This window comes from Trichosurus vulpecula, chromosome 3 (assembly GCF_011100635.1).
Source record: "Trichosurus vulpecula isolate mTriVul1 chromosome 3, mTriVul1.pri, whole genome shotgun sequence".
Classification (NCBI taxonomy): Eukaryota; Metazoa; Chordata; class Mammalia; order Diprotodontia; family Phalangeridae; genus Trichosurus; species Trichosurus vulpecula.
In genome coordinates, this window is record NC_050575.1 from 408,005,480 (window position 1) to 408,068,679 (window position 63,200).

At 39.9% G+C, this 63,200-nt stretch overlaps 2 protein-coding genes and 1 pseudogene across 3 annotated transcripts; 1 reads left to right on the forward strand and 2 right to left on the reverse strand.

Moving 5' to 3' along the window:
- Window positions 1–3,816: 3,816 nt before the first annotated feature.
- LOC118840789 (zinc finger protein 883-like) lies at window positions 3,817–21,289 on the reverse strand. Its single transcript, XM_036748140.1, has 5 exons — window positions 21,259–21,289; window positions 16,877–16,956; window positions 11,872–11,998; window positions 11,226–11,321; window positions 3,817–6,836 (listed from the first exon to the last, which is right to left on the reverse strand). Exons 2-5 carry the CDS (start codon window positions 16,907–16,909, stop codon window positions 4,894–4,896), a joined length of 2,199 nt encoding a protein of 732 aa, XP_036604035.1. The 5' UTR covers window positions 16,910–16,956; window positions 21,259–21,289; the 3' UTR covers window positions 3,817–4,893.
- Window positions 21,290–28,778: 7,489 nt separating this feature from the next.
- Window positions 28,779–49,179, forward strand: LOC118841218 (zinc finger protein 260-like). 2 transcript variants are annotated; one of them, XM_036748608.1, is made up of 6 exons: window positions 28,779–29,006; window positions 30,719–30,758; window positions 31,680–31,764; window positions 39,352–39,475; window positions 39,983–40,078; window positions 46,799–49,179. In XM_036748608.1, the coding sequence occupies exons 3-6, from the start codon at window positions 31,732–31,734 to the stop codon at window positions 48,712–48,714; spliced, it is 2,169 nt and encodes a 722-aa protein (XP_036604503.1). In that variant the 5' UTR covers window positions 28,779–29,006; window positions 30,719–30,758; window positions 31,680–31,731; the 3' UTR covers window positions 48,715–49,179. The 2 variants fall into 2 exon arrangements, with proteins under 2 accessions (XP_036604503.1, XP_036604504.1); XM_036748609.1 differs by lacking the exon at window positions 30,719–30,758.
- A 9,437-nt stretch (window positions 49,180–58,616) lies between these two features.
- On the reverse strand, window positions 58,617–63,199 carry LOC118842759 (annotated as a pseudogene).
- Between the last annotated feature and the right edge of the window lies 1 nt (window position 63,200).

Sequence of the window (63,200 nt, forward strand, 5' to 3'; positions counted from 1 at the left end):
TCTCCCGAGGCGATGCCGGGACGCAGCAGGTCTGCCCCGCATCCTTCCTGCCGCCGCTGCTGGGCCTCGGGCTTTCCGCTCCACCCCCTTCCCGGGGCAGGGGTGGGGGTGGGGAGGTAGGTGGGGTGTCGGGAGTCGTGGGCTGGAGCTGATGAGGCCTCGGCGTGCGCCCGAGCCACCTCCGCAGTCACCGCCTGCAGGGCACCCCCCCCCCCCCCCCGTAGGATGCGCGAACAAGGGGCGGGGCGGGGCGGGGGGGGGGGAGGGAATCATTGCAGGTAGTGGTTCATCTCTCATAAATAGAAACAATATCGAGACCCTCTTGTGTTGAAAAGCGTAATCACATGCCGGCTCCATAAACTGTCCTCTTCTTAACTTGGTTTAGTTTCTAGAAATCCTATGGTTAGATCAATTGAGTGTGAACAAGGCTTTGTATCTACACACCTTAATATCTAGGACAGGGTTGGCAGAAAAGGTTTTAACCAGAATCTCACACAAGGGAAATACATCATAAAGGGGTGCCATAAGTTATCTTTTTCAGGTATTTTGTTGGATGATGGAAGTGCCTTCTCATGCTGAGATTCTGATATACCACATACTGCAACAAATTTCAAATAAATAAATGACTCAAGTAGAAGATAAATCACAAAACAATTGGAGGAGATTGGAAGATTAATAATATTCACAACTGTGGCTAGGAAAAGAAAACATAATTAGATATAGTGTAGAAAAAAATAAGTGAATGAAAAAGTATTTATTAAACGCTTACTAGGAACCAAGCACTATGCTAAGAACTGGAAATATAAATTCAAAAGCCATGTTGGTCCCTGCACTCAATGAACTTAAGTTCTAATGTGGGCAACAAATACATAATTGTTATTCTATAAAATTTTAAAGGTTTTTGCATAAATCAATGTGGCCAAAAGGAGAAAAGAAACATTATGATAGAAACCTTTGCACCAAACATCTTTGATACAAATCTTACATCCAAAATGTATGGGAAATTGACACAAAATTTATGTTTATGAGCTATTCCCCAAGAGACAAATAGTCAAAAGGTATAAACAAATAGTTTTCAAAATACATTAAAATTACTGAGAAATAGGAGGTCGGGCAAACTAATTCACTGATGGTGGTGATTGGCTCAACCATTTTGGAAAACAATGTGGAATGGCACAAGAGAAATTAGGAAATTGTTCGTAGCTTTCTATCCATATGATCCCACTATTGGGCTGATGGTCTGACAAAGTCAAGAATGGAAAGAAGAATCCTATGTGTACCAAGATATATATAATAGTTGCTCATTGTAATAATGAAAAGCCTGATGTTTCAGGAATGGCTGAAATAAACTGTGCTATATGAGTGTAAAAGAATATAGTTGTACAGTAAGGAAATCTGGACATGAAGAATTTTTATCCCCAGCTCTTAGCATAGTGGCTGGTGCTCAATAAACGCTTACTGATTCACTAAAGAGTGAAAAAGAAATCAAAAGACTGTCATAATGACTACAATATAAATGAAAACAATGTAAAAAACAAAACTAAGGTCATAAGATACAATGTTGGTCTTAAATTATTAATACTAAAGTACATATCCTTCTTCTATTAAACACATAAGGTACAGAAAGTAGGTTTTGCCTGTACAATCATTTGCACTCATTGAATTTCATGCTTTTAAACCATCAGGTTTTTTTATTTGTTTTGGTAAGGGCCTGTGGGAGTTTGGCGGTGGTGGTAGTAGAGAGTTCTTTTTTCGAAGTAACTGACGTCAAAACAAAATCTTCAGTGGCACCTACTACCTTTGAACAAAATGCATACTCTTTAGCCTGTATTTTAAAGCACTTTGCAATCTGGCTCCTACCTTCCTTTCTATAATTTATTTCATATTAACCCTCCTTAATTCAGTTTATTCCAACCAAATTTACCAATTGGCTGTTACCTGAACCTGACATGGTCTCTGCTCTTCATGCCTTTGACCAAGTTGTCCCTCATAGCTGGAATGCTCTCCTCACCTCCACTTCCTAGAATCCCTGGTTTCCTTCAAGAATTAGCTCAATTGACAGTTCCTATGGGACAGTCTTCCCCAATCTTTCTCCCTTCTTGCACTACATTTGTTAGTGTCCTCCCCCGTATCTACCAGTAAAACATAGGCTCCTTGAGGGAGACTCACTCAGAAAGCACAAAAAATGTGCTAGGCATTGCAATAAGTGTTAGAGGTGCTGGGAGAGACACAACCCACACAAAAAGTGCACACCCTGAAGGAGCTTACATTCTGAGATGTAAAAAATAGGCACATCAAAGATATATACCGATGTGATGGAAGGCAGTCTTAAGAGGATGAGGCTTTAGAAGCTGGGAGAATAACAAGAAAAAAAATTCATATAGAAGGTAGCATTTGAGCTGCTTCTTGAAAGAAGCCAGAGAAAAACAGGGCTGAGGAAGGAGAGTATTTCAGACACAGGTCACCAATGCAAAAACACAATGATCTGAAGTGGATGTCACCCACGAGAAATGGCAAGTAGTCCAGTATAGCTGGATTGTACAGTTCATGGAGGGGTGTAAAGTATAAGGAAACTGGAAAAAATAGGAAGGCTCTGAAGAATTTTAAACACCCAATTTGTTTTCTGACAGTGTCTGGAAAAGGGGAACTTCTCCCAGGACGACATAGGGTTCCCCAGTTGGTCCTTGCTTTCTATACCATTGTTATATGATTAGACTTGCTGGTCTGGAGACTACCATAAGTCTCCCCTTAGAGAAGGCTGTAGATCAGAGAAGATAGTATTGGAAATTTCCCAAAATTAGTGCAACTGCATGCCCAAAAATAAAGTTACCAGCTGCCAGACTGTCTCTCAGTTGTGTGTCCTGAATGCTGACATGAAAATGGCCAGCCCCAGGTGGCCACCCAGAATCAGGGTCTACGTATCCCACCCTTAGGAGTGCGGAAGCCTCCCTACCTGCTGGAGCACTCCTTTGCAGGTGAATGGACCTCTCTTGTCTTCTCCAATGCAGTGCTGCCCTTATATGAATCATACTCATATACTTACATAAATTATACTGTCAGTGTGTGTATGTGAGTTGTATATTGGATCCTTTTTTCCTTTTCCCTCCTCCTATTTCCTTGCCAGTTCCCTGCCAAGGAAGCTTTATCTTGAACAGACTGTTATTTTACGTTATTCTTGGCATTAGAGCTCATAAGAGGGTTTGTTTTCCTGACATCTCAGGCTAACCCACTGGTCTTTCCTTAGGCATAAACCAAGCACCAAAACAAAGACAACCCATTGATAGCTGCAGTTACTCAGGGGATGTATGGCACTGTGAGCCCAGTCATGGAAAGCAAGGATCAGTGGAAACCCCATTCTAGGAAGAATTCCCTTATGCCAGGGGACACTTACAAAACACAGATCAAGGACTTTATATTTATTCCTATAGGTATTAAGGAGTCACTGGAGTTATTTTAGCAGGCAGGTGACATGGTCAAACCTGTGCTTCAGGGAAATCACTTTGGTACTAGGTTGGTAGATCAAACTGGAGTGGGGAAGTCTTGAGACAGAGATTAATTAGGTTACTGCAATAAACTGAGAGTTGGTATGGGCCTCAAATATGGTGATGGTGGCTATAGTGTGAGATATTGTGAGAAGGCAGAAAGGTTGGGCAAGAGACTGGATATATGGAGTGAATAACAAGGAAGGATTAAGCATGACAATGAGGTTGTGATTGAATAACTAGGAGGGTGGTGGTGTCCTCACAGTAATAGGAAAGTTCATAAGAGAGGAAGATTTGGGGAAGGAGATGGAGATAAATGTTTTATTTTTTTCTTTTTCTTTCCAGTGATAAATAGCAAAATGCATATAGATGCTTAACATTTGTTGGGTTGAAATAATGCACTGTTTTATAAAATTTAAAGTTATGTGTAGAGGATCAGATAAAAGAAAACTAAGGTGAATCAGGTTGAACCAGATGACCACTAAGGATTCTTCCAGATCTTGCCACAAGCTCAAATGGCCCTCAAGCACTCTCCAGGACCACTAGTGTCTCTAGTGTTGGAACTGCACAACAGATACTCTAAGGTCTCCATGGCAGACAAAGATAAGGGATATCACCCTAATTGGAGACTTTCAAAGGCCGGGTTACCATTTGGCAATATTGTAGAAGGGATTCTTTTCCAAGCATAGGTTGGATTATATGAGCTCCTAAGAATACTTACAATCCTGAAATTTGGTGAAATTTATTGAAGCTTTTATCCAAAAACCACAACTGCGCAAAAAATCTGCAGTAAGTAGTCTTTGATGAGCTCCAAAGTATATTAATGACATTTAAGGGGATAATATAAGCGGCTCCCTCTAGAAGGCTTTCCCAAACACACTAAATACTAACAATCAAAATAAAATAAACACATTTTCTATAGTAAGAATTTTCTAATGTGTAATAAAGATTTGCCTAAGCCTGAAAGTATTCTCACATTCATTACATTCAAGAAGAGCTTCTCTCTAGAACGCACTTTCTTACGGTATGTAATGTTTCTATTTTATTTGAAGGCTTGCACGTTCGCTGCATTGAAAGTGTCTCCCTTCAATATGAAGCTTTGCTTTTTCCCTAAAGGCATTCCAAATTTCTTACATTTATAAAGTTTTTTTTCAGCATGAATTCTAATATTCCTTAAGGTTTCTACATCATTTGGAAGCTTTCTCACATTCATGACACTAAAAATACTTCTCTCAGGCATTAGTTTTCAGTAAAATTTCCCTTCTAGCTAAAGGCCAAGCCACATTTATTGGGTTTCTCTTTAATATGAATTCCATGATTGCTTTGCAATGCAAATTTTCCTCAAGTTCCATATATTTAATGGGCATTTATGGTCTGTGAATTCTGTTATGTACAGCAATTTGATCTTTGTCTAGGCTGTTCCACTTTCATTACACTGAAAGTGTTTCTTTCCAGTATACATTTTCTTATGTGCATTAAAGCTTCCTTTATGCCTAAAGGCTCTCCCACATTCACTACATATGTAAGGTTTCTCCCCAGTATGGATTCTCCTATGTATTTCAAGGTTTCCCTTCCGGCTAAAGGCTTTCCCACACCCATCACATTTATAGGGCTTCTCTCCAGTGTGAATTATCTCATGTTGCATAAGAGATGAGCTCCTCTTGAAAACTTTCCCACATTCATTACATTTATAGGGTTTCTCTTCTGTATGAGTCCTTTGATGTCGTATAAGGCCTGATCTGTACCTGAAGCCTTTCCCACATTCATTGCATTCAAAATGTTTCTCTCCAGGGTGAACTAGTTTATGTGTTTGAAGGCGGGCAATTGTGCTGAAGGCTTTTGCACATTCATTACATTTATAAGGTTTCTCTCCAGTATGAATTGTTTGATGTTGAGTTAGGTAGTGATTACTGCTAAAGGCTTTCCCACATTCATTACATTTATAAGGTTTCTCTCCAGTATGAATTGTTTGATGTTGATTTAGGTGGTGATTACTGCTGAAAGCTTTCCCACATTCATTGCATCCAAAGGGCTTCTCTCCTGTATGAATTATCTTATGTGTTTCCAGGTGTGCCTTCCGCCTGAAGGCTCGCCCACACTCATTACATTTGTAGGGTTTCTCTCCAGTATGAATTACTTGATGTGTATTAAGGTATACCTTGTTCCTGAAGGCTTTCCCACATTCATTACATTTAAAGGGCTTTTCTCCATTATGAATTCTCTTATGAATTTCAAGGTGTGCTTTTTGTCTGAAGGCTCTCTCACATTCGTTACATTTATGGGGTTTTTCCCCTGTATGAATTTTCTGATGTTGCATAAGGGAAGAGTAGTGCCTAAAAGCTTTCCCACATTCATTACATTCAAAGGGCTTCTCTCCAGTATGAATTACCTTATGTCTAATAAGATATACCTTCTTGCTGAAGGCTTTTCCACATTCCTTACATTCAAAGGGCTTCTCTCCAGTATGAACCCTCTTATGTACATAGAGGCTTGCATGCCAGCTGAAGGCTTTTTCGCACTCATTACATTTGTAAGGTTTCTCTCCTGTATGAGCTGTTTGATGTTCAATTAGGTATCGTTTGCTACTGAAAGCTTTGCCACATTCATTACATTCAAATGGTTTCTTTCCAGTATGAATTATTTGATGTTGAGAGAGGCTGTGATTATTGCTAAAGGCTCTCCCACATTCTTTACATCCAAAGGATTTCTCTCCAATATGAATTATCTTGTGTGTTTTTAGGTATTTCTTCTGCTTGAAGGCTTTCCCACATTCATTACATTTGTAAGGGGTTTCTTCTGTATTTATTTTTTGATGTACTGTAGGGCATGATGAGTTGATGCTGAAATTTTTGCTACTCTGATTATGCCTAGGGTCTTTTCCTCGTGTATGTAGTCTATGGTAATGAATAAGGTTTGAATGGTAAATAAAAGGTTTCCTGAAATTATTATACCTAGGAAGTTTCTTCCCCATGGAAATTCTATTTTGCTTAATTAAGTCTGAACACGGTCTGACACTGTTTCCAAGTGTATCATATTTATGTAGACATTTTCCTACAGTAACTTTCTGTTGTGGAATGAGGTTTGATCCTAGATTGACCTTTTTTTCATATGTGTTATATTCATTAGTATTTAACCCATTAAAAGTATTCCTGTGAATGACTCTTAATTGTCTGGATGGTCTCTCTTGGTTGTTGTTCTGCCTGTCTAACCTAACATCACAATCCCAAGCTTCTTCCAATTTTGAATCCCAGGGACCTTCCTTTTTGAGTCTTTCCTTGGATGAGTCTTCCATAGAAATATGCTGCCTTGGAGCTGAATCTGTGGTTCCCCAATGTGTGTTCTGTATAAGGAAATCTGAAACCATCAGAAGAAGTGGTATCAATATCTATTGCTCTCCAAGGGTGAGTAATCAAAAATGAATCAAAAGGATACCATGGCCCTGTAAGAACTGTGTCAGGAACAATAAAGTCTCAGATGAACTAAGGCTCATTGCAATAATTTTTAAAGATAATAACAAAAAATATCTATTGATTTTCATGTTGAAATATAGACTAATTCTAGACACTGCCTCTTTTATCAATGGAAATAATGATCAATCTGGTACAGTTAACAATAACAACAGTAATAATAACAATAGCTAACATTTCTATGGAGCCTACTATATGGCAGGCACTATGTTAAGTGCTTTGCAAATAAAATGAAATATTTCTTTTTTAAAATATTTATATTTTTAATGATATAATTTATTTTTATATATTTTTATTTATATTATTTATTTTATTAATATTATTATTAATTTATTCATTTTTAGCTTTTTAATATCTTTATTTCCAAATATATCACACCCTCTCCACAACCCAATAAGCCATCCCTTGCAGCAAAGAATAAAAAGGCAAAAAAAAAAAATTCAGAAAAACCAACACACAAACAGAATCTGACAGTGTGTGCAAAATTTCACACCACAAACCTGCCACCAATACAAGAAAAGGAAGAAATCCAATTTTCTCCTCTCTTCTGGGTTGAGCTTGGTCATTATAATTACACAGGATAGAGCAAATATTTTTTAACAAGAAACTGAAGCCCAAGCTAAAAAAAGAGATAGTAACAAAGCAGCTAATTGCTAAGACCTAATGCATGTCTGAATTTTCATAAAGGGAAATGAGTTTATTTTGGGAACTATAGACTTCAAAATCCTAAGCCGAACCTGAGCAAAGTCTAGGATCCTGTTAGTAAAGACACAGTTTGTGTTCACTTGGGATGAAAAAAAGTTGATTCATATGGGGGGGAGGGGGTAAGAAAGGAAGTAGGATGAGAAGATCAAGTTGTTAAGAGGTGATAAAGACTGAAAGGTCTTTAGGGGGCTGAAGGGGAGGTAAGACCCACAAATATTTCAGAAAGAGCAGAGAAACTCAATGGGTAGAGAGAATGGGGATCATTTGTAGTGATTTGCATTGAGTGCACCATGTTTGTTTGTTTGTTTTGCCATTGCCAAGGAACAATTTATGTTCCAAGTGTAAGCTGGTCTCCCTTCTAGAAGAGACAGTAAAGGGGCATGAGAAGCAGCTCTCCATACTATAGGTAATCAAGGAAAATGAAATGTTCCCGGAAGAGAGAAAGAAAGAAAAAAGCAGAAGTGGGACATCTGGGCAGGAAAGGTATCTCAGATGGTAGGAAAGAGACCTGACCTTTGTTAAGAAGCTGTTGAGTAGAGAAATGTGTCACATAGTGGTAGAAGGAAAGGACAACAGTACAACTGGAGCTTAAGAAAACAAACAAACAAAACCTGAGGCTCTTTCTGAGTAGAAGAGAGCTGTATATATGACCTGAGGGGGAAGAAGCTTCTTGTCTGCCAAGGAATGATAACACAGAGCCAAAGAAAATACAAGGTAAGAGATCCCTTAGTAAGCATAGAAAGTAAAAGAGAAGAGTAGAGGGGGCAAAAGGAAGCTAGGACTTTTAAAACCCATGGTCAATAAAAACAAAAACTTCCTTTTATGACCTAGAAACTTTGAAATTTGTTAAAACAAAGATACAGCTGTTTAATATTACACCTCCAAAACAGAAAAAGGCAAAAGATTACGTGTTTGGGAAACAGATCACAGGTCTGGCACTGAAAGTATGATATAGTAAGGATGAGAAACTTCAATTATCCAAACATCTGCTTAAGCTCTGAGCTGAAAAGAAAGCAGTTAGGGAAAAAAATTCCAAAGAGAAGGAAAAAGGGGAGTTAATGGAATAGATGGATGAAAATATACATGGACCTCACCAGCCAATTGGGAGTGTCAAAAGAGATGTGTAGAAGATGTAAGTGAGTGCAGCCAGTAGATGATGGATATAAGAGCACGGACTGGTTCTGTAAAAATTGTGTCAAGAATGCTAAAGCTAAGGGTGAACAAAAATGGTTTGGCTTTGTTGGAGCATACTTAAAGAAAAAGGATAAAGGAAGGGACAAAGGTGATGCTTAGGGTAGACGAGAGGATGGTAGCTGATAGGAGATAGGCTCAATTCTTATTTGGCTTCTGGAAATGAGAGAACAAAAATGGATAATAGGGAGTTAATACCTGAAATAATGAAGAAGATAGTTACAGAGTACTGTACAGTGGGAGCAAGACTGTGGGAATGTGACCTTGGGCATCATGGTTAATGTAAACAACAAAAACGGCTCTATCCTATGGGAAAACTTGCATGTGACCACTTTGTTCTGTTTCTATACTATATCTGGCCGGGTCAAAGTGTGGCACAGATATCTACCGCTGTCTTGCTGCCACCAAGCATCTGCCTTGTAAGTAAGTTCTCTCAGTAAAACCCATTTACTACCAAGCTGGCATGGGCCTCTCTTTCTTTGGTATCTAGGTACCTTTCTCCTGATAGTGGGACCATCCCCCCTGGATGCCTGCATGGATACAAGCACACCAGGGTGTCCTTGATGAATTTAAATCACCTGTTATCAGATGAACTACCTATTCAGGGACTGAAAGCTTGGCTGCCCCTTTACCATGGTATGGCTTTTGTTTGTCCCCCACCCCCACCCCAAAAGGTATAAGAGACTTAGTTTGAGCAGAGGGTGGCGGTAGGGGAAGGTATCTCTGAGCTGATTGGTTGCTGAGGCCACTGCCTTTCAGAAGCTCTCTCAAACTTTCTGACCTGGAAACTTGGACAATGATGACAGTACTTTTTATATCCTTTTAAACTTTGAAGTAGGTCCTTTAATTTGTGAATCTGGTTTTAAATGGATTTCCCAGTTTCCAAGAACTTCATGCATTTTAAACTTGGAACCTGAATGAAAGGACTACTGAGCCTGACTTAAGTTTTGCCTGCTCTTTAGGGGAAAGCACCACCTCAGGGGTTCCATTCCACCAACAGAAAGTGCCAATTAATACAATATTTTTCTCTACATTTGGAGTAAACTTTCCTGTTTGCGATGTCCACCCATTGCTGCTAGTTCTGCCCTCTGGAGCCAAGAAGAACAAGGGAATCCCTCTTTCTCTGCCCTTCACATGGCCCCTCCAAAGTCTTCTTTTTATCTGTTCAGGCCACTGGACCCAGATGGCTCTGGAGGAGAAAGTGAGGCTGGTGACCTTGCACAGCCCTCCCTCGCTCAAATCAAAGTCAACTGCAAGTCATGTCATCATTTCCCTGATGTCATGGTCTTCTTTGAGAATGAAGGACAAAAACACAACCTATTTCTTCCACCAATCTTGGTAAGACTGAGGCTTTACTTCTCATGCCACTTAGTCCAGTGGCCAGGCTTGTTTATCTCTTTCCAAAACAATAGCAGAAAGAACTGCACACAATACATTAGGAGTGGCCTGACCACCATGGAGTTAAAAACAGCTATCAAAAAGTCTCAGACTTGTAAGGTCATCTAGTATGACTCATATCCAAGTGAGACTCTCCTGTACAATGTGTCCCAAAGTGTCATAAATAGCTAGTGAAAACTGTAAACACTGCAAAGAGTTGGAAGAAGAAGAAAGCAGATAGAAGAAGGGGTGTCCTATGTGTAGTGGAGAGAAAGGGGACAAAGTGCTGGGCTCAGAGAATGAAAACCTGCACTGAAAGCCCTACTAGGCGGGTGACTACAGGCAAGTCAAAAGTTCACTGAGCTTCGCTCATGCTCTTCATCTATCAAATGGGAAAATGAATATTTTCACTACCTACCATGCAGGCTTGGAAAGCACTTTGTAAGCTATATCCATAAGCTACTGCTAGTGTCATGGAATTTAATGGCATCCCAAGTTAATTTTCCATAAAGCAGTGGGAATAGAAGGCAATCTGCTCTACAGTACTTCAAGGAAGAAAAGAGATAAGAGGAAATGGGGGTAGAGGGTATAGGGCAAATGTATGTGGGTTTTGGCAATGAAAGGAGAGAGATGAATTAGAATACTGATAACAGGAAACGAGGACAAGCAAAAGCTTTCTTCTTTTAAATATAGGTCAGGCTTAGTTATATCTGAAAGCAAGAGAGATTAAGGTTATCAGAAGAGAAGAATGACAGGAGGGAACACAAAAAACATGGGATCCAGAGTAAAGCAGGAAGGGTTGGCAGCACTAAGGAGGAACACCTCTTTCTCTCAGACTAAATGGAAATATGGGAGAAGAGAGTAGATGATGAGTTTAGAGGAGGAATGTCAGGCTGGCTGGCCACAGTTCTGGGGGCCTTAAGGAGAGGTCCCCAAAAACTCACTACCCAGCTCAGCTGCTGCTTGCAATGCCTGTGGTCTGTAGGTTTATTAGTTCACTCACCTGGGTAGGTACTTCTTAGGACTTCTCCTGCTGGTAGCCATGGTGTTTCTCTTCTCTCCAAATGGAAGATTAGAGCTGGTTTGGGAACTGGAAGGCCTGCTCATGGGGAAATGAATGGAAAAGTGTTGAGATCAGAGAGATATCTCAGAATTCAACCTTAGCCTCTTTTTCTTTACAAACTAAAGATTATACTAGGAAGAACCTCTGAAAAATGTTCTATATTGTGTTTTTAGGAAATATGGGGAATGGATGATAGGGTTTGATGTGGGTTCAAATGAGATCATTTTTAACATATTTCCTGAGAAGTAGATTGAAACTATTCATGTCTTTAAGGCTTTAGTGGAGAATCTCTGACCTGGAAGGACAGCCAGCCAGGAAGGAGTAGTCCTGGTGACATCACAATAAAGCTGCTCCTTTCAAATTGTTCAAAAACCAAAGACCTTTTTTTCCATATGGAAAGAGGCAGCAACAACACTGTGTGTTTCTCTAAATTGATTGAAGAGCCTGTAGAGTCTACACCAAAGGATTTAGGAATCTTTGCACATTCTATGTATTCAAGAGCATATAGCCCAAAGCCCTGACAGTGGGAGAATACAAAGATAACCCAATGCCCAGATGATGATTCATATGACAAAGTCATCCTTACCAAGGGAGACAAAGTTCTCATAGTTCTCCAGCATCACATCCCTGTGCATGTCCTTCTGAGCTGGCTCCAGCAGACCCCATTCCTCCGGGGTGAACTCCACAGCCACGTCTTGGAAGGTCAGTGCTTTCTGAAACATCAAAAGACATTCTTGCTCATCGGAGCTCTTCTCCAATGGAGCATGAGGGCTAAGAAGGCACATATCACAGCATTAACTTACCTATTTCCTGAGCACCTTAATCTGTATCTCATTTTATTCTATATCACATTAATAATTTCATTTTACTGCCCGAGGTCAACCTTTCCAATTCTCACCTACATCAAGCTCCTGGGGAATCAAGCACCTTACTCTTAATCATCACATGTTTTAGCTATTGTATTCCCAGCACCTACCACACTGACTGGCAAATAGTAGTAAAAATTATTTATTTTTAATTTAGGAAATAAAACAAGCATTTCCATAACATAGAAATTTTTTAAAAGGATAACTGCACATTAAACTGCAAATCTATTGTGTGTACAACTTGCTCTTCCTTTTAAATACATAATAAAGTTATCATGTAACTTTTTTTCCCCTTCCCTCTTGCCCTGCCCCACCTAGAAATGGCTACCATTAGACCCAAATTTATATATATATATATACATGTATATACACACATATGTATATATTATTATATTATCATATATACACACACATTATACATATAAAATCATTATATACATATTTCCGTTTATCAGTTCTTTCTCAGGATGCAGATAGTATCTTCTTTCATAGGTCCTTTGTAGTTAATTTGGGTATTTATAATAATCAAAATGACTTAGTTGCTCAAAGTTATTCTTAAAACAATATTGCTATTACTGTATACAGAGTTTTCTTGGTTCTGCTCATTTTACTCTTCATTACTTCTTGCAAGTCTATCCATGTTTTTCTAACATCATCAAGCTCATCGTTTCTTACAGTACGGTAATATTCCAGCATGATTGTATACTATGACTTGTAGGAACTTAATAAATGCATGTTGATTACTTTTTTCAATTTTCTTTTTTTTATCATTATGAATTTGACAAACATCAACAAACATGAACACTTCCTTATTCAAAGAGCAGAGAAAGCAGACTATATGTGAGGCCATGAATCTCTATCACATATACCTTGTTTTTTTAAAGGAGGTGTCAAATCTGACTCAGCTGTTCCAACCCTGCCCTGCTTGTCTGCAACTCTTTCTGAATTCCTTTCTGCTCACTTTTGTGCTTTTTGACTGTTTCACTGATGTCTTTTGCTTTTATCCCTTTTTGGGGATATCATTATCACTACTGATGGGGTGCTCATGCCCCAGCTCTATGATCATGCCTCTGGAAGCCTCCCAATTTCTCAGTAGGCCTCTGTCATGGGAGAACATTTTCTCTTGTTGCAGAACACATTCTCTCATCAGGGGTGCCTGGCCCAAGGATTTTTGTCCCTGGCTGGCCCAAGGACTCTCTTGGCACCAGATCCCCATCAACAAAGTTATTTTTGCAAAACCCCCTGCATTTTATCATCCATAGCTCCCAAAGACACAGGGACCCCTTGCATTACCTAATTAGTATCCCTGGCATTTCTTCCCCATGCCCCTTTTCCATATAAGCCCCACCACCATCCTCACTAGCTTTCAGGTTCCCTAAGGACCATTGCCCACTTTTGCTAAAGAGTTACAATAAACTTTTTGCCACTTGACTAAGAGAGGGCTCGAGTGGGTGAGTTTGTTTCTGGCAACCCTGCCTTGGTATTCTCAGGGTCCCAGCACCTCCAAACCTCTTCATTTTGGTGGTCTAGTACAGACTTGCCTGACTCTCAAGCCCTCCTCCTGTCAAGATCAGACTGTACCTAAGCCTCCTCTCTCTATCCCTTTTTCGCCCCTGATCATCATTTAAGATAATTTGAACCTCATTAAGGGCCAGAGCCTGAACTAGAAGAAGCACCTTGGCCTAAAAGATATTCCCTTCTTTGTTCACTGAATAAACTCAGAGAATGTCTCTTTCTGTATCAACAAGGCCAGATGAAACTGACCAGAGCATTCTTCTGTTAATGACTACCAAGGACAAGGCACCTTAACTAGACTCTACCTTGAATAATGGGACTTATCTTAGTATTTTATGGACATATACTACACTATGTCATGTTAATAGTAAAGGAAACACAGATATCTTGGGTTGCATTTTCTATTGACACTTTGTCAACTCTCTTATCTTGTTGTGTTTGCAAGCTATTCAGTTAAGAAAATTCCTTTCTCATACTATGGTTAAACATATATGGAGATCATAAATTTGAGTGACACAGACATGCTGAGCTGGGATTATTCTAAAATATATTTAAGCATTCTCATTCTTTTGTTCAGGCAGTCAGATTTCACATTCTGGCTCCATGTACGTATATGTTTGCTAGCTTCTGCTAGCTTTAAGGGAATAAACAATATGAATTTATATGCCACCTAGCCTGTTTGCCTCTTTTAACCAAACTTTCGGGTCAACACCCTGCAGTTGGGGGTCACTCTCTACATACCTAGGAGGGCTTGGAAGTACTTTTTGGACCTGATGCTCTCAGGCTCTCAGTTGAGTGGTTCGAGGTTGTGGACTTGGGCATACCTTCCACTGCATCTCCCCCCCTTTGCCCTCTAGTAACAAATGAGTTGCTAAGCATAGTAGGGATAGGCAAAGGCAAGCAAACCAGATAGGACCTGATCTCAAAGAGCTTACATTCTAATGAAGGAAAGCAACACATAAAGTGGAACTTTGAGAAAGGAGTAGGGGACTAAGAAAAATTATTATTTCTGTCTTATATTAATAACAATTACTTTTGGGGAGATCCAGGATTTTTCCTCTTCCTGTTTCTTCATTCTCCTCAGTCTTGTTCAAACCCCACCCAAGCAGGGAGGACCATTATGTTCTACTCAGGCTTGGAGGGGAGGAGGGTGGGCAGATTCTTTGTCTAGATTGCCTGGGGCTGTCGGTCTAAGAGTAAGAGTAATATAATCAAACCTGGGCCCCCAGCCCTTCCTTAGAATGAGTCTGCCTCTCATTTTAATATTTGTTCTTCTCATTAATTGTTAACCAATCAGAGTTGATTGCTGTCTGTCAGGAACACCCACTCTTCCAAGGGCATATAAGCGTCAATAATCCATCTTTGGTTTATATGAGACAGCTAAATGACCATCCTTTTATTATTTACTAACCATAATTAATAAAATGATTAATTACCCAGAAATTATGTCTCTCAAACTTTTTATACATCACATGACACATGCAAAGTGGCATGGTTTAGAAAAAGATGGCAGGTGACATGAAGGCCTGGTTCCAGGAAAGATAAGATAAAGTCCACCTATCTGAGTCCAGGGAACTAGTCAAGCAAGACACATCCACACACCAGCCATGTCTAAGGATATATACTCATTCTGCATCTCTAGTCCCTCACAACTTTTCCAAGATGTAAGAAATCTGATGCATCTTCATTCTGGAGTTATGATTAGTTATTGCATGGAAAAGCATACATAAGTCTTTCACATTTATTTTACAATGTTGTAGTCTTTGTATAAGCTGCTCTCTTGTTATCAACTTTATATTTTTGCATATATATCTCTTTATTTGTTCGCTTTTGGGGATATCGTGGTATCACGGGGCCAAAGATCCAGTTCAGTGAGTCTTTTAAATTCAGTGTTTTTTGAGGAATAGTTCCAGATTGCTTTCCAGAATGGCTAGACTATTTAGCAGTTCCATTAATAGTACAGCCCCTCTAACAACTGCCTTTGCAAATCTGATGGGTGTAAAGTGGAACCTCACAGTTGTTTCACTTTACAGTTCTCTTATTAGTAGTGCTTTGGAACATTTTTTTTTTCTTTTGAGAATTGCCCATGCATATCCTTTAACCATTTATCTACTAGGGAATAGTTCTTGTCCCTACATATTTGAATCAATTCATTAAGTATCAAGCCTTTATCAAAGAAATTTGTTATAAAGTTTTTTCCCCTTGTTTTCTTGATTTCCATTTAATTTTAGCTGCATTGGTTTATTTTGTGCAAAAAAATATAAACCTTTATAAAATTAAAATATCTATTTTATCTTCTGTGATCCATTCTATCTTTTGTTTGGTCACAGCCAAAAATCTGAAATATAATTTCTTCCTTCTCTAATTTGTTTACGCTATTACCCTTTATGAATAAGTCAAGTATCCATTTAGAGTTTATCTTGGTGAAAGGTGTGAAATATTGGTCTGTTCTGCCAGACTTCTTTCTAGTTTCTGTCAAATACTGAGTCCCTGCCCAGTAGCTGAAATCTTTGGGCTTATCAAATACTATACTACTATATTCGTTTGCTTCAAGAGCGTATCTGTAGAGTTCGTTTATAAGAAAAAGAATATATGGATTCAGAACTGTATCAGTGGAAGGTTAATTAAAAGAAAAACACCTTGATCCAGACTTCTGTGCTTAAAGAGAATCATGATGGACCAAACTAGGTTCTCTCCCTAATGGAAAGAAGAGTAGACCAGGTGCCAAGGCCTTTGGTTCTAGTTCAGTTCTACAGCTGACGAGCTTGAGTAAGATCACAGGATACTACACTAGACTTAAAGATGGAGAAGGCCTTAGAAATCATCTGGGCCAAAGAAGAAACTAAGGACAAGAGATTAAGTGGCTTATGTAAGGGTCATGCAGAGAATAAATGACAGGGCCGGGAAGACACCAAATCCCGCAAACTTTCCACTGTACCACATTCACCCTTTTGGACTTCAGATTACTCATGTATTAGATTAGGGGATTGGATCCCACAATTCCTGAGACTTTAGATCTAATAATCTATGGACTCCAGGAACCTGATAGCACCATACAATCAGCTCTAGTCTTCTGGGAGAGAACACTAAGTCTTCTAGTCCTTGGATATGACTTGGTTGAGCACATAAATGGAAGGAAAGGGAAAGAAATGTTTCCACACTTTGAGGAATTATTAAGCATATCGGGAAGGAAAAGAAATGCTAACTCACCTGGGACCCAGCTGTCAGACGCCCAGAAGCCATTTCCTCGTCTTCCTCCCTCACTCTCCTTTGGCAGGGAAGACAAGAGACTTGAGAAGCCAGAAATGAGGAAGAAAAAAGAAGTGATTAAAGAATCCAACTCTGCCTTGTTACTCACAAACTCACCAGGATGAAATTAATTACACATTATCTGGGTGTAATTCCATAGTCCTTTACCGAGAAATAAGTTGAAAGGAATCCAGAAATAATCTGACCTCATCCTAGAATCAGAAGGAAGGACCATGGGTATTACTTAAGAAGACACTGATTCTATCTCTTATGAAGCAAATTCCAAAGGCCAGAACTTCCTTAGGGAAATCAAGAGACATGAGTTGAATGCTTAGCATTTCTCATTATGTGTTATATGATATTGAGTATGCAACTCAGTTACCTCCTCATTTAAGGGAGAAAAATATTTCCAGTCTCCTACTTGGCTTGCTACATATGTGAGAAATCAAACTGCTGAATTGTTTGGGGGTAAGCTTGGTGGAAGGACAAGAATAATGGTTACTAGGAAGTTGAAACTGAAGATAAGTAAGAAGATAGTAAGAAAACACCTAGTTATTTGTCTTAGCGAAATTTAAGTCACAAGGCCCATAAGCACTTCCCAGGCCAATCACTGATGCTGTTATTTTCTGAAAGATCCTGAAGAATGGAAGGGGCCCCAGTATTGGAAAAAGGCAAAGGTTGGCCCAATTTAAAAATAAAAAAGGTAGGAGGGATATACTATAGCCTGCAAACTAAGTCAATGAGCTCTACCTTGATACTTGGCAAAATTCTAGAACATCATTGAAGAGATAATCAGGGAACAACCAGAAAAGGAAGCAGTGATGGTTTTTTTTTTTAAAAAAAAAACACTTTTGCTGTGCCAGTTTGGCTGAACTGTCTTTTTAAGTTCTTTGTACATGGAACAGCTTTATGGCCAGGGGGACAGAAGGGTATGTTGGGAAACATGGTTGACATAAAACCAAAGGCTCTCAATAAATATTTATGTTTAAAAAAAAGTGCAAACTATCAACATAAGACAATATAACAAATCACTAATAAGACATGAAAACACCTCTAGTTTCATCCTATACTCAGTAAAGTACCAAAGAAAAGTCACAGATAAGCAGCATCAGCCCCAATCCAGAATAGGCCGGGGGGTGGGGGGGAGGGACATTTGGTTTTCAGCTTTTTGTCCCTAGAGCCTAACACAGACCCTCGACTATAGGAGGTACTTAATCAATATTGAACGAATGAATTAAATGAATGAATGAATGAATACCAGAGGAGATGGGGAAAGACAGGAACACTAATACCCTGATGCTGTTGCTGTGACCTCATCCTAGTGTTTTCATAAACAGTTTGGAATTATGTGAGAAAAGTAAATAAACTGTTCATACCCTTTGAGCCACCAAAATGATAATTAGGCATATAAACCAAGGAGGACAGAAATCAAGTTCCTATAGATATCAGAATACCAGTAAGAGTATTATTTGTGGCAGCCAAACACTGGAGAGAAGAGTATGTGTCTTTCCATCCCCTTGGTAATGGCCAAGCAAATTGTGGCAGAATAGTGTTGCACTTTTTGAAATGAAGAATATGAGGCATTTGAGAAACACAAGATGCATATGCACAGATGTAGAAAAAAGCAATGACTATAATAATGTAAACAAACACCATTCAAATACAGCTGATCTAAAATTAGATTCAATGACCAATCTTGATCCTGAAGGACAGATCATGAAACATTATTCCCAGTTCTTTTATTAGAGAACTGAGAGATTTATGGGGGCAAAATATTTCAAAATCTGGAAGGTGTGGTTGCTGCACTATCTAATTTTGCTTAACTGTATTTCCTAGTTACACGGAAAGGTTCTGTGGAAGCACCAAGATAGGGTGGGGGGAGATAGGGTGAATCAATTTGAAAGGTCATCTGGTGGGATGTCCTAGGGAGCTTTCCTTTGGCCATTTAGCATTTTCATCAATAACTTAAAGGCATAGATAGATGGCTTATTTAATATTCAGGTGGCACAAGTCTGGGAGGGATTGTTAAGGCTTTGGATGATAGGGTCATGATGCAAAAAGACCTTGACGGATTGAACATTGGGTTGATTTTTAAAAGACTAAATGTAATAGGGATTAATATAAAGTCTAATACTTGGGTTCCAAAACCAACTTTACAAGTAAAATAAAGGTACAAGTAAAATAAAGGTATAGCTAGACAGCAGCTATAAAAATAAAATTAAGTATTTTAATGGGCCACATTCCCAGTTCTTTTATTAGAGAACTGAGAGATTTACAGGGGCGAAATATTTCAAAATCTGTGAGGTGTGGTTGCTGCACTATCTAATTTTGCTTAACTGTATTTCCTAGTTACAGGGAAAGGTTCTGTGGAAGCACCAAGATGGGGTGGGGGGAGATAGGGTGAGTCTATGGTTTTTTACCCCTAGATGGGTATATTTAATTTAGACTATTAAGTTTAGTTCTGGACACCAGGTTAGGGACAACATCAATAAGTTGGAGAGTGTCCAGAGGAGAAAAGCCAAGCTTCCTTTTAGATAAAGATTGGACTGAGAGGCTACTGAGGTCCCTTAAAATCAGAGATTCTGATATGGGGGAAGGGCCTCCAGATCACACATACGTACACACACACACACACACACACTCACACACACACAAAATGTGGCCAACCTCATCTTTGAGGACCTGAAGGAGAAAGACAAAAAGAGTCAGTTGGAGAAAGAGGAAGAAAAAGGCAGCGATGGAGAAAAGAGCTTGGTCTGGCATCAGACAGGATGCAAATGAATGGAGAAGTGGTCTTAACTGACACTTATTTTGGAGATGAGGAAAACATGGACCAGAAATGGCAGTGACTTGTTCCAGATCACACAAGGATTCAGAGACCAAGAAAAGAATAAACAGTGGAGTTGGGATTCCAGATCCAGGGCTTCCTCCTCTGGACCATGATGAAGAGGGCAAAGACTAAGATGATTAGGAGGAAGAAGGGTCTGAGTCAAAGGAAAGTTCTCAGAATCACAGGTGACATTTAAACGGTACCTGAAGCTCTACAAAGCACTTTATACACATCATCTAAGAGGCAAAGTGGTGTAGTGTATAGAGCAGGCCTCAAGACCTGGGTCCAAATGCAGCCTCTGTGTGACCCTGGGTTTAATATCTCTAACCATCCTAGGCAATTCTCTAAGACTATAAATTACAAAGCAGTTGCCGATCTTTATCAGTAGTTTCCTTACTAAGTGCTCTCTATACGGATGCAATCACTTCTATGCAGACAAAAATCTCCTTTGATTCTAACAACCCTATGAGCCAGATGGTCCTAATAGATAATCATAATTCATATTATTGTAAAACGCTTCCCTTACATAGCCTGGTGAGGCAGGTGGTGCCAGTATCACTATTCCCATTTTACAGATTAAGGAAAACGAGGCTCAGAGAGAAGGGGCTTAAATAGAAACATTTAGCTAGCCGAGTCGGAGCTAGGATTTGAACTTGCTATCGAGTCCCTAGCTTTTTTTGAACAGACCAGCTTGTCAAAATACAATGCCAAGAGGCCAAAGACAACAAACCACGGCATTGGTGGCATCTGACTACGAGGCAGGACGCGCTCCCTGTCCATTCTCCCTCCTACTCTCACCCCAGAGCCCCGTCCTGGCCCCTCCAGCCTCCACCCTGATCTTCACTATCTCACCATAGTGTTTCTCCCCAGGAACCACCCCCTCCGCTTCCTGTCAGATTCAGCGGCAGTGCCACCCTTCCCAGGTCCCCCACATGCTGACCTTTTCCTTCCGCTCGTCTACACCTTGTACCAGCCTACTCATACACATCTTTGTCTCCTCTATGGGAATGGAATCTCCTGGAGGACGCCGACCGTTCTCTCTCTCCTTTCAAAACTAACTTTGTATCCTCAATATTTCGTGCAATGCCTAGTACACAGTAGGTGCTTAACAGATGCTGACTGCCTGGTTAATAGTATACCCCTGGGGTCCCCTGTACACCTAAGAGACCACTGCCCGTCCGTTTCCTCTTCATAGGCCCAGCTGACTGCCTCACCCATTATCCCCAGTGGATTCCCCAGGTCCAGATCCGCCAGGGTCAAGCTATCCCTTGAAGACCATCTCTAGTCCAACCGCTCAGTTTATGCCTTCTTTTACAGATCAGGAAACTAAGGCCCAGAGAAGTTAGGAGATCTATCCAGGGGCATAAAGCCAGGAAGCAGAATGGGAGGGATTCGAACCCATAGCCACCACATCCGGGTTCTGAGGTCAGGTCCCCGCCCCCGCCCCTACCCAGCAGGAAGTGAAGGAACGGAGGAACCCCTCCCCCACGCACTCACCCTCGCCCTCACTCACCTGCTGCCCGCCCAACGCAGATCTACGCACTAGGACGAAGGGAGAAACTCCGCCCCACCTGGGGCCGCGCCGGCGCAGAAGCCTTGAACTACGTTTCCTGGAATGCTTCGGGAAATTTGCTGATCCGGCCAGGACGAATTTGATTGGACATAATCCCCTGTACGTGATGTCGTTGGTTTGCCGATGGACTCTGGGAAATGAAGTCTCAGAGAAACATAAGGTCCGGGACCCATAGGATTCTGGGACATGTAGTCTGAGGCCTCTGCGCAGACGCATTAGGCAGTTACTCAATTAATCAAGTAATTATGCGTGGAGACAGTTCATAAGTAATCGGAAGCGGACCTTGAAGCCTTAGAGTCCATCTCTCTCTACAGAAAGGGGAAACTGAGGCCCAGAGAAAGAGAATCACTTGCCTTGGTCACATCCCCTAAGAGGCAGAGCAAGATTGGATCTAGGGATCCGCCCCCCCCCTCCCCCGAGGAAGGATCTCTCTCTCTCTCTCTCTCTCTCTCTCTCTCTCTCTCTCTCTGTCTCTCTCTCTCTCTCAATCTCTCTCTCCCCCTCCCTCCCTCCCCCCCCCCCTCCTTCTTCCTTCAGTCTTTCCCTCCCCTCCTCTTTCCTCTTCTCTATATCGGTCTCCCCCCCTCCCCCACCTCTCTTCTCTCTTTTTCCCTCTCTCCCTCTCCCTCTCCCTTTCCTTCCCCCTTCTCTCTCCCTCCAGAGTCCTGGAGGGTGCAGGAAAGGTTCAGAGCTGCTCATGAGCCTTACCCTCTCCTGTAGGCAGGAGATACACAGAGAAGTCACCTACATAGTGTTCTGTGTATGTAGGTTGATTGGACTCTTCTCAGGAGATGCCTACCATTAAAACATGTGGGTCCTATGGAGTCCAGCGACCCCAGAGTGGATGCTCACCATGAACTTGGTCTTGATGCCAGTTTCTCCTGGGTGGTTCATACTTCCTCATTGATGTTAATACCCTCTGCCTGCGCTCTGATTTTCATTATTCCTTTAGTTTTTCCTGGGGTTTACTCAGCACCCAACAAAGCACAGTTCTGGATTTTGGAGAAAGGGAGTGACATAATCCTGAGGAAGATTGGTCTTGGAGCCCTAGAAAGGATGTGGGGAGAGACTGGAGGTGGCGGGACCAATCAGGAGGCTTCTAGTTCAACGGAGCAGTAATTAGGGTCTGTACCGGTGTGGTGGCCATGAGAACTGAGAGGAGGGAAAGTGATATGATCATTGTTATGGGGACCTGGGGGGCCTGGTAATCAAATGGATATTTAGGAAGAGAAAATGTAGGTCTTTCTGGGGACAAATCCCCAAATCTGAAATAGTTTTAGAAACAAATTTATTAGGCCATTTGGTAAAGGGACGGAACAGGAAAGAAGGGATAGCTCCCTCCTCAAGGGTCTGGAAGTTTTGTTATATAGGCTTTAGACCAGGGTCTCCACAAATACACAGTTAAGCAATTTTGTTGAGAGGGCAATTTGAAAGCAAGATAGACTGAGATGTATATGAGTAAATATTAACATTCAATAAAATTTGGGCAAAGCCAAACACAAAAGAACTCCAAACAAGACCCAGGACAGGAATATTTTGGGTGGATCCAGGACCTGGGGTAATCCCAAATACCTCATGGCTATCTCCAGCTTGCCTGGAGAGTTACTGATGTGAGAACCGTGCTCACTTTAGAAAGAACAACATTCATAGAAGCCAGGAAAGCTTTTAGTTTTTAATGTGAGGTTGCAAGCCCGGGTGTTCTACAAAAAGACACACCTCCTGGTAGTGAACTGCAGTACCTTTATCCCTGTTCAGCCTCGAGGTCCCTCCCTCCTTTCCCATTGGTTGGTACTCAGAGATGCACAACTTTCCAATCCTCCTTGTTCATACTAACTCCTTTAACGTGTCCCCCGGCCCCCCCCCAACCGGAACATACATTGTATGTACATTCAAATTAAGTCTTGGCTCCACCCAGGGCAGGGGAGATAATATTCATAAGATCATTAAGCATGGGCTCTACCTTATAGCTATGACTTTTGACCCATTTGGAGATGTCCTAACCAGTGGTGGGATTCAAATAAATTAACAACCAGTTCTCTGCCCTAACGACCGTTTTAAGTAGTGGATAGAGCACTGGTCTTGGAGTCAGGAAGACCTGAGTTGAAATCTTGCCCCAGGTATTTACTCGTACAAGACACTGTACTCTCTAGGCACAAAATGGGGTGAGATAAAATGGGCTAAATGGTCTCTAAGATCCCTACCAGGTCTAAATCTATGATTCTATGATCCTTTGAGTGGAAGGTGCTAGTCTGGATGCAGGGAGACCAGTTAGTGTCATGTATGCATTGCACATGTGGTGATCTGCTATAAGAGAACAGACAATTTTTTGAATCTTTAGCCATCTGGAGGCAGAGTGCTGGACCAGATGATCTCTACAATTCTCTTCCATGATGCTATGGGTGTAAGAACATGTGTGTGATTATACATAAAGAACCAGGTATGTACCTGTGTGAAGGTGCCATGCTAGGGTCTTGACCAGCAAGTTGCCCTATCTCAGTACACAATGATGAGGCGGGAGCAATGATGGTTATAACTCCAATTTATTGGAAGCCATTATCCATATTTATAGGTTTTTGCACTACATAAGCAGAAGCAGGTGTTCAAGGGGATGAAAGCATGGGAAAAGAGATGCGCTTCAGTAATGTATTGTTGCACTTAGATTAGTAGCAATATCTGGTGGGAAGAATCTGGATTATTGTAAACTATGCTGCCTACAAGCGTATGGGAAAACTAGGGCTGTGGTAAGGTGGTTTCCATAGGAGTATGGGAACAGGAGGGGAGTGCTATTCTACAATGACAGGGAAGGCTGGGAACAGGATACAAACTGATTATCAGAACTGTATGAGCTATGTGAGGCACGGGGCAGGATGCCCTTGTAAAGTATCAAAGAAGTTCCCATTAATTAAAGCATGTTTGTGTTAGGCACTGGTTCAAGAGCATTAGGTAGTGGCCAGCTGTGTTCCTCCTACTGGGCTTGTGAGTCCTTGGTGGATGGACTCTGCCTGCATGAGAAAGGATGGCTATCAGAGCAAGAGGGGAGTGCTGTTAAGGGGGGCTGTTAGGGACGGAAGTCTTTCCTCCAGGCATCTACCGTTCCAACTCCTACTAAGCCTGTCTGGTTTTACCCAGGAAACAGGCCAAGCGCTAGGGTCCGAGCAGCCCCGGGGTCGGCACTAACTCCCTACAGTGCCAGAGTATGGATTAAGGGCTGGAAGAGACCTTAGAGATTGTACCCAATCCCTTCATTTTAGAGAGAAAACAACCTGAGGCTCACAGAAAGGCAGTGACTTGCCCAAGGTCACAGGAGAGTACCTGGCTAAGCTCCTTATTTGAATCCAATTCTTCAGGCACTGAAGTGTTTCTATAACTGGATAGCTCAGCTGTGAGTCCAGTCCAATTCTGGTCTGCCATGATTCAACTCAAGTGGTGGTTTTGACTGTGTACTGAAGAAACACTTTGCGTAAAAAAGAAAAATAATATTAAAAAGAGAAAAAAGGCAAATTAATTTTTTTAAAGAAACAAATGTATACACACACACACACACACATATGTGCCTGTGTAGGTGCATGTGTGATTAGGTGAACCTGTGTGCAAAAGTGGCTAGGCAAGCTTGACTACCCCCCAGGACCTTCAGTCAGCTGTCTTAGGAAATCTCATCTCTTAGCTCTCCTGTACATCCCTGGGTGCCTGGAAAGTGTCCTCCCCAACTCCTTACCTACTGATCACTCCAGGGATAGAGCAGAAACTCTCTTACTAAGACTAACCTCCTTCTGGTGGATCTTTTAAGCTCAGGAATCAGGCTCAGATATGACTGGGGTGGCGGGGGGAGACATCAGGCGGCTTAAGAAGGGGCAAACCCTCCTCGGTCCAAAAATTGGAGTATGATGATGATGATCAGTATTGGGTGGTCTGTGACTGACTGCTACATGTCCAGCCTGACTGAGATAGGGATACCCAGTCTCAAAACAAAAACAAAAACCTAACTTCCTCATCCCATTTCTCCATCTCCATCTTCATTCTAACCCCTAACCTTCATCCTCCCTGGAAACCTAGATCCCCCTGGAAGTCTCATCCCTGTGTACCCCCACCCCCAAAAACAAAAAGAAAAAAGGGGTTTTTTAAATGCATTCCTATTTATTTTCCATACATTTCTACACCCAGCTGAGAGATACAGTTATTGTTCTAGCTCAGGGAGAGCCTGTGAGTGGGGTGATGTGTGGGTGTAATGAAGATACTCTGTCTTCACAGTTCCCTGGGCTTGTTATTACCTTTTCCTCAGGGTTCCTATTAAGCTGCAGAGACTCCCTTCTCTCAGCCTCTTTGTTCCTTAATTATCAGTGGGGAGCCCCTGCTCACCTCCACACCACTTTCTAAGAAGCTGTCAGTCTCCCCTTCCTGGCCCCCTCCCCTGCCCCCTTTGCAGACTCTGCCCTAAGGGCTCACCCCCTTGCCTCTTTGCACCTTGCCTTCTCTCACTTCCTGAGCTTGGCAGAGACCACCTCTCTCTCCTTTCTCACCCTGACTCTGTGTCCCTCCCCTTGAATTTCCCAGCTTTGCTTCTGCTCCCCTCCAGAAAGCCTTCTCTAATTAATCCACTCCATTTGAATCCACCTCAGCCCTCCTGGCTTTAGAATCTCTAACTCAGAATGTCCTGCCTTTCTCAAGGCCCTGGCTCTGATTACAAGAACCATTTTAACAACCGGTTTGGGGAACTCAACATAAAATTAGGTATCGGTTCTGCCAAGCTGGTCTGAACCGGCTGAATCTCACCACTGGTCCCAACTCAAGAACCAGTTCTAGTTGGTTTCTGTTAATCTGGGGCTTGTGACCCCTTAGAAAACAATGCCCCTTCCCCTATTTCCAATCTCTGGTTTGTGACTGTCTAGCAAAAACAATACCTCTGCCTCTGTTTCTTACACTGAGGTTAGAGTGACATTCTAGGTTCAAACAATATCTATATTGTTTGTATTTATTTGTATTTACATATATATGTAAATATATATATTTGTATTTACATATATATGTAAATATATATTTGTATTTACATACATACATATATATGTATATATGTAAAAAAATGGAACAGAGGTGAGATTTTGTGAAGGTGGAATCCACAGTTAGTTAAGTGCAATCAACCCAACTCAGTAGCTTCCTAAATGCAAACTGCAGGCCTGGGAACTGAGGTCTTGGAGCCAAAAACAAAATGGTCTTTCCCTTTGGGGAGACTTCATTATACCAGAGGCAGACATGTACAAATAGGTTAATAAAGGATAATTTATTATGAACCTTAATTATAAGAAGGATGGTGATACCTTCAACAGAAATAATGAAGTTTGGAGATGGAAAAGGACTGGAAGAAAATATTGAGAGTTGCATTTTGGACATGTTGAGTTTGAGATGTTTATGGGTGATACCCAGCAGACCATTGGTAATGAGTGTCTAGATTTTAGTAGAGAGAGTAGGGCTAGACATATAGGTTTGGAAGCCACATAGAGATGATAATTGAACAAAAGAGATCAACTGAGATAAGCATAGGAAGACAGTGGAGAACAAGAAGAGACCTGGACCTAGGGTAGAGCTTTGGCAGATGCCCATACTTAGTGGATGGGAGAAGTGACTCTCTAGCAAAGGAGACTTGAGAAGAAATCCTCAGGTAGGTCAAATAAAAGAAATCAGGAGAGAGTTCAATAATTCGACTAGCATCTAGGGAAAAGGAAGAAAGGTGTGAGATAAAGCTGTAAGGGTAGGTTGGACCCAGATTATAAAGCCCCTAGAATGCCAATTTAATGAGTTTAAATTTTACTTGGTAAGGAATGTTACGGAAGGATTAAAGTTTCTTAGGCAAGAGTGGCTTGAACAGAGGGGTGTTAGAAAGCTAATTTGGGTTGCAAAAATGCCTGTTCTTGGGATCTCTCAAAATCACCAATAATGGTTCCACAATCAGAGCCAAACGATAGTTTCAGTACCTGGGACAGGTCATTCTTCTGAGCTTAGCTGCCAGAGATCAGTTTAGTGCTCTCTTCTTCCTACTTATCAGGGTCAGAACCTCCTGTTAGCCTTTTTTGTTCGGATTTCTCCAGTCCTGACTCTCCTGGGCAGCTCTGGCTTCTGGCATCCCCTGGCACTGATCTTTCGGCCCTGAAGTACTCAGGTCCTGCTCACGCCCTGGTTTTTTTTCTCCCCTATTAGAGGGTAACAAGCACCCCCAAGTCTTTCCTTTTCCCTGAATCCTTTGCAGCCTCAGGCCCCTGTGAGCTCCAGTGCCTCCGACCTCCCAGAACGAAACCACTGCTGGAGGGACCCCCAGCGCCCCTTAATGGGTATCTTCCAGGGTCCTGCAGGCAGTGACCACAGGGTGAGCCCCTCATCTTGAAGATCTCATTAGTACAACCAGAGGCCGTGGAACTGCCTGTCCGAAGGTCCTGGGGACCTCAGGCTGCATCGGTCCGCTCTCTGCTCACCCGTCCCTTCCCCCCAATCCACAGAGGTAGCTCGGACAGACACCAATGCCTCGTCCGCTCCAGACCATGACGCCCGACACCCTCTTCTCTTTCTGGGAATGGACCGCGGGGGCGTGGGTGGGGGGCGGAAAAGCCCCCCTCAGAGGGGATGCGGGGCAGCCTTGCGCCCCCCGGGCATCTCGGCAAAGACTGGTGGAAGTCTTAGGAAGGTGGATGCCGCAGCGGAGGCCAGCACGGCTCACTCCTGGCCGCGGTCAGCCCTGGCCGACTCCCCCCGCCCCCATCCAGCACCAGAGGCTAGTTAACCCAGCGGACGAAGAATGAAAGCCTCTCCAGCCGTTGCCGGAAGAACTGGGTAATGCGCCTGCGCAGAAGTAGCCCCCGGACTACATTTCCCGTGAGACCAAGGAAGCCACCCCTGAGGTAAATAAACATTCCAGTCATGTGCTGCGGCCTTCCCCCGCCTCGTTCGGGTGGGGCTCATACGGAACCCTCTGGATTCTGGGAGTCGTAGTTCAGCCTTCTGTCTGCGCAAGCGCAATCCTGGCGTGCAGCTTCAGGGTTTCCGCCTTTCATTCTTGCTGGGTCCCCAGCGGTCCAGGTGAGTGTGAACGTGAGTGTGTGTAACTGTGAGAGGGGGCGTTACCGGACTGCGGACCCTTGGGTCTATGGCTGGGGAGGGAGATGAAAGGAAAAGGGGGAGGGGCAATATCGATAGAAGATGTGGAACCACCTTCATGGTACAGTACAGCCGGGACCTGGGTTCAAATTCTTGCTCTCCTGCTTCCTAGCTGTCACCTTGACCAAGGCTCATAACCTCCCTGGGGCCATTTCCTTTTCTTTAAAGTGATAGGGGTTGAGCTCGGCGGCCTCCGAGCTCCTTTCCTTCTTTCTTTTCTAAACTAAATTTTTTTTTTCAATCAACAAAAAAAACTACCTTTTTTTTCTTCCCAGGCCTCCCTTCCCTCCTCACCGCTGAGAAAGACAGAAAAACAAAACTGTTACAACCACGGATAGAAAAAAACCCAAATTCCCCCCTGGCCTTGCCCACAAAAGGCACCTGAGGTCATCCCATGGGAACCTGTGCCCCTGAGACCTCGAATAGCGTGGTGGGACCTTATCAACGAAGCCTTTCCCTGGGGTCTGGCTGTACAGGGTGGCTTTGGTGACACTGGACCCCGGCTTCTGCCCACCGCACTCTGCATCAGTCCATCCAGGCCTTCTTAGGTAACTCTGAACCCCCTTCTCCTCTTACAGCCCAATTACATTGCATCACAGTCAGAGACCACAACCTGCTCAGTTTCCAGGCCTTAACTGCCATAATCAATGAATATTTATTAAGTGCCTCCTGTGTGCCAGGCACTGTGCCAAGCTCAGGGGATACAGATACAAATAAAAACAAAGACAGCCCCTGCCTTCAAGGAGTTTACACGCTTAATGGAAAGACTATACAGAAAATGAAGTCAAAGAGGGAAGAGGGGAAGAAAAAGGACCTTGCATGACGGAGAGTGCCAAAGAAGCCCCAAAACAGTATAGTTGATGGAATATGGGGGAAAAAAAACAGCCCTGAGCCTCCCTCCCTAAATCGAGGTGCCCCCAAAGAACTGCTTTAAATATTTTTGTTCATATGAGTCCTTTTCCACTTTCTTTGATCTCTTTAGATATAGAACTAATGTTTTTAGGCATAGAACTGATATTGGCATTGTGGCAAAGGATGTACCCAGTTAAATTTTTTTTGGCATGTTCTAAATTGCCTTCAGAATGGCTAGACCAGTACACAGTAACACCAACAGTACCTTAATGTACCACTAGCATTTGTCATTTTCCTTTTTTTCAACTTTGCCATTCTGATGGTGGTGAGGTGGAACTTTAGAATTGTTTTAATTTGTCTTCCTCTAATTATTAATGGGTTAGAACATTATATGTCTATTTTTTAGCTTGCATTTCTGACTCTGAAAAGCATCCTATTCATATCCTTTGACCGTATACTGATTAGGGAATGGCTCTTATTCTTATAAATTTGAGTCAGTTCTCTATATATCTTAGAAATTAGATGTTTATTAGAGAAATTTGCTGCAGACCCCTCCCCCCCATTTACCTTCTTTTTTAATTTGGCTGCATTGGTTTTGTTTGTGCAAAAAGATTTTTTAAAAAGAATTTAATCAAAACCATATATTTTACTTCTTGTGATTCTGTTTCTTGTTTTGTCATGAACTCTTCCTTAATCCATAGATCTAAAAGATAATTTTTTCTTTTGCTCCTTTAATTTATGATGTTACCCTTTATATTTAAGTCATGTGTCCATTTGGAGCTTTCTTGGTATATTTTGTGAGATGTTGGTCTATACCTAGTTTTTTCCAGAATGCTTTCCAGTTTTCCCAAAAGTTTTTTTTAAAAATATCAGGTTCTTACCTTAATAACTGGAATCTGTGGTTTTGCAAAATACTAGGCTACTGTGTTTGTTTGCTCTTTTTTTTTTTGGTATACTTGATCTGTTCTACTGATTGACCTCTCTGTTTCTTAACTAATACTAAATTGTTTTGATGATTTCTGATTTGTAGTATTGTTTGAGATTTAGTTCTACTAGGTCCCCTTCTTTTTTCATTTTTTTTTCACTTTTTTCATTATTTTCTTTTAGATTCTAGACCTTTTGTTTCTCCAGATGGATTTTATTATTATTGTTCATATATGTATAACGTAATCATTTGACAATGTGATTCATATGGCACTGAATAAGTAAATTAATTTAGGTAATCTCCCCATTTTTTATTATATTGCCACCCATGAAGAATTAATATTTCTCTAATTATTTTGATCTTTATAAAGATTGTTTTGTAGTTGTATTCATATGATTCCTGTTAGGCAAGCAGTCTACCAAGTATTTAATACTTTCTATAGTTGCTTTTAATGAAATCTCTCTTTTTATTATCTCTTGGTAGATTTTGCTGGTAATGCACAGAAATTATGCTGATGATGTAGGTGGGTTCATTCTATAACCTAAGATTTTGATGAAGTTAATTATTTTAATTTTTAAAAGTTAATTATCTAAGGTTCTTTAAGTAAATTATCATATCATCTGCAATAAATGAATTGTTTTATTTACTCTTGGCTATGTTTATTTCCTCAATTTCTTTAAAAAAAAAAGTCATATTGTTATAACTAGCATGACAATGGCTATCCTTGTTTTACCCTAGTGATACTATTGGAAAGGCCTCTAGTTTGTTCCCATTACAGACAATGTTGGCCCTTGGTTTTAGAAAGATAGTATGTATCAATTTAGAGAAAGATCCATTTAGACAGTCAATAAGCATTGATTAAATGCCACTGTATGCCAGACACTGTGCTGAATTCTGGGGATTCAAGTAAGAAAAAGAAAGACAATCCTTGCCTTCATGGCTGCCTAGACTGTTTCTGTTTTCATGCCACCATCTTGACTCTGTCCCTGCCTACACTATTTCTTATAATATTAAACACCTATTTTTAATGGTCTTGACCAGACTTCTGAGAAATTCTCCCCTGCACAGATGGGAACCCATCTAAAGAAAAAAAATGTTAAGTTTTGTTAATAGCTTAAGTTTCTGATTTAACCCTCCTGTACCAGAAGGATGCAGTTTCTTTAGACCTTGGGATTTTAATTCACCCAAGATAGTTAGATACTTTCTTACTATTTCTTGACTTTCCATGGATGTCATTTTTGTTCTGACCTTAAAAACTCATTTCCATAGTCTTTCCCTTTCATTCTAATAGAAGGTAGGTCTGATCCTGGCTTCTCTTTGACCTCTGTCTCTGTAAGGACACTGGGGATCACACCTAAGTGGTGTGTGAGAAATTCCATCCTAGTGGGTTTGGGAGCTACATGGCAGAATTAATCTTCCTTCTGGTTTCTTTCTTGTCCTTCAGTTCTTAAGATTCCGCCCTTCCCCAAGAAAGAAGAATCAAGGAGAAAGAGGAAATGACTTCTAGAACCTTAACAGCTAGACCCCAGGTGAGTTAGGAATCCTCTCTCTCCCCATTCCATTTTCTCTGTCTCTCTCTTCCTCTTCTCTCTCTCTTTCTCTCTCTCTCTCCTACTTTATCCCTTCCTTCTTTAGTAATCAGGACCATGGTTGCTGCATAGAATTTGTTGTGGTGCCTATAATGATGTTTATTTAGAATAGGAATGATTATTTATTCATTAAAGGTTTGGTAGAAATTCATTTGGACTTGGAAGTTTTTATTTTTCCTGTGGGAGTTAATTTCTTACTGTTCAGTTTCTCTATCTGAGTGTTTATTTAGATTGTTTCCTGTTTTTTTTCTATTTATGTTTCCTTAGTTGTTCATTTCATTTAAGTTTTCATTATTTTTGCAATGTAATTAAGTATGACAGTTTCTGATGATTTTCTTTTCCATTTGTTATAAATTCTCTTTTTTCACTTTTGATTTTGATAACTTGCTGTAAAGTACCAGATAAAGGCCATTTCTAACAATGGTAATTTATTAGTCATTATTAATAACTTATTATATGATTACTCAGTTTTGGTTACCCATTTTAGAAATGCTTCTTGGTTTTGTTTACTAGGTTAGTTATTTTTTTCAAGTCTTCATTTTTTGCCTCATAGTTTCAAAATATCTTCTTTTATGATTGTTTGAGATTATTAATTTGCCAATTTTCTAGTTTTTTAAACTGCACATTCAGTTCATCAGTTTTCTCTTTTTCTCTTTTCTTAATATAAATATTCAGGGTTATGAATTTTCCTCTGAAGACTCTTCTGGTGTTTTGTTATGTTGTTTGGCTGTCATTCCCTTTAATTTTTTTCTTGTTTTTATGACTTAAGTCTTTGACCCACTAATTATTTAGTGTGATACTTTTTCAGTCTTCATTTAAGTCTGTGTTTGTTGTTCACATTTCCTTTATTGGTTACAATTCTGTTGTTGTATTATGCTCAATAAATGGTATACTTTAAGTTTCTGCTTACTTGCATTTGTTATGAGTTCTTTATTATATAGGACACGGTCAATTTTTGTACAGGTCCCAGGAGAGCTTGACAAACAAATATATTCCTTATGATTCCCATTCAGAAGTCTCCATATAACCTAGCAATCCAGTTTTCCCAAAATTTTGTTGCCAACTATGTTTTTTCTTCCTCATCTGATAAAATTTCATCACATTTGTGATGGCATATTTTGTTTTTAAAGGACTAGTCTTATTCCTCATCTTAACACACAGTCATCCTTTCCACTCCAAATACAGATAAAATTTATTTTACTGTGTAACAATCTTAATCTTAATGACAGATCTAACTGTGTCACTTCTGGACTCAAAAATCTTCAATTGGCTCCCTGTTGTTTCCTGTTGATATCAAGATAAAATATAAAATACCCAGCCTGGCACTTAGATTGCTTCACAGTTGGCTCCATTCTACTTTACAATCTTATTTCATAAAATTCCCCTTTACATCCACTCCCTTCCTATCATACTGACCTAATGCTGCCTGTATGTGTCATTTCATCTTGCATTTCTACCTTTGTATTGGTGGTCTCTCATGTCCAGAATGGTTACCTGCCTCTCCTCTGTCTCATAGCATACTTAAATTCTTTCAAAATATTGCTGAGCCAAGATGGTGGAATGAAAGCAGGAAAATGCCCAAGCTATCTTATTTGAGAGAGGTAGAATCCACTAGGAGACAGAGTGTGGCAGATTTCCACCCCAGGAGAGTCTGGAGGGTCGATGGGGAAAGTTCTGTTGTGCCAGCCTAGGAGAGTGCTTACACCTGACCATACCACAGTGGGAACAGTCCCCAGGCTGAGTCACTAGCTGCAGTGGCAATCCCCAGGCCTCTCAGTGCAGGACAGGTGTTTGTCAGAGCTAGGTGAGACAGAAGTGCAGAACCTGTGGCAGCAGCAGCAGCTACTCCTAGGGCTGGCAGCTCACAGTCTAAAGGTTTGGAACTTACCTTCTTGAACTTCTGGGAACCATGATGACTGAGTAAGTGCTCTTATCCCTCCCCCGAATAACCCAGAGAATACTGCCCTAGGAAGAAACCTGGAATAGAGAACTAGAAGTAGGGGTTCAAAAGTCTTTTAGCTTGAGAAGCTAAGGAGATGGGCCCCTCTTGAGGTGGCAGAAGGAGATCAGTGCAGAAAGGGAGGCATCTCAGCAAGCCCCTCCACAGCAGACCAGTGGGAGTTCTTGAGCCCCAGGGAGGCGGAACCAGCAAGCACCAATACCGGGATCCCAGGCATGTGCTTTTACAGCCAGGGGAATTGGCAGACACCAGTGCAAACCTATGACTGAGGCCACCCATGCTATATAGTGCTGCTCTAGGGGAAAAGGAGACTTCCAACAGCCAGACCACCCCTCCCCACACCTCACATGGGGAGTGTCAGGGTAACCCCAGAGAAACTCAGAAAGATTTCACCAACCTCGACCTTTGCACATACCAGCCAGCTCCAGCTCAGCACTGGGGAGCTGTAGCGTTATATCACCTCTAACTGATAAAACCAGAGGCCACAGCACAGAAAGCCAGTAATCAGGCCCCTAGGTCCCAACACAAGAAGCTTGGGACAGAGCCCCCTGGGCCCCAGAAGCAGAGATCCAGTTTAAAAGCCAAGAAAAAGGCAACTACCATGAAGAAACAAACTAGAAAAGTAAAAAAAGACCATTGAATCATGTTATGGAGACAGAGAAGATCAAAATATGAATTCAGAAGAGGACAGCATTGATACTATACCCACATCTGAAACCTCAAAAGGGAATATGATCTGGTCTCAAGCCCAAAAAGCATTCCTGGAAGAGCTCAAGGAAGATTTTAAAAGCCAAATAAGAGAGGTAAAGGAAAAATTACATAACTTAACAGGAGAAAATAACTCTTTGAAAAGTAAAATTGGCCAAATGGAAAGAGATGCAGAAGCTATCTGAAGAAAACAATTTGTTAAAAATTAGAATTGGGCAAGTAGAAACTAATGACTCTATGAGGCATCAAGAATCAGTCAAAGAAAATCTAAAGAATGAAAAAATAGAAGAAAATGTAAGCTATCTCATTGGAAAAACAACTCACCTGGAAAGTAGATCAAGGAGAGATAATCTAAGAATTATTGGTCTTCTGGAAAGACATGATGAAAAAAAGAGCCTGGACAGTATCTTCCAAGAAATCACCAAGGAAAACTTCGCTGGGGTCATAGAAACAGAGGGTAAAATAGTCATCAAAAGAATCCACCAATCACCCCCTGAAGGAGATCCCAATTTGAACACTCCAAGGAATATTGTAGCCAGATTCCAGAATTATCAAGTCAAGGAGAAAATACTGCAAGCAGCCAGAAAGAAACAATTCAGATATCATGGAACTACAGTCAGGATCACACAGGACCTTGCAGCTTCTACATTGAAAGATCAGAGTGATTGGAATATGATATTCTGAAAGGCAAAGGAGCTTGGACTACAACCAAGGATCAACTATCTAGCAAAATTGAACATAATCTTTCAGTCAAGGAGATGGACATTCAATGAAATAAGGGAATTCCAGACCTTCTTGATGAAAAGGCTAGAGCTCAATGGAAAATTTGATCTTCAGATAAAAGACTCAAGAGAGGCATAAAAAGGCAAACAGGGGAAAAAATCCTTGTTATTCAACAAGTGCAAATTGTTTACATGCCTATATGGGAGGTTGATATTTGTTAATCTTCATAATGGTCTAGGTAATATGATGTCTAAAAGGGATATATACATAGACAGAGGGTGTGGATATAAATTAACTGATGTGATGATAAAAAACCTAATTAATGGTTGTAAAGGGATTCTAATGGGAGAAGATATAAGGAGGAGGCAGAAAAGGGTAAGTTACATCACACGAAGAGGCACAAAAACATACTAGAGGGAAAGAAGAGAGGGAGAAGAGCAGTGTTTGAGCTTTACTTTCATCAGATTTGGTTCAAGGAGGGAATAACTACTCTGTTAAGTATAGAAATCAAACTTGTCCTACAGGCAGTAGGAGGGGAAAGGGGAAAGAAAAGGGGGGGATGGTTAGAAGGGAGGGAAGAAGTAGTAAGGGAAAATTGTAAGATAAGGGAGGGGGGCCTGAAAGGGAGGGAATACTGAGGGAGGTGGTGGTCAAAAGCAAAACTTTTGAGGAGGGGAAGGGAGAAGGGAGAAATAAAAACATAAACAGGGGGCAATAGGATGGAGAAAAAGGCACAGATAGTAATCATATCTGTGAATGTGAATGGGATGAATTCTCCCATAAAACGGAGGTGGATAGCAGAATAGACTAAGAACCATAATCCTACAATATGCTGTTTACAAGAAACACATTTGAAACAGGGGGATACACATAGGGTAAAGGTAAAAGGCTGGAGTAGAACATATGATTCTTCAGCTGAAGTAAAAAAGCAAGGGTAGCAATCCTAATCTCAGACAAAGCAAAAGCAAAGCTAGATCTAATTCAAAGAGATAAGGAAGGAAACCATATTCTGCTAAAAGGTACCATAGACAATGAAGTAATATCATTACTTAACATATATGCACCAAGTGGTATAGCAACCAAATTCTTAGAGAAGTTAAGGGAGTTACAGGAAGAAATAGACAGCAAAACTATACTAGTGGGGGACCTCAACCTCTCTGTGAACTTGGTAAATCTAACCTCAAAATAAATAAGAAAGAAATTAAGGAGGTGAATAGAATTTTATAAAAGATCGATATGATAGACCTCTGGAGAAAACTGAATGGGGATAGAAGGAAATATACTTTTTCCTCAGCAGTACATGACACACACACAAAAATTGACCATGTACTAGGGAGAAGATGTGGGAAATTTGGAACACTATTGCATGGTTGGTAGAGTTGTGAACTGAACTGTGTGGAACTATGTGGAACTATGGTCAAAGGGCTATAAAGATTTGACCCAGCAATACTACTTCTAGGACTGTATCTCGAAGAGATCATAGAATTGGGAAATGGACCCGTATGTACAAAACTATTTATAGCAGCTCTTTTTGTGGTGGCAAAGAATTGGAAATCAAGGGGATGCCCATCAATTGGGTAACGGCTAAATAAGTTGTTGTATATGAATGTAATGGAATACTGTTATGCTATGAAAAATGAGGAGCTGATGGACTTCATATTAGCCTGGAAAGACTTACATGATCTGATGCTGAGTGAGGGGAGCAGAACCAGGAGAACATTATAATATGATTACAGACAAATGGTATCTGTGATGACTAACTTTGATAGACTTGGCTTTTCTCAGCAATACAAAGTTCTAAGACAGCTCCATAAAGACTCATGATGGGAAAAGCTATCGACACACAGAGAAAGAATTATGGAGTCTGAATGCAGATTGAGGTGAATTATTTGCTCTCGCTCTCTTTTTTTCCCTTTTTTTTTTTTTGCTTTTGTTTCTTCTTTCTCATGGTTCATTCCATTGGTTATAATTCTTCTTTACCACATGACTATTGTGAAAATAAGTTTAATGTGAAGGTATGTGTAGAACCTATATCGGGTTACATGCCATCTTGGGGAGGGGGGGAGAGGGGGAGGGGTGGGAGGGGAAGAAAATTTGGAACTCAAGAACTTGTGGAACTGAGTGTTGTAAACTAAAAATAAAAAAATAAATTAAAAAATATAATAAGTAACGAAAAAAGAACTTAAAAAAATATTGCTTCCCACTTTTAGGAAGTTGTCACTTACTACATGTAATCTTCCTTTCCTAATCTCCTGAATTGGTAGTTCTCACTGTCTCAAATTTACTTATTATTTTGCTTATACTTTGTATATATATATATAGGATTTCTTCAGTAAAATGGAAGAATCTTGAGGGACTGTTTGGTTTTGTCTTCATATTCTGGAGACGAGAATAGTGCCTTACTCATAGCAGGCATTTAATAAATGTGTGTTAAATTTCCCCCTCCCCCTTGCCCACACCAAACACAAATTCCAGGATTCTTCTTTTACCTAAATTTGAAAAAAAATCATTCTTTGCATAACTGAGAGAAGAGTGTGGTTTAGGAATAGTCTATGTTTTACTTGTGGCATCCAATTTCTTTTCTATCTTTTCTTTTTAATTTTATTTACATATTTTGTGGCTATATCACCTTCATTTCTAAATAAGTCCTTTTCTCTTCTCCTACTCAGAGAACCATCCCTTGTCACAAAGAATAAAAAAAAGAGTGAAGAAAAAAAGCGTTTAAGGAAATCCAGACAACAGATCAGCTGAGTCTGACAGTGTGTACAGTGTTTTGTACCTATAGTCCCTCACTTCTGCAAACATGAGAGGAAGATGCATTTGCCTATTTCTATACCTTCTCAACTCACCCTCAGTGGTCCCTCCCATCTGATTGGAGGGCTGGAGAACAGAGCACTGAAATCCTTCTGAAGTCTTTCTTTATAGAAGGCCCACAAACTTCTGGTGCCTCCATTTTCCATCAGCAAAGGCTCTCTAAATGGGTGTTTATGTATTAAGCCTTCTGTTGCCCCAGAGGGATTAAAAAAATCCAACCATGTACAATTTATACATCTTAGTGAAGTTCATTTGACATGGGGACAACTAGCTAGGTCATAGGTGAAGAGTAAAATCCTAAAACATGGCTGCTGAATTCCTTTAATCTTACCACAAGGGAGGTATGTTCTTATCTGGGTCTGTAGAATATGTTCTCTACCAAGAGTCAGCACAACTGTGTAATAACCAGAGTCTATGGATCATCCTTTGGGGAGGCAGAGTACAAGCAATTTCTCTAGTGACATGATCACTGGGGAGGGAGGGTGGGGTAATGTCGCACTCCTGGGAACATTCCCTCTTTCTTGCTGCCTTCTGGTTCATATGCAAGGATCTGCCTCAGAGTCCTCCTGAACCTGTAAGCTCCTGACAATTGACGGCTTTACCGATGGACAGAACAAAGTCCTGGACTCATGTTGTTTTATCTATAGCCCCTCAGGGAATGATTAATTCTCTTTGATCAGTCATGACGTATTTCCTGTCTTGTAGTTATCCTGCTTTCATAGAATGATTAAAACACTTCATTCCTCCCAAATTAAGGACTTGTTCCTATCTGTTTTATACCTTGGATTGATTCAGTAGAGAAATGTGTGTTTATATTCCTTTAATTCCAGTGCCTTTACTCTTCTAATTATTCCTTACTTATCCTGTCTATAGCTTGTTTGTATGTATTTGTTTGCTTCTTGTCTCCTTTTTTTTTTTTTTTGTTTCTGGCACTCAGCACAATGCCTGGCACATAGTAGATACTTAACAAATGTTTACTGACTGATTAGAGAGAGAGAAGTAGAAAACCCCACTCTTACATGCTAGTAAAGTGTCTGATTCACACTGTTCTCTCAGAGTGGGAGATGATTCGTAAGGTTGATTGAGCAGTAAAGTAAGCTTTTCTCTGTGACACCCAACCTATTAAGAAGTATACTATATAGGAAGTCCTCAAGAAATATTTGACTTCGATACGCAGAACCCTGAAAGCCATGAGAACCTTGCTCTACTGACTGCGCCACCTAGCTGCCCCTCCCCTTTACCTTTTGATGCCTTTATGTCTTCCTCATGTTTACTTTGAGAGTTGGTCCTGAGGTGAGCAGGAACATGTTTTGCTATTTTAGATATTGACCTTTCAAGATGTGACTGTGGACTTCACCTGGGAGGAATGGAGGCTGCTGGGCCCTGCTCAGAAGGACTTGTTTAGGAAAGTGATGCTGGAGAACTATGAGAATTTTGTCTTCCTGGGTAAGGACGGCTTTCTGTCCACGGGTCATTGTCTTCGGTTGGGTTGTCTTTGCATTTTCATTTCCCACTGGCTGGGGGATTCCTGAAGTGCCTGGCTGCTTTTTGACTTGTTCAGAGAAAGTCTCACAAACACAGATGATGTGGAGAGATTCCTAAATTTCTTGACTTCCAGAGATACGATATTTCTGCTCTCTCTTCTAAGCTGAAAGACCTTTCTTTTGCACAATTAGAAATCAGAAGCTTTATTGTGCTGCCCCAAAGGTTCATTCCAGTCAAAGGTTTTCCTCTAAAGACCCACACTGTAGATAATTAAAGACAAGAAAGGTCTCTGGCCTTTTATCCAAAGATGTGTTAAAATGAACTGATTTTATTTGGTTTCATCCCTTAGATGTCCTTTCTACCACCACCTGGGTCCTGCAGCCATGATCTGTATCTTAAAAAGAAGGAGGGTAAGGTTGATGAGATATTTTTCTGAATTCAGCATTTTCCCATTTATTTCCCCATTAGTAGGACTTCCAGTTTTCAAACCCAGTATGATCTCCAAACTGGAAAGAAGAGAAACACCATGGATGCGAGAGGAAGAAGTCACTTTTTATTTTGAAGGTGAGTGAATGAAGAACAGAAAGATAGGGATTATTCTGAAGCAGCAGCTTAGCTGGTCAGTCAGCTGGTGGTCAGGGAACTTTCCTACAAGGATCCCAGGCCTGTGGAGGAGTGTTGGGACTGACCCGCATGAGTCCTGTCCTGTATTCTCCACTTTCATATGAATAAAGCACTTCCTGATCTCCCTCTCTTCACGTTTTCCTCCAATCTCAGAGAGAGAGAGCACCATTTCTTTGGTCTGAAGCTCATGCCTCTCCCTCTGCTCCAGATTGCACCATTTCCTACTTCTTCCTGTGTTTATTTTCTCCTCTTCTTGCATTTTTAATCTCCCTTTCTTACAGCTTTCAGATACAGGTAAATTTACCCTATGGTTAAAATAACAAAAAAGACCCTCTCCTTAATTTTGTTTCCTGTCTCATTTAACTTGAAATTTCTTTTCTGTCATTCCTGTTAAGGCCAAACCTCAGTCTCCACCCCTCAAAATGTAATCTATGCTATATCTCCATTTTCTCTGATGCCTTTCCCTACTTGAAGTGTTACAATTTGCCACTGCTCTATGGAAAATGATCTTTGTGGTCGCTTTGGAGTTCCATGGTAGTAGTGACAGTTTGCATACATATAAAACTTCATAGCTTACAACATGCTTCTATGCCATGTAAGGTGAATCATGCATTGACCTTCCCATTTTGCAGCAGAGGAAGCTGAGCATTAGGGGGCTTTGTTTTGTCCGTGGGCACCGGGCTGGTTAGAATCATAATGAAGCTGCAGACTGAGGCTCTCTCTAGTCCATGGCTTTTCCCACTCCTCCTGTTGGCTTTTCTTCTTCTCTCCTCCAAAGGCTTTTTCTGACATCCTCCTCTTGGCTCGCCTCTGTAGCATTTCACTTCATCACACTCCTTGAGGAGGCTCCAGATGGGATTCTCAGTCTGGCTTAGGTTGGTCTTGATGGCCTTGGGGTCCCTTCTGACTCTGGGATTCTGTGAGAGACTCACTGGACTCTGCCTTGGTCAGGCCACAACTGGAATATAGTGTTCAGTTCTGGGCACATCCTTGTAGGAAGAACATGGATAAGGAAGAGCATAATCAGAGAAAGGAAACCAGGAAATCAGATGTGGAAGGATGGGAGATCTGCTTGTCCCAATGTGCTGCAGCTCCTTGGGGGTCTTCATAGAAGTGACAGATAATCCAGTGATTCAGAAAACAAGAGGCTTTTATAATGGGTACATTTTAGTGTGCCCAAGAAAAGGCATAAGGCCTATCTGGAAATATCTAGGGGCGTTGGGAGGCAAGGGGATTAGGCTGGAATGTGCAAGTGAAGAGGGGTCAAGGCAGAAAATACATCTGAATTGTAGTCAAGAGAGATAAGGCTGTAACTCACAGTGGATGGGGCAAGATGTTAAGGATCACAGTCACTGGACACACTGGGATGCTTAGCAGAAGGTTGTCACTAGGGCTTGATTACAGTGCTTTTGAGACAACAAATGGAAAAGAAATGGCATTCATACTTCTGTGACAGGCATCTCTGCATTCCTTGCACTCCCAGGTTATACCAGGCTCTCTTTACTCCACTTTCAGTGTGGGACTGTCTGAGATACATTCTCATACATTAGGGCAGCTCAGTGGTGCATATTAGTGCCAGAGGTTTTATAGGGAGAGGCGCGCTCTTGTTCAGGTGCAACAGAACTGACTTCTTGTGTCATGGGTAATTCCAACGTGGACGATTCCAGATAGTGAACATTTTAGAAAAGGGAGAGATTGCCAGATAGGAGGAGGGGACAGAACTAAAGCAAAGAACCTGCTTCAAGAAAGACAACCTTCGCCAATCCTCCTCCCTCCAAAAAACCCCAAAACCAAAACCAAACCCTGCTAGAATTTTGGACTGCCAAAATATGATACAGAGATTTATTGAAGGAAATGGCAGTATTTAGCTTGGAGAAGAGAAGATTTTAGAGGTGAAAGGACAGCTGTCCAAATATTTGAAGGCCTGTTAAGTGAAAGTGGGATTAAACTCTTTCTGTTTGACCTCAGAGTGCAGACCAATAAAGAATATGAAGATCTGTGATCTTCCTGGGTCATTTAACCTGGCTGTGGCTGAGAATATCTCAAGACTTAACAAGCCTGTTAATTAGTCAGTTTCTGGTGATATCTGAGGAATCGCCCACCTTGAAAAGTGGCAGATTCTCCCTCACTAGAAGTCTTCAAATAGAAATTGGATGACCTGCTTGTTGGAGGACTATTGCTCACATACAGGTGCACCTGCTGACTCTGATGGTCCTTGACACCTGCGGTTACTGTAGTGATCCTCTTGATGGGTTTCTTATTTTGGTTCTTCTACCCTGATTCTCCTTCTGTCTCTTGAGCTCTTCTATCTCTGTCCTCTGAATTGTCTTTTCTGTCTCCCAAACCTTCCCCAGTCAGTTCTTAGTGTCTCACTTGTACCCTGTCTTAAACCTTCTGCTCCTCTCTCTACATAACTTCAGACAGGTTTTCTACTGTGAGGCTATCTCTTCTTTTCTTATTCTCTACTTTTTCCTTTCATAACCTCATCAGCTCCTATGAATTCTATGATCATATCTTTAGAGATGATTTCCCAAAATTATACATCCAGGCTAAATCTCTCTCCTGAGTCCAATTCCTACATTGCCAACTGGCTTCTGGACACCTCTTGGTTGTACATGGACATCTCAGCTCAATAGTACAGTATTAATACTCTTTCCCTCTAAATTGACCCTTCCTCCAGAATTCCCTGGTTTTGTCCACCTCCTCCTAGATAACTAGGTAAGTAACTTTAGAGACTTTCTTCATGTTTCCCTCCCCCTACCACATTTAGTCAATTGCCAAATCTTATGAGTTATCCTCCACAACATTTCTACCATCTGTCCTGTTCATTCCTATCACTACCAACTTATTTAAGAGCCCATCACCTCTTGCCTGGATTGTTGTACTAGTCTCCTAGCTACTGTTCTGTGTCTCGAGAGGGTAGAGACCTCTCTCACCTATGTGCCACACAATTATCTTCCTAAGGGAGAGATCTGATCATGTCAAAAACCTTCATGGCTCCCTATAAGCTTCTTAGCCTGGCATTTACAGCTCTCCACAGTCTGACTCCACACTGCCTTTCCAGCTTTATCACACATTATTCCTTTTCTCACTTTATGTTCCAGCAAGAGTGGATGGCTTGCCCTTCCCATGAATGAAGTAGAATGAAGCATATTTTTTTTCCTATTTCTTTTTCTTCTTCTTTTTGGAAATAGAGCTAATGCAGAAAATTTGTTTTGCATGACTATACATATTTATAACAGGTTTTGTTCCTCTTGCCTTCTCAGTAGGTGTGCGGGAGGGAGAGAATTTGGAACTGAAAATTAAATAAAATTGGGTTTTTAAAAAAGATATGAATGGTATCAATCTGGAAGAAGAAGTAAATCCGAGATAGTTACAACAAAGGAAGAGCTAAAAGTACTTAGTAACGTATTGGATATAGGGGGAAGAAAGCTTCAAAGTCAGTCTGCTATTTCTGGCCTTTTGGCATTCACACAAGCCTTGTATCTCCTTTGCTTGAAATACACTTCTCCATCATTTCTGCCTCTCAGAAGTCTTAGCTTCCTTCAAAGCTCAGAAGCCATTTTCTCCCTGAAGTTTTCTTTATTCACTTCAGTTGTTCAAGTTCTCTCTTCCTCCTCAAATTATCTTTTATTTATTTATCTGTATCTATGTTACATTCTCCCTAGTAGAATGTTAGATTCTCGTGGGAAGATACTTTTATTTTTATCTTTGTATTCCTTGGCTCCTACTTCAGTGCCACCTATGGAGTAAGTGGACTACTTTAAGAGTTTAAGAGAATTAAATTACTTTTTTTTGGATTTTTTTCTTATATAATATTTTTATTTTTTTCCACTTAATTGTATTTTATTTTTTCCAATTACATGCAAAGATAATTTTCAGCATTCACTTTTACGAGATTTTTAGTTCCAAATTTTTTTCTCTCTTCTTCCTCTCACCCCTCTCCCCTCCCCACGATGGCATGCAATCTGATATAGGCTATACACCTACATACATATTAATTTCTACATTAGTCATGTTGTAGAAGAAGAATCAGAACAAGAGGGAAAACCCATGAGAAAGAAAAAACAAAAAAAAACAAAAAAAGAGAAAATGCTATTCTCTGATCTGCATTTAGTCTCTATCCATAGTTCTTTCTCTGGATGTGGACAGCATTTTCCATCATGAGTCTCTTGGAATTGTCTTAGACCGTTGCATTGCCGAGAAGAGCTAAATCTATCAAAGTTGGTCAACATACAATGTTGCTGTCACTATGTGCAATGTTCTCCTGGTTCTGCTCACTTCACTCAGCATGACTTTGTATGAGTCTTTCCAGGTTTTTCTGAAATCTGCCTGCTCATCATTGCCTTCAGAACAATAGTGAGAATTAAATTTCTAAATCCACATCTCTTGTCCTATACATTCACTGGCCTACCACTTCCGTAATTGCACTTGCATGTAGATTATGTTCTTTTGACTTTCACTTTAAACTCATTATTTCCGCAACTACAATCATTATCTTTTCCCAAAATACCATTCTTTCCTCTCTACTTTCTCCCTTTCTGACCATGGGACTGTTATTCTTTTAAGCTTTTTTCCCGTATATCCAATCCATTACTAAGTCTTTTTGGTTCTTTCTTTGTTATAACTTGTAGGATTTACTTCTCCCAGTTCTCTATTGATACTACTCATTTCATATCTTTTTTTAAAAATTCAGTTTTATTTTCAGCTTCAAATTCTCTCTCTCCTCTACCCCCACTAAGAAGGCAAGAAGAGCAAAAACTACTATAGATATGTATAGTCATTCAAAACAAATTTCTGCATTAGCCCTGTTTCCAAAAAGAAAAGAAGAAAAAGAAATAGGAAAAAAATATGCTTCATTCTGCATTCTGAGACCATCCGTTCTCTATTTGAAGATGGACAGCATTTTTCATCATAAATCCTTTGAAATTGTGGTGGGTCATTGTATTGATCGAAGTTAGTAAGTCTTTCATAATTAATTATCTTTACAGTATTGCTATAACTGGGTAAATTGTTCTTCTGGCTTTACTTGCTTCACTTTGTATCAGCTCATAAATCTTCCCAGCAATGTTCCAGATATGGTTTGGGCAGGGTGGTGTTCCTTGAAATAATCACCTCCCTTACTTTGAATACTGAACATCCTAAGATCACATTCTATCATAACGCTCTGTTGACTCCTACTTAGTCCATCAAAACTTGCAGGTTTTTTTCAGTTAAATTTTCTGGAGTATCCAAACCTCCTTCAGTTTACAGTTGATTCTTGATGTTTGAAACCAAGACTTTTCCACCCTGTCATGAACCTTTGGGATCCTAACTGTAATTCATCATGTTAGGCACTCCTATTAGCTTCATCTTATCTCCATATTTGATAAACATGTCATTTATATTTTCATTAATGGCATTGATTGAAATGTTAAGCAACAAAGGGCCAAGGATAGGTCGTAGGACAGTCCATTAGAGAACACTGTCCAAGTTGATATCAAGATATTAATGACTTCTCTTTGGGTCCACTAATTTAACCAGTTCCAAGTCTGCCTTACTGTATTATTTAATCATTATTTAATTTTTAATTAATCATTTATTTTTCTAATTTAATAATTGTCTCTCCTTGTCCACACAGATGACATGAGAATACCAGGAACAAATTCTTATTGTTGGTCCAAATTAAACTTGTGGTCAACTAAAATCTCCAGGTCTTTGAACATGACCTACTACCCAGCCAAGTTTCTCCAATCCCATATTTGTACAGCTGATGTCCTAATTGCAGGGATTACATTTATATTTATTAAATTGAATGTTGTTTATTCCTGTCCATTTTTCTCTCCCTTTTTAAAAAAAAATCCTGATTTGTTCATCCAATATATTAGTTATCCCACATACTTCTGTGTTATCAACAGTATTGGGAAGAGTGCCCTCTATGATTTCATCAAAACTGTTTATAAACATGTTGAATAGGACAGGGCCAAATACAGAGCTCAGAGATATACAACTAGAGAATATTCTCCAGGTTGACAACAACTCCTTATTCAGTACTCTTTTGGGATAAGGTTACTTAAGCTTTTATAAATCCACTGAAATATGCTTACCAATTTTTATATTTTCATCTTATTGACAAAGACAACTTAAGAGTCTTTGTCAAACAGTTTATTAAAAAATCAGATATCCAAGTCTGTAGCATCCTCATCCACCAGTCCAGAAATCTTATAAGTAAAGGAAATGAGATTGGTTTTTTCATAATCTGTTTTTATGGAATCAATACTGGGTTTTAGACATCAATACTTTGTTTTCTAAGTACTTGCAATTCAACTATATGTTCATGAATTTGACTAGATGTTATCTTTAAGCTTCTCATGCTAAAATTTCCAGAATTAATCTGTTTCCCCTTTCTGGTCATTGTGACCTTTCCCCAAGAACTGTCTGAGAATTGCTACTCTGATGACATCTATAAATGATTTCAATCCCCTAGAATGTAATTCATTAAGTCCTGAATAGCTAGTTCTGTTACTTTTTCTTTACCTTTGTTAACCTTCAAATCACCCTTAGCATTCGCCTTTTCCAGATCACCATACTCTTTGAAAGAGAAGACAGAATGTAGGATAAATCATTTTGATTTCTCCAAGCACAGGAAACAATAGATAATACTTTTTTTGTTGATTTCAGATTCTCTTATTCAGAAGACAGGATCTGAAACCAAGAAGTCAACTCCAAAGCAGGGTATTTGTATAGGAGGATCTTCCAAAGAGAGACTTACAAAGGATAGCCCTTGGGATTCCAGGTTGGGAGAAGCATGGGATCATGATGTCTGGTTAGAGAGGCAAAGAGGAAAACAAGAGAAACAATCTGGGCAGGTAGCAGCAACCCATAAATGGAATATATTTGGGAGACAGCTTGTTTGGGGGGCAATCCTTATTGAAAACCAGAGAGTTCCTATAGGAGGAAGTCTCCCTAAGTCTGAGAGAGTTGGAAAGAGTTTCAAACAGTTTTCAGAGCTAATTAAATGTAATAGAACTGCCTCAGGGAAAAATCTTTGTAAGCATAGTAAATACAGGAAGCCTTTCAGTTATCAGTCAAACCTTATTCATTACCATAGAACAAACACTCGTAATAATAATAAGCATAATGAATCTGGCAAAACTTGGAGTAATATCTCATACTTTACTATACGTCAGAATAGACATACAAGAGAAAAACCGTATAGGTGTAATGAATGTGGCGAAAACTTCAGCCGGAAAGGAAACCTTAATGCTCATAAAGAAACTCATACTGGAGAGAAACACTTTCAATGTAATACATGCGGAAGAGGGTTCAGATACCATTCATATCTTGTACAGCATCAAATAATCCATACTGGAGAGAAACCCTATATATGCAATCAATGTGGAAAAGCATTCAACCGGAAAGGAAGCCTAAGTAGACATAAAATGACTCATACTGGAGAGAAATACTTTGAATGTAATGAATGTGGAGAAGGCTTCAGGTATAGATCCTTCCTTGTACAACATCAGAGAATTCATACTGGTGAGACACCCTATAAATGCAATGAATGTGGAAAAACCTTCAGCCAGAGGCAAGGCCTTAAAATACATCAAATAATTCATCCTGGTGAGAAACCGTTTAAATGCATTGAATGTAGAAAAGCCTTTATCCTGAAGGGAGATCTTATTAAACATATGAGAATTCATACTGGAGAGAAACCCTATAAATGTAGTGAATGTGAAAAAACCTTTAGCCTGAGGGGATGTCTTAGGGCACATAAGAGAATTCACACTGGAGAGAAACCCTATAAATGTAATGAATGTGGGAAAACCTTCAGGCAGGGGGGAGGTCTTAGTGCACATAAGAGAATTCATACTGGAGAAAAACCTTTTAAATGCAATGAATGTGGAAAAGCCTTTAGCCAGAAGGGAAACCTTAAAACACATAAGAGAATTCACATGAGTGAGACGCTCTCTGAAAAGAATGAATGTGAAAAATTCTTCAACAGAAAGGGAAATCTAAATAGAAGCAAAATAACTAATACTGGAGAGAAACCCTTTGCATGTAAGGAATGTGGCAAAAGCTTCAAGTACAGTGTATTCTTGGTGGAACATCAGAGAGTTCATACTGATGAGACACCCTATAGATGCAAGGAATGTGGAAAAACCTTCAGCCAGAAGAGACGCCTGAGGACACATCAAACAATTCATCATAGTGAGAAACTCTTTAAGTGCAGTGAATGTGGAAAAGCCTTCAGCATGAAGGGAGATCTTAATAAACATATTAGAATTCATACTGGAGAGAAACCCTATAAATGTAATGAATGTGAAAAAGCCTTCAGCCAAAGAGGAGGACTTTATACACATAAAAGAATTCATACTGGAGAGAAACCCTATACATGTAATGAATGTGGAAAAACCTTCAGGCAGAGGGGAGGCCTTACTGCGCATAAGAGAATTCATACTGGAGAGAAACCCTTTAAATGTAATGAATGTGGAAAAGCCTTCAGCCAGAAGGGAAATCTTAAAACACATAAGAGAATTCACACAAGTGATTTGCCATTTGAATTTAATAAATGTGAGGAAAGCATTTACCAATAGTCTGGACCTAATGACATCAGATAATTTGTGCTCAAGAGAAACACTTTCAGTGTAATGCATGTGAGAAAGCTTTAAGTCACAAGAGATTGCTTAATGAGCATAGGATAATTCCTATGAAAGAAAAGCCTTTTCAGTGTAATCAGTGTGAGAAAGCTTTCAAATGGAGTGGAAACTTCATGCAATATTAGGGAATGGATACTGTAGAGAAACCTTTTGAATATAATGAAGGTGGAAGATCTAACATTGTTGCACAGAATAACATTTGTGGTGGAGAAAACCATTGACTATCAAGAATATGTGGGAAGATTCAGGCACAACTCACCATAAGCAAACAGAGGATCCATACTGAAGAGAAAGCTTTTCAGGATAATTATTGGGAAAATTGTCAACTGAAGTAGTAATTAGTCATAAAAGGTTTTATTCATCAATTAATTTTAGTATTTAGTGCCATACCAATCAAACAACCAAAGGATTATTTTATAGGACTAGCTAGAAAAAAATAACAAAATTCATACTGAGGCAAAGAAGGTCAAGAATTTCAGGAGAAATAATGAAAAGAAATGGGAATAAACAGGGCTTAGCAGTGTCAGGTCTCAAATGAATACTACAGAGTAATAGTTCTCAATAGTTTAGTAAAAAATAGACCGAACAGTGGCACAGATTACATACACAATGTACAGAAACAAGTGTATCTAGTACTTTCATGTTTGATAAACACAAAGACTCCAGCTACTGGGATAAGGGACTCAATATTTGATAAAAACTACTGGGGAAATTGGACAGCAGTATGGAAGAAATTAGATTTAAAACAATACCTCACAACTCTACTAAGATAAATTTCAAATAGGTACATGGTATAAAAGGTCACATCATAAACAAGAGAAACATGAAAAAAAATTACTTACCAGATCTATAAAAAAATTGATGATCAAATATGGAATAGAGGATCACAGATGATAAAATAAGAATTTCTGATCACATTAAAAAAGTTTTTCCATGAAAAATCCAACAAAGTTAAGATAGAAAAAATAATCCTTACATCAAATTTCTCTGATAAAAGTCTCTTTTCTAAGATATAAGGAACTTACTCAAAATTATAAGAACAGAAGCCATTCCCTAATTGGTAAATAGTCTAAGGATTTGCATAGGCATTTCTCAAAGGAAGACATCCAAGGTGTCTTCTGCTATTTGAAAAAAAAATGCCCCAAATCACTACTAATTAGAGAAATGGAGATTAAAGTAATTTTGAGGTTTTACTTCACACCCATCAGATGGGCAAAGATGACAAAAAAGGGAAATGATAAGTATTGGAGGGGCTCTGAGAAAACAGGTATATTGATACAATGTTTCTGGGCCTGTGAATGGTTGCAACTACTTGGAAAGTAAGTTTTAATTTATACACAAGATGTTACTAAATGGTGTGTGCCTTTTTATATAGCTATGCCATTGTTAGGCCTATATGAAAAAGTTCAAAGAAAGGAAAAAATCCTCTATGTACAAAAATGTTTATGGCACCTTTTTTTTTTTGGCCTGGTAAAAAGCTGTAACTAAAGGGATGCTCTGATGAACAGTTGAATGAATTGTGGTATAGGAATGTGATACGATACTGTTGTGCTGTAACAAATGAGGAAATTGATGATTTCAAGGAGACACGGAGAGGCTTACATGAACCAAGAGTAAAGTGAGCAGATCCAGAATAAATTATACTTTAACATCAATATTATAAAAGTGAGCAATTTTGAAGATTTTTATAAACTGATGAAGAATGAAATAAGCAGGACCAAAGTTTATACAGTATCCACATTGTGAAGATAACTTTAAAAACTGTAAGAACTATGTCAATACATGGCCATTCATGATTCCAAAAGACATATGAAACATGCTATTAACCTTCAGACAGAGAGGTGATGGATTTAGGCTGCAGAATGTGACATTTTTTTTGGTAATGCAGACAACGAGGAATTTGTTTTGCTTTATTATGAATTTTTGGTATAAGGTATTTTTTTTTCTTTTGGGGTAAGTAGGAGATAGAAAAGAGAAAATAGATCTTTACTAGTTAAAAAAATTTGGAAAAAATAGAGATTTGGGTGATGCTACAGGTGTGGAATATTGTATTCACTTTCAGAGGAGGTCACTCATTATTAGTTTTCCTAAGTTGTTTTACTATGTTACAAGAGAGCTTGTTGAAGGGGGGTCATCTGTAAATGTGTTAAATGTAAAAACAAAACATCAGTAACAATAATTAAAAACAAAACATTAAAGAATATGAGTTGATTCATACTGGAGAGAAATTCTTTAAATGTAATAAATATTAAAAATATTTCAGTTTGAAATAAAGCTTTGATAGACATACGTATACATATATACATACACATATATATGGAAGAGAGAATTTATGAATATGATTTAGTATTTGTGAAACCCTTGACCTAAAAGAATCTATAAAACATCTTTTACTTCCTAGGATCATGCTAGAAGGAACCTTAGAGATTGAGTCCAGTCTCCTTATTTTACAAGGCAGGAAACAGGTCCAGAGAGTTTAAGGTACTGGACTATAGACAGTGTCTAAGGTAAGAATCAAAACCAGGCATTCCTGATTCCAAGTTCATTGCCCCATACACTATACCAGGTTGTAATGAACATGGAAATGCCCTCAGAACCTTAGGAAGTATCAAAGAATTGATGCTGAAGAAACATCCTATAGATATAATTATTCTGGAAAAAAAAAACCTTCGAAGTGTAGACAGTTTACTAAACAGATTTTATGCTGGAGAGTAGCTTCAAATCATTGGGAGAATTCTTTATAAAATTTCATCCTCTGTTAAATACTGGAGAGTCAAGATGTGAGTTTTTTTTATCAACTAAATTGTTGCCTTGAGAGTAAATACATTATACCCTCTTTTATGTTCCTCTTGGTACTGACATTTTCTGTTCTTTAAGTGATAGTTGAGATGACAGAATATAACCCCCTTGAGTAGGGATTGTTTCATTCTTTGTGGGTCTGCAGTGCCTAATATAGTGCCAGACAAATAGTAGATATTTAATAAATGCCTCGATTGGTTGATTTATCAATACAAGATTTAATATAACACCTGGATGAGATTTTTTTTGAAATTAATATTTATTAAAACTACTAATTCTTCTACTAAAAATGGTAGATAAATGGACTGATAGTTTTTCCCCATGTGGAAGGATGATGCTTAATATGGAAAGTACCTATGTGTACATTCCTCTAAGGCATAAATTAGTTACCCTTAGGCCTAAATAGGTTAAAATTATGCATATTTTTCCACTTAGTCTGAAATAGAATCCTAGAAGACTAGAAATGGAAGGGACCATAAATATTACATGGTTTGACTGCTAGCCTTGGAACTCAAGGATAGAAGATAGAATCTTGTTCAAATTGCTTATTGCTATCTAGGATGGTGGCCTTATTCATAGCTTTGGGTGACTGCTTGGCTTACTCCCAGAACTGCACAAGCAAGTGATGGCATAGCTACTGGAGGTGGGGCTGAAGGTGGTATGGACCAGCCCTTCTCCACTCGCAGCTTCTGCTGTACCAGAAGATACATAATAAATATGACACTTTACCTCAAAAAAGACCTGAAGTTTGCTTGCGGAAGTAGGCACCAGAGGGATTGCAACTTGTGAATTATTGTGAACCCCAAATTCAGACCCACCAATTGCTTCTCTTAGCGAACTCCAAATTCCGCGCCCCCCCCCCGCCATTTTTCCCTCTGAATCTCTCTGCCTGGTCCCTAGCTGTCCTTCAGATACTTCACCCAATGACAGCTCCAAAACCCTGTTCCCTAACAACTTCTTTTCGTAGGAAAATGGAAGTCAACAAGCATTTATTAAGCCCCTACTGTGTGCCACTGCCTGTGATGAGCATAGAAAAATAAAGGATTATTGTTCAGACTGCTGTTTACAAAGCAGGACATGTATATATGTGGTTGGTGGTATCATGACACAAAAGCTGACTCTTTTGGTAAGTCTAAGAAAATTACAAAAATGGTGCTTTTCCCCTATTTGGGATATAGTGCTTGTAGTAGGTGTCCTAGAGGGGGTTCAGACTCAGTCTTACACACAGGGGTATCTATCCTCTTGGGCACACATGGAGAGGGGGATTCAGGACCAAAGAGAGTTCAAATCCTGACTGTCCCTCTCGTAACAGGTGTTTGGAGAAAATAGACATAGGATGTGAAATTTCACTTTGACCCATTCCCTGATTCATGAAGCTGCTGCCTGGTCTTCATGAACCATCACTGGAAGACCTATGAAGGTGTGAGAAACATACTTAGTCTAGGAATAAACAATATTCATTGGAAAGTCAGGAAGGTTTTAATTTATTTTACATTTATTCTTTCTGAATAAATGGGTAGCTGCCTTAATGGAGTACAGGGACTCAGACAAATGTGAGCCCTTTTATGTTGCTCTCAATTTGAATTTCCCACCTGTCTCTCATTGGTCAGATCACTTTAGAGTTCACAATCTGAAAAATACCTAGGACCCCATCCCCAATGTGGATCTCCACTCCTGCTTACATTTAGATTCTCCAGAGGAATCCCCCAACTGATAAAAGATTTTCACTTACCAATTCTGTCTCTCTTCTGCACCTAAGAAACTAGATGGAGTTGAATGCCCCCCAACCTCTGCAAAGAGCTTTTTATAATGCTATTTAAACAGAACACTAAAATCCTAAAGTGATTCCATTATCATACAGAAGACTCCTTTATTTTTGCAGTTCCAAAACACTTTGCTTGATATCAGATACATTGATTTAATTTAAACATAAAGTACAAACTTTAGCACTGAGACCCAATTAAACCTAAATTCAAAACTCTCAGCCTTTCACTCCAGGCTGCCTACCTGAGAGCTTTTTGTTCTGCTCATTAAACCCACGTCTGACTTTGGGAGAGCCACTCCCAGCCTGAACGTTTTCCCAAAGGTTTCTCTCCCAGCATTTTGAATCTCCCATCACAAAAACATAAGACATTTTTTCACAAATTCACAGAGAAGACATCACCCAGGACAGTGTACACGAATAATTTGGAATTTGAATTCAGACTGGTCAAGAACTCAGAGTTTTTTACTCTGACTTTTTTTTTAGCCAATTTCAAAAGGATATCCCTTCTCAGAGACCCCTTCCAGATCTCTGCCTCTCCCAGCACCACAGACATGCTGGGGTATTTCCCTGGTGCCTTTCTCTCTTTGTTCCTCAATTTTGAGCTATTGGAGGAATTTGAGGGGGACTGGAACCCCACTTCTCGTCATGTTGGGGAGTTAAACCCCATTCTCATCTTGGGTATCTGACACCCACTTTGCTAACAAGGCAAGAATTAGTTCCTGATTCTCTTTACCTTGCTCTATGCATGGAGTTGCGTAGTGAAAACATTCCAGTTTCACTTTCTCATTCTATCTTTTTGCCCATGATCCTGGGTTCCCAACAATTCCGAAAAATAGTCCCAGGAATTTAGCAGTCTCAAAAAGGGAAACTCCCGCCTGTGTACACTTGGGCTGCTGGAAACCAGCAGGGGTGCTTCCTATTTTCCATAGTGAGTTCTCCTTTTTCTGATGCTATAGAAATCCCTGCATACGAGCCCCCAAATTGTGAGAAACATGGTCTAGGAATAAACAATACTTGTTGGAAAGCCAAGAAGGTTTTCATTTATTTTACATTTATTCTTTCTGAATAATTGGGTAGCTCCCTTAATGGAATACAGGGACTCAGACAAATGTGAGCCCTTTTATGTTGCTCCCAATTCAAATTTCCTGCCTGTCTCCCATTGGTTAGATGCATTTCAAAGATCACAATCTGAAAAAATACCTAGACCCCACCCCCCAGTGGGTCTCCACTCCTGTTTACATTTAGATTCTTTAAAAGAATCCCCCAATTGATAAGAGGCTCATCCAGGCAGTTTCAAGTTTCCTTCACCATTAACATAAGAAAAGTAATAAAATTCTCCTCTGGCCTTTGAAGTTTGTGGATTTGATCTAAAATACAAGGAAAGAGTGGTTTGCCTAGAGATAAGCAAATAAGCAGGCACCTACATCCTTGTCCAGTTAAGTGCTAATCAACATTCCAAGATTTTCTAATCTATTCATTTTCCTGCCTTCCCTAACAAATACAAGATTTTCTAGCACATGGCATTTTCTGTGGAAACATAAGTTCAGTTCATTTCTTGCAAAAGATGTAAAATGAAATAAATAGTACCAAGAAAACACCAAATAAATTGTTTCCTTATAGAAAATAGAATGGAAAAACAGGATTGCACATGAAACTGCAGATTTCCATTGTGTGTACCTTGTTTTCCTTTCTATGCATGTAATAAATTCAATCTGTAACTTTCAGAGCTTTCCTGCTTGTCTCAGCTCCTTTCTGGCTTTCCTACTATTTTCTTCTCTGAACTAAAAAGATATATCAGGCACACTTTCCCCCCTCACTTCTTTTTGCTTCTCTTTCCCTATTTCTATGGCCCCCTCACCTCCCACTCCCACTACTGGAAAAAAGAAAAAGAAAGCCTCTTGTGATAAATATACATAGTCAAGCAAACAAATGATCACATTGACTGTACCCAGAAAATTTTTCCTTATTCCCTACCTCGAATCCATCCCTTTTTCCTGTCAAGAAGTGTCCTTTGGAATCATAGTTGGTCAATGTAGTGAATAATGCTCAAGTCTTTTAATAGCATTTTATTTTTTCCCAATTATATGTCAAGACAATTTTTACATTTATTTTTACAATATTTTTAGTTCCAAATTTTTTCTCCTTCTTTTCTTTCCTCCCCTCCCCGCTTCCTAAAATGGTAGACAATTTGATATATTATACATGTGCTATCATGTAAAAACTATTTCCATATTAGTCACAGTTGTCAAAGAAGAAACAGGTCAAAAGGGGAGAAAACACAAAAAAGAATAGAGTGAAAAAAGTATGCTTCAATATACAACCAGAGCCCATCAGTTCTTTATCTGAATGTGCATAGCCTTTTCCTTCATGAGTCCTTTGTACCTGTCTTTTATCATTGTGCTGCTGAGAAGAAGTGAGTCATTCACAGTTGATCATCACATGCTGTTGCTGATACTGGCTACAACGTTCTGGTTCTACTCACTTCACTTTGCATCACTTTGTACAAGACTTTCCAGGTTTTTCTGAAATCTACCTGTTCCTCATTTTTATTGCACAATAATATTCTGCTACATTCATATAATAGAGCTTGTGTTGCCATTCCCCAGTTGATGGGCATCCCCTCGATTTCCGCTATTTTGCCACCGTGAAAAGGGCTGCTATAAATATTTTTGCACATGTAGGTCATTTTCCCTTTTTTATGATCTCTATGGGATATAGACCTAGTGGTGGTACTGCTGGACCTTTGTATGCACAGTTTGATTGCCCTTTGGACATAGTTCCAAATTGCTCTCTCGTGTAGTTGGACCAGTTCACAACTACACCAATAGTGCACAAGCGTCTCAATTTTCCCACATCCTTTTCCGACATTTATCATTGAATTTTTTGGTCATATTAGCCAATCTGATAGGTGTGAGGGGGCACCTTAGAGTTGTTTTAATTTACATTTCTCTAATGAGAAATGATTTAGAGCTCTTCTTCATATGCCTATAGATAGCTTTGATTTCTTCATCTGAAAACTGTTTGTTCATATCCTTTGACCATTTATCAGTTGGGCAATGGCTTGTATTCTTATTAATTTGACTCAGTTCTCTGTATGTTTAAGAGAGGCTTTTATCAGAGACACTTGCTGTAAAGATTGTTTCCCAGCACTCTGCTTTCCTTTTTATTTTGGTTGCATTTTTTGTTTGTGCAAAAGCTTTTTAATTTAACATAATCAAAATTATCTAATTTACATTTCATAATGTTCTATTTCTCTTGTTTGGTCATGAATCTGTAGCTCACTTAACTTCTCTTTTAAGAATTTGGAAGTAATAACACTTGGTGCATATATGTTTTGTGCTGACATTATTTCATTGTCCATGGTAACTTTCAGCAAGATGTAGATTTCTTCCACACATCTTTTAATTAGGCGTATTTTTACTTTTCTTTTGTCTGAGATCAGGATTAATGATGTTTAATCTTTCCATCTGCTGTTTGATCACATCTACTTTAGCTTGGTATATAGATCTTTTATTCCAGGTTTCTATGCAATATTGGTCTCTAGAACATCAGACTTGCCTTTGGTCACCAGATACATCCACAGCTGAGCTTCCCTTTGGCTTTGGCTCAGTTAATGTCTTCCACTCTTTCCCAGTGGCATGTTGGACATTTCCGCCCTGAGAGGCTCATCTTCTGACATCCTATCCTTTGTCAGTTTAATACTGTTTATGGGGTTTTCCTGGCAAATGTATTGCAGTGGTTTGTCATTCCCTTCTCCAGTGGATTACCTTCTGTCAGAACTCTCTACTATGACCTGTGTGTCTTAGATAACCAACCCTGTATGGCATTGCTCATACATTCATTGAGCTACTCAAGCCCCTCTACCATCACATGGCAGTGATCCAGGAGGAACTTGATATAGTACAGGTGCCAATCACAAAGGTTGTTCACAGCTGGCCTTTCCTCCATGTTTCAGCTCCTTGGCCTTTACCTGCTCTTTCTGGCCTTTCCCAGTCTGGCCTGTCGCATGGCCATTCCTTTCCCCTGTAAACAAGGTCTGGGATTTGTATTCCCCAGGACACCTCCTGATGCTCCCTGTGGAAGGCAGTCCTTTCCAGATCCCCAAGTCTCATTCTGGGTTTTCTAATTGACTTATTAGATCACAGTCACATGGAGCTGAGGCAGGGAGGATGGAGGAGAGGGAAGGCTGAAGCATAAACCTCTGTCCTTGAGAAGGGGAATGGGTTCAAGATATTCCTCTTCCCCCCACCCCTCTCTCTGTATGTTTGTATATATTTATATGCTGATAAGCTCAATATTCCATGCTTGGGTGAGGGGTGGAGTTGAGAGTAGAGTGATCATAGTTTTCAGGTTTCTGGCTTTAGAAGGATGACTGGTAGTTCCTGATTCTCTTTGAGAAGCATTCCCTGAAGAGAGAGAAATGATGTGGGAGGAAGCCAACATGTAGAGGAGGCAGGTCCTCCATTATGTTTTTTTTGAGGGGGGTGGGTCAGGCAATTGGGGTTAAGTGACTTGCCCAAGGTCACACAGCTAGTAAATGTCAAGCATCTGAGGCTGGATTTAAACTCAGGTCCTCCTGACTCCAGGGCTTGTGCTCTATTCACTGCTCTACCTTGCTACTCCTCCATTATGTCTTTATCCCAAGCATCCCACACTAGAGATTTTGAGGAGTATCCTCTTGTGGGATAGCTGGGATACTCTCTTAGTCCAATGGAGGTGTTTCACTCTGAGCAGGAAAGCTCATTCACTCTGTGTGTCGTCTAGTATATTTTCATTTGTATCATTTCTCTGTTTTCTGTTTATCTCAGCTTCGATAAAAGAGTATATTTTATATGTACTCTGTATGGTCTTTTTTTCCCCTTTGGTCTTCAAAAAAAGTTTTATTTCTTTATGTATTTTACTGTTGAAACAATGATGAAAAAATAAGAAACATTTTATTTCAAAGAGGTTTTGTTAAATGTAATACAGCAAAGATGTCTTGACTGTTGCAATCATATCTTAATTTCAAACCTGCAGTGAGGTATAAATTAGATGTGGTATGAAAATTATTAATTTCTGCTAAACTGTGGAAAAAATCTACCATTATGCCAGTTTTTACACTTATTGCAGACACTGATGAATATTTTAATACCGGAGGTTAAATTTTCTTTGCAAGAAATGAGAAAACTATCTACCATTCATGAAATTAATTTCCCCTTATTGCTCTGAAAATATAGCCCTAGGTTTAAGTGGAATCTCTTTCCTCAGCCAAAGTTAGGCATTCAGTGGTAGTTCTTTAGTCATCATCTACCATTGTCTTGCTTGTCATTCCTCTTCCTATCTGATCCCAGCCAATTAAACACCAGTGTTTTTCAACTCTTTGAATAAGGCAACTTTTTCTCCTATTTCTGTGCACACAGGATTAGTAAGAACAATCTTGCCTAAATCAGCCTTTATTGCACTGACTCTTCCTCCAGTAGACAAAGAGCCTATACTCACCATGAGCACTTCATTCTTGGACAGTTTTTGCACCTTTGCTCCTTTTTTTTGTCTCCTTCAGTATGCACAGCCAAAAGTCTTCTAAGCAGGAAACAGGAAATTTCCATCTCTGAAGATTTCAGGTTCCAACTGAACCAAGAACCCATCCAACCATTCTGTCATCTTGGCACAAAGTTGGATCAATTTTTGTTCTAACACCAATAAGGCCTCCAGGAGCAGTGTACTAAAGATCGTTATGTTCTGCAAAAAGCGATACAATTTTGGAAAAGATTGGTTTATGCATGAGTTTCCCTTCACTTTCTTTAGAGACAATGCCAGGCCTAACCTCCAACTCCTGACCCACTTTTTTTTTCACTCATATAATTTACATCTTTATTTACCAATACATTCATTTCACCCTTTATTTTATTGCAACATTAGAAATCTCTGGGTAAAGTCAAGATTTTAAACTTAAAAAAAACTGACACAAATTCCTTTTGTTTGGCACAGCACAAATAGCATCAGATGAGAGGTCATATTAGAAGAAAATTAAATTTTAGACACAAATTAGCCACTACCTAGTTGTGTGGCCAGGGTATAGTAGTTTAGTTTCCCTCTCTGACCCTCAGGTACCTCATGTTTAAAACAAGGGTACTAATTTAAATGATCCGCAAGACCCCTCTAGCTCTAAAATATGATGGTTTTTTCTTTCTACTTAAATAATATAGCTGAAAGACTAAAGACCAACAACTCTTGGGTCTCAGTTTCCTCATCTGTAAAATGAGAGATAGTAAGTATCTGAGACTAGATTTGATGTCAGGAAGATGAGTCTTCCTGACTCCAGGCCCCACACTCTGTCCACTGCACCACCTAGCTGCCCTAAAGAACTTTAACTCCTCCTCTATAAGACAACTCAGATATCCTCTCCTCCCAGAAGCCTTTGCCAATACCATCAGTACTTAATGACCTTCTCCTCAAGTTCTTCCCTAACACATTTTACCTCTCTTATATATAACACATTATATCTATATAGACATTTGGTCTATCTCTCTTCTCTAATATAAGCTCCAAGTGAGGAAGTCAACATGTTTTTATCACAATTTTCCATCTCCTCTAACACTTATTCCAGTGCCCTTTACCTAGTGGGCATTTAATAAACATTTGAGGAATTGGTGGCCTAAATGGAACTTAATTGGCAGAGGAAAGGCCTCAGATACAGTTACTGGTTCTTTTTTTCTTTGAGTTTTGTTTTGTTTTATTTTTTTGAATTTCAAAGACTCAGTTATAACATAACTTGATGCTTTTCAGACTATGTTGAACAGTTAAAATTATAGAAATATGTGTACAGTTATTGTTTTTTTAATTTAAATTTATTTAACATATTTAGTTTTCAGCATTGATTTTCACAAGAGTTTGAATTACAAATTTTCTCCCCATTTCTACCCTCCCCCCCCACTCCAAGATGGCATATATTCTGGTTGCCCTGTTCCCCAGTCAGCCTTCCCCTCTATCACCCCACTCCCCTCCCATCCCCCTTTCCCTTCCTTTCTTGTAGGGCAAGATAAATTTCTATGCCCCATTGCCTGTGTATCTTGTTTTCTAGTTGCATGCAAAAACTTTTTTTTTGTTTTTGAACATCTGTATTTAAAACTTTGAGTTCCAAATTCTCTCCCCTCTTCCCTTCCCACCCACCCTCCCTAAGAAGTCAAACAATTCAACATAGGCCACATATGTATCATTATGTATAACCCTTCCACAATACTTATGTTGTGAAAGACTAACTATATTTTGCTCCTTCCCAACCCATCCCGCTTTATTGAATTTTCTCCCTTGACCCTGTCCCCTTTCGAAAGTGTTTGTTTATGATTACCTCCACCCCGATCTGCCCTCCCCTCCATCATCCCCCCCTTTTCTTTATCTTCCTCCCTCTTCTTTCCTGTGGGGTAAGATACCCAATTGGGTATGCATGGTATTCCCTCCTCAGGCCAAATCTGATGAGAGCAAGGTTCACTCATTCCCCCCTCACCAGCCCTCTCCCCTCCTCCCACAGAACTGCTTCCTCTTGCCACCTTTATGCAAGATAATCCACCCCATTCTATCTCTCCCTATCTCCCTCTCTCAGTATGTTCCTCTCTCATCCCTTAATTTGATTTTATTTCTTTTGATATCTTCCCTTCATCTTCAACTCACTCTGTGTCTGCTCTCTCTTTTATATCTATATCTATATCTATATGTCTATATATCTATATACATACACACACATATATACACACACACATATATATATACACACATAGATATATACATACATACACATTCACTTATATATATATACATAAACATATATATATATATATATGCATATTCCCTTCAGCTACCCTAATACTGAGGTCTCATGAATCATACATGTCATCATTACATGTAGGAATGTAAACAAAACAGTTCAACTTTAGTAAGTCTCTTGGAATTTCTGTTTCTTGATTACCTTTTCATGCTTCTCTTGATTCTTGTGTTTGAAAGTCAAATTTTCTATTCAGTTCTGGTCTTTTCACTGAGAAAGCTTGAAAGTCCTCTATTTTATTGAAAATCCATATTTTGCCTTGGAGCATGATACTCAGTTTTGCTGGGTAGGTGAGTCTAGGTTTTAATCCTAGCTCCATTGACCTCTGGAATATCATATTCCAAGCCCTTCGATCTCTTAATGTAGAAGCTGCCAGATCTTGGGTATTCTGATTGGGTTTCTACAATACTCAAATTGTTTCTTTCTGGCTGCTTGCAGTATTTTCTCCTTGATCTGGGAGCTCTGGAATTTGGCGACAATATTCCTAGGAGATTTCTTTTTGGGATCTATTTGAGGAGGCGATCGATGGATTCTTTCAATTTCTATTTTGCCCTGTGGCTCTAGAATATCAGGGCAGTTCTCCTTGATAATTTCTTGAAAGATGATATCTAGGCTCTTTTTTTGATCATGGCTTTCAGGTAGTCCAATAATTTTTAAATTATCTCTCCTGGATCTATTTTCCAGGTCAGTGGTTTTCCAATGAGATATTTCAAATTGTCTTCCATTTTTTCATTCCTTTGGGTCTGTTTTATAATATCTTGATTTCTCATAAAGTCACTAGCTTCCACTTGCTCCAATCTAATTTTTAAAGTAGTATTTTCTTCAGTGGTCTTTTGGACCTCCTTTTCCATTTGGCTAATTCTGCCTTTGAAGGCATTCTTCTCCTCATTGGCTTTTTGTAGCACTTTTGCCATTTGAGTTAGTCTATTTTTTAAAGTGTTGTTTTCTTCAGTGTATTTTTCAGTATTTTTTTGGGTCTCCTTTAGCAAGTCATTGACTTGTTTTTCATGGTTTTCTCACATCCTTCTCATTTATCCTCCCAATTTTTCCTCTACTTCTCTAACTTGCTTTTCCAATTCCTTTTTGAGCTCTTCCATGGCCTGGGACCAGATCATGTTTTTCTTGGAGGTTTCTGTTGTAGGATCTTTGACTTTGCTAACTTCTTCTGTCTGTATGTTTTGGTCTTCCTTGTCACCAAAGAAAGAATGCAAAGTCTGAGACTGAATCTGGGTGCGTTTTCGCTGCCTGGCCATATTCCCAACCAACTAACTTGACCCTTGAGTTTTTCAGTGGGGTATGACTGCTTGTAGACTAAAGAGTTCTATGTTCCACATTTGGGGGGGAGGTGCCAGCTCTGTCACACCATCACTCCTCCTTCCCCAAGAACCCCCAACCTGGACTGGGCTTAGATCTTCAGCAGGCTGTGCACTCCTGCTCTGATCCGCCACTTAATTCCTCCCACCAGGTAGGCCTGGGGCCAGAAGCAACTGCAGCTGTAGCTGCCCCACCTCTGCTGTCCCCGGGGCGGTGGCCGAACCGTGAACTCCTTCCACTCCTGCAGCTTTTCCCACTAACCTTCTCTGTTGTCTTTGGTGTTTGTGGCTTGAGAAGTCTGGTGACTGTCGCAGCTCACTGATTTAGGGCGCTAGGGCCTGCTCCACCTGGCTCCTGGTCTAGTTGGTCCAAGCAGCTCATCCTGGGCTCTGCTCTGCTCCGCTCCCAGCTCCCAGCTCCCAGCTCCGTGTGGGATAGACCTCACCCAGAGACCATCCAGGCTGTCCTGGGCTGGAGCCCTGCTTCCCTCTGCTGTTTTGTGGGTTCTGCAGTTCTAGAATTGGTTCAGAGCCATTTTTAATAGGTTTTTGGAGGGACTCGGCAGGGAGCTCACGCTGGTCCCTGCTTTCCAGTCACCATCTTGGCTCCGCCCCCTCCTGACCCACTTTTAACACTCCTTTGAGAATACTACCACAGGCCACACAACTGTTAAGGTCATCAACTTCACAACCTGGTTTGTTGACATCAAAAGACCGAGTAACAATAAGTCTAGGTTCTGAAGTAAAG

Coding starts and splice junctions, on each gene's coding strand:
- LOC118841218 (XM_036748608.1), top strand. CDS start 31,732: ATGACTTCTAGAACCTTAACAGCTAGACCCCAG. Junction 39,476..39,982: donor TGAGAATTTTGTCTTCCTGG/GTAAGGACGGCT, acceptor TTTCCCCATTAG/TAGGACTTCCAGTTTTCAAA. Junction 40,079..46,798: donor AGTCACTTTTTATTTTGAAG/GTGAGTGAATGA, acceptor TGTTGATTTCAG/ATTCTCTTATTCAGAAGACA.
- LOC118840789 (XM_036748140.1), bottom strand. CDS start 16,909: ATGGCTTCTGGGCGTCTGACAGCTGGGTCCCAG. Junction 11,322..11,871: donor TGAGAACTTTGTCTCCCTTG/GTAAGGATGACT, acceptor CCCCATGAGCAG/GCCTTCCAGTTCCCAAACCA. Junction 6,837..11,225: donor CCTAAGAAGTACCTACCCAG/GTGAGTGAACTA, acceptor TGATGGTTTCAG/ATTTCCTTATACAGAACACA.